Genomic DNA, 72089 nt, shown 5'->3' with positions numbered 1-72089 from the left:
AGGTAAACTGCAGGTCTCAACACCTGCCTGCACTTTAAGCTGTTAGTCGTCTCTGATGGGCAGTCAGGGGTAAAGAAAGAAAAATGTCTTCTTCCCAATGGACAGCAGGCTAAAAATATCCAGGGTGGCCCTCCTTCAGAATAGGTCACGGATGATTTTTCTTTTACATGGCAAAAAGGTTGTGCTCTACTGTTTGTCACTAAGGCTTAACTCTCTGTTAATCTTTAACCAGTGGTTTGGATGAAGTTGAGGTTTGTTTTATTTAATCAACTTCCAAATCAGAGCTATTTAATTCCCAGTTGGTATGTTATTTCAATACTACAGTATGTGCTTCCATTGTAACACCACATTACTCCACTCAACAGCTACATGGCAGAGGCGAGGAGACTGAAGAGGGCGTTGCGGAGGAAAATAAGAAGAGAAAAGGAGGAAGTCACAGAGCAAGAGGCCGCCAGACAAGATTAAATCTCAGACTGGCGTTACGAGAGCTTCACAAAATAAAAGAGTGCAGACAGACACCATGAGTGAGGAGGTTTCTGATGGGACACAAAGATGAGTCGGGTTGAAGCTCTGGGTTTGTGCCATCCAAATCCCCTTCAGCCTCAATTCAGCCACATAAATGGACACAATTTCCCAAGAAAGTCATTGCAATCAGAACACGGGGAGAAAAAAAACATCACACATATTACTCTTTGTGCTGTGGTCTGCTTATGACCAATTACATGTGTATTTGTATCCAATTAGCAACCTTTTTGTCTGCCTGCTATCATTGATTTTGTGAAGAGAATTAGCCCCTTAATGCCTGTACTTATTCACAATTATATACAAATATAAATTATTTGAGTGTTTGCTTTCAAGCAGATGCTAAATTAACTGGAGATTCTTCATTTCAGCGCAGCACAAATAGATATACATTTAGGTATAATGCAAGTTAGCAACATTAGGCATAATTGGGCATTATAGTAATTAAATACATTTTACAGTCTCAGGTATGTAGATTATATTATCTATGCTGCTATGAAACAGGGCTTTGAAATTGGATAACAACATATGTTTCTGTTCAATCATTGCTGTTCCATCATCTCCAACCTTCCCTTCTTGTCAAAAATACTTGAACGAGTCGTCGCCACCCAACAAACACCCAAAAACAACCTCAACACCCACGATCTGTTTGAACTATTTCAATATGGTTTCCGGTCAAAACTCAGCAACTCCTAAAAGGAACTAAACCTCCTTCCTCTGATATATATATATATATATATATATATATATATATATATGTATATATATATATGTATATATATATATGTGTGTATATATATATATATATATATATGTATATATATATATATATATATATATGCATGTTTTTGTGAGAGGTCCCTGCAAGGGGAACCTCAGGGGACAAGGGGAGAACATGGCGAGAACATGCAAACTCAACACACACAGAAAGGCCTTTTTGCCGACCGCACGTGCACTGGAGACATGGAGGTGGGGACACGCCTCCAACGCCCACAGCGTCCCTGGCGGGGATCAAAAATAAAATGTATTATTATTATTATTATTATTATTTTTATGTATCATACATGATATGTGTTGAATATCCATCAACAGGCATTACTGGGATACATATGTCACCCCAGCTGCATTAAGACCAGAAGCGGTTTGAGGTGAATTCATAACAGTCGTCTACAAGGGGTTAGAAGTGGGAAACCATACCTGCAGCACTGCTTAAACTAATCCACAGGACTACCCTTACAGGAGCAATCACATGTTTTACTTAAGATTTTGTTAAATTTTTTTGCTCTCGTCCAGAGAAGCATAGAACATGACCTTCAGTGACTCTCAGACATTTTGACAAAATAAAGAGCCTATAAATTAACGCGTGTTCTTTCATAATGTACCCAATGTGCCCTTTTCTCTCATCACAGATGTGCCCCAGTATGTCTTCTATTATGTTAATTCGTTGATTTCACTGCCTTATTCTTAGTTCACTGAAAGGCTGACCTGAGCTAGTCCACCTTATTAGTTATGTATGTGCAATTATTCACAAACCATCTCAAAGCAAAGAAGAAAGCACTTTACCCTCCATTACAATTACCGGGCAGATGTACAATGGCAGGAAGGATAATTGATACACACTTCTGAGTGTGAGTCACAGTCAACAGGCTTATCTGCACATGGGAGACTGCAGGGGGAAATATCATCTGGAATTTTAAGTACCTTCCATAATGCTGTTTTTTTGTTGTTGCACAGGGAGTTTAAGTACTTGTGGAGAGTTTTGGTGTAGGGGGTATCAATCAAACTGAGCATGAAGCCTGTGATGGAGGCACAGACTGCACAGTGTCGAGTCAGTTAATCCATAATGATGATGAATCTACACAGACAAAAAATGCACATTACCTCCACATCTGAGAGGAACAGAGTCAGATATGACTATTAGAGTCCAAACGATATTATCGGCTGATATTGGCTATTCGCAGACAAACCGTAGCTATTTATTGGTTGTGGCATACACTTCAAAAAAAGAAAAGTTGGGTGAACTCAAAATTTCAAGGCAACAAACTTCGATAAAATTTTAAGTTGGACAATTAAACTAAATATATTAAGTTTTGTTTTTGAGTTTGCTCAACTCTGAATTCAGATTTTTTGTCAACTCAACTGTAAATTGTACTAACTTATAATTTTACATTGTAATACCTTTTAATCCTTACTTCTGCTAACTTCTGCACTGTGCTGAATTGGCACTATTGTAACGCCGCTATGAAATGTCAGCTAATGTTGCGACCACAATTTTGAGTTAGCATTGATACGCTAATTGCTACTCTTGTAGCTGTAACAAGCAGCACCGCTAGCATCAGTTAGCCGCTAGCATCAGTTAGCCGCTAGCTTTCGCTAATGACCGAATTTCACCGCTTTCCCGCATTTCACAACAAAGAAATAAGAGTTAGCAGAACTATTGTCCCTTGTTGTGAACCCCAACTTAAAGATATAAGTAACAACAACTCACAAACTTGTTTTTGAGCAGACAACTGGCTTTCTTTGTTGTGCTAACTTACATAATTGCCCTAAATGTCAATAATTTATATTTCCAAGTTTTACCAACTTAAATCACTCTTTTAGGCCAAAAAAATTTTGGTTGGCACACAAAGTTGGCTTTTTTGCAGTGTATGTTATCCAATATGTGGCAATGTGATTTTTTTTACATAATATACACAGGTTGAAATGGTGTTAGCTATTTTTGTAGTTTTGTTATTTTTGGGTATTTATTTAAATGGTCAGTAATTGACTGAAACAAAACATACAGAACTGATATTAATTAAACCATTTTTATTATGTTTTAATTATTATTTTTAATGGTCAGCAATTGACTGATACAGAACATACAGTAATTATGTTTATTGAGCTATTAATTTTATTTCATTTTATTATTTAGTTATGGGCCGGAAATTGACTGATACGAACATACAGTAATGATGTATATTTAGCTGTTTATTTTATTATTATTTATTCTTCATTTTCTCAGTGTTCATTTCTGGATTAGTATATTAATGTATATTCATGTAAAGTATTCTTTAATGCAATTATCTGTCTAAGAAAGCAGTCTTCTGAGTTCCTTTCCAAATATGCAAAATCAGTGCACAACCCACACAGAAACGGTTTATTTCCATTCCAGCTCAAAAATTCACTTTATCGATAATCATATCAGCTATTGGTGAAGTTTGGGCTCTAATTACTATTCAGAATTACAAAATTATTTTATTCATAACCGGGACATCATTAACATATTCAGACATTTATTTAAAGCCAGCAGAAAGAGCAGATGTTTGTATTATCCCACCTGAGGCCAATTACAAATGAGATGCATTGTCTCTGTGAGTTTAATAAACACTGGACTGTTGGTGTAACAGTCACTGTGCACAAAGGCTTCATATTTTGACCTTAACTGCTGCATGATATGACAGCATCTCTACCACGGCACTTTGTCCAATTCATAAGGACAGCAGGGTGTCTTAAAATAAAGCACCAATGTATTTCATTTTCCCTTAACACTATTAATATCCATCAACTGACAGCAACTACCATTGATTTGTCTTCTCTCTTTATAGTCTGAGGCTTCTGTTTAAAAAAAAAAAATCCATTAAAGCAGCATGCAGAGACTGCTGCTCCTTTCACTAACATAATACATCATGCAGAGCCCATATTGTTTTCTGACAGGAAACACTTATCTTGAAATACCAGAGCACAGCGCCAAGATGATTCGATTTTCATGTTTCATCAATATTGTCATTGGTGAGAAATGACATCAGGGATCAAACCTTTGACTTTTAGTTTCACCGCTTCCACAGTCCATCCGGTCAGCCATGTATTTGTATTTTATTTCGGGGTGGTATCATGATACAGCCGTTCTGCGATAAAAGCAACACTTTGCAGGACAATGATCTACAACAGGGATGGGCAACTGGAGACCCGGGGGCCGCATACGGCCCACACCCTCACTTGAAGTGGCCCTCAGTACAACTGCATTTGAGCATGAAATCTTAAAAGTGCAGTGTAAAAATGCACAAAATTACTTCTTGCAATTAATGTTGGTCTGCTGTTCTTGCACTGAAAAAAAAAATCACAGTAAGTGGTTATTTTTTATTTGCTTCAAAACTTTTGTATTCCTATTTATACTGTTATACGTACATGCATTTCAGCATGAAATATGTTAAGTTACTGCACTGTAAACACATTTAAAATTGCAGTTTCATCATATCTGGTCAAGTGTACGGTCCTATATGTGGCCCTGTGGTCCAGCATTTAAGTTGCCCATCCCTGATCTACAATATATCACAATACCTGTGTAACGGAAGAAGAAAAAATATCCTCTTAAATGGCAAAAAGCAGGAATTATGTAATAATTCTATGCATTGTGTGGCCAGTTTCCCAGAATTTGACACCTGAGATGATGGAGCCATCACTCCAATGTAAAATAGCCATAAACTACCCCAAAAAACAACAGTTCTGAGATTAAAATGCGTTTCTTCTTCACCCCAAGCTTATCCTTCTTCATTTGATAAGTCATGAAGAAGGGACTCGAGTAAATTAAATTCTCCAATTCAAGCCAATCCATATAGCAAGTTTAAATATAAGAGAATAAGGATATGATATATTCTGGTATTGATATTTTGTCCCTAATTTTAATTATATTGAACAGCTGGTGTAATGTTTCAATTTTTCCTCCTGAAACGTTACCTGTGGTGTTCCACAAGGAGGCTACATTAGACCACAGTTTCACCAATTTAGATAATAAAAGAAGAAGAATGGGTGAACTGCACTGCCATCTTCCAAACTATATGCAAATCAAGGATAATTACAAATCACAACATGCATGTTATGCAAGGTATTAAAGACATCCTTCTCCCCAGCAAGGTTTCCAGCTGGAACCCAGAGGCATTCCCAGGCAAGTCGAGATATATATATAAATACATTAACATATATATATACACCTCCAGCATGTTCTGGGGCTACCCCAGCACCTCTTAAACTGGAAAGAGGTTTGCCTAATTAAAACCCCCGAATCACCTTAACTTGCCCCTTGCAAAGAGCAGCATCTCCACCCCGAGCTCCTTCAATCACAATTTAATTTATAGTCAAATTAGTTTCTCTACTGCGCTGCACTGTGTTCCAGAGAGACAAGGGTAGACGGCAATTTGCACTTAACGGGGCAGCTGGTGAAAGAGGGGTGACATTTTATATTAGAACCTTGGCTATAAATGGCTATAAATTAGCTTTTCACTTCTATTTGAAGATGTGGGTAGTGACTCAGTTTGTTGATTTTTGTTTTTGCAGTTTGGCGATATCTGTACTGTCTGGTACTTTGGTCGTATAAAAACTTAATAGAATATTGTTTTAAAACTGGAAGAACAGAAATGGGCAAACAGAGCTTTTTCAAAAAGAATCTGTGATAATCTACAATAACCTAGGCTATTTAATGTACATTCAGTGAGTGAATATTTAGAAAATAAAACATATATTTCTCGCTAGAAATGTGATCAAAATCCATTTTTATGCAGAAACTAAGTCAAAATATTGATTTTTTTCACTAAAAATCAGAGAACTGTCCGCCATGTTTTTTGTTCTGACCGCCGGAACGTTGAAAGTCACGTGACTTGGACACAAACCGATAGGAAAAAATACCAGGTTGGGATATGACTGTCATTAACTTGCATTGTAGCGAAATCCGTGTCAGTTTCACAGAAATTTGAGTGATTCCGTGGCTATTCCACGGATTTTGAGTTAAGCAAATCCGTGGCTATTTCACGGATTTCTGTGAGACCAGGTTGATCTAGGAAAATAGTAAATTACATGTATTTAAATGACTGTGAGATAGGGATGCAAATTAACAATGTTAAATTAATAGAATGCTTACATGTCATTATTAACTATTAAATATACATGTTTTGTTTTATAATACGTGCAAACACACCAACCCTACACTTAAAATAGAAAGTGGTGAAAGTTTATAAATTACAAAACCCAGTGGTCATATTTTTAGCCTTCCTCAGAGTGCCAAAGCTTGTCCGCTGCTGTCTTCTCTCTCTGGGAATATGAAAAGATAACTCCTGCAGGCCGAGTCATATCAGGTTCATCCAGATGCAAAACAAGAATCTAAGCTGGATGTATCATGCCCAAAAAATGAGGCACTGTGGACCACTGGTCCGCGTCACCTCTCATTTAGTCATTGAGATAACACACAATGATTTCAAGTCATCCTTGACATAACTGAGGAAAGCTGCAGATTCTTAAGCTGATAAGGATTCACTGATCAGCCAGATGAGGGGGAATCGCCAACTGAAATAATAATGATGTGGCTGTTTCTGGATCCTCGGTGGACACAAGTCTGTTTTTATTATTGTCATGGTTTTTAAATCTGGCCTTAAGTACGATTATGTTGAGCTCCTAAGTGCAGTTTGCTATGTGCCTCTATGAATAATATCTCACTTCAATTCCCCCCTGAAATCATGAACACTATCCCATAGAAGGAGAAGTGAGCTATAGTAATAAACAACAGATGTGGTTAACGGCATCCAAAAAAAAGGTGCCTCCTTGTTTCCTTCTGTTTACCTAAGCAAAACAAAGAGAAATGTGCTTCCCTCAGGGTTTAGGCTACAAGATGGCATACTGCTATATTAATACAGAGAAATACCTGCACGTAAGGAGCAAGGCCAAAAATCAGCCTTGGGACCTTGGATGCCTGTGACCTTCGATACCTCAGGAGGGGCTGCATTAAAAACCAACAAGATTGTATAAAGGACATACACTACTGGTCAAAAGTTTTAGAACACACCAACTTTTCCAGAATTTAATTGAAAATGATGCAGTTTAATGTTTCAGTGTACTCTGAAATGAATGCACATTTGCAACATTTAAAATTCTTTATTGAGCATGATAGTGTTTTGAAAATAAAAAAAAGATCCAAAATCACATTTTATGTTGAACTAAAGGACTAAAAAAAGACAAAAAATGACTTAAAAAAGACACAAAAAGACACAAAATGACTTACAAAGACATGAAAAGAATTAAAAAATGGACAAAATAGTCCAAGACTCCATAGAGTTAAGTTGTTGACACATTTCTTGTTCCCTGAAAAAGGCCTACTTGTATAATTCTGAAATGTACATTATCTTTCAGTTTTGGTTAACCTTACCTTTTTTATTTACCTCTGGCAGTTCACCACTTACCTTCGTACCCTTTCAAGCTGTTCATTTGACGTGAACTGCTTGAATTTCAATAAAAAATGGAAAAATTGGGGTGTTCTAAAACTTTTGACCGGTAGTGTACATACACAGTTTGTTGTTGCAGCTTCAAATGCAGGTTAGACAATAACATGTATCAACCAAAGACTGTGTAGGTATCAACAAATAAAAATGAAGGGTAAAGTGGAAAAGTATGCTCTGGTCTTATGAGTCCACATTTCAAATTGTTTTGGAAGTCATGGATGTTGTGTCCTGGCTGAAGGACCATCCGGAGTGTTACCAGCTCAAAGTGCAGCATAAGTCACGCATGCCAACTGAAGTATCTGAAGTCACCATTACTGCTGAAAGGTACACTGCAAAAAAAGCCAACTTGTATTTTCTGGCCTAAAACAGTGATTTAAGTTGGTAAAACTTATATAAATTATTGATATTTAGGACAATAATGTAAGTTAGCACAACAAATCAAGCCAGTTGCTCAAAAACAAGTTGGTGAGTTGCTGTTACTTATATCTTTAAGTTGGGGTTCACAACAAGGGACAATAGTTCTGCTAACTCTTATTTCTTTGTTGTGAAATGCGGGGAAAAAAGTGAAATTCATTAGCGAAAGCTAGCGGCTAACTGATGCTAGGGGCTAACTAATGCTAGCATCTAACTGATGCTAGCGGCTAACTGATGCTAGTGGCGCTGCTTGTTACAGCTACAAGAGTAGCCATTAGCGTATCAATGCTAACTCAAGATTGTGGTCGCAACATTAGCTGACATTTCATAGCGGTGTTACAATCGTGCCAATTCAGCACATTGCAGAAGTTGAGAGTTGAGCAGACTCAAAAACGAAACTTAAAATATTTAGTTTAATTGTCCAACTTAAAATTTTATCGAAGTTTGTTGCCTTGAAATTTTGAGTTCACCCAACTTTTCTTTTTTTGCAGTGTACGGACAGGTTTTGGAGCAACATATACATTTTGCACGTTTTACAGCAGCATGGCTTCGAAGGAATGGAGTCAAGGCACTAGACTGGCCTGGCCAGTCCAGACCTGACTCCCATTGAAAATGTGTGACACATTATGAAGTGCAAAAATCTGATACGACTCCGGACTGTTGAGCAACTGAAGTTGTATATCATACATGAATGGGAAAGAATTTTACCTACAAAACTCCCAAAATGAGTGTCAGTTTGTTAAAGAAAAGGTGATGTTGCATGAACTAAGATATGGGTTGTGTCAGTTCCCCTTGAGATATCCTGACAGCATATCTGATCAGATGAGGTGATGCTACATGAGGAAATAATTTTAGGGTGAATCTTGGAAAGACTCTCTGTGCATTTCACCCTGTACTTCATGTAACTGTAAAAAAGTGTGTGTTATTATAATGAGATTATGTCAAAAACACTCCTGCAGATTTCTGCAATAAAGTATGTAACTGAGTGCTCCCTCAGTTTAACCATGACATGGACCCACTGTGACTTGGTTTAGAGCGTCCTCTAGTGGTAATCAAAAAAATCACACACACACACACACACACACACACACACACATATATATGTATATATATATAATATATTGAATGAATTCTTGAATATATGGAAAGAATTATATATATATATATATATATATAGAGAGAGAGAGAGAGAGAGAGAGATAGATAGATAGATAGATAGATAGATAATTCTTTCCATATATTCAAGAATTCATGCAATATATTCAAGAATTCATTCAATATATTCAAGGATTCATTCAATATCTTAAAATTTCCTGAACGGCATTCCATAATATATGTATGTCTATATCTGTATGTGTATGTGTGTGTGTGTGTGTGTGTGTGTGTGTGTGTGTGTGTGTGTATTATACACACACATATTATACTTTATATATATATAAAGACGAAGGCCATCTTCACTATTATTTTAGTTAGTTTTAGTTAGTTTTGTAACCACACAATACAGCTTCAGTTAGTTATCTTTTTTTATTTGTAAAAACTCTCGTTTTTACTTTTATTTCACTTAACGAAAATGTTTTTTCAATTCTAGTTGTGGTTATTTCGTTTTTTTTTCATTACACAGTCGCCCATAAAGTTGGAGTAAAATATTTTTTTTTACCTATTTCCATGAAATGATTGTGACAATGTGATTTATGTGTATATCATCTCAAAACTTTATTAATCAATGTCTTCCAAACATATCACAATGAAAATGAAACCACAATTAACAGAGGATTGTGTCTGAAAACAAAATTCCAACTTTATGGGCAGCTGTATGAGCTGCTTAATGTTTTTATACATGCATATATGAATCAAGGCACTTTATATATAATATTTCTTACACTCTTTTAGCAGAACACAAAAATACACCGAGACAACAGACAGTCTTATCTTTCTCACAGCCTTTTTACTTCCATGGGGCTTCCCAGGGTCCAGTTTATTAAGCCACACCACCATTTTATTTTAATTAAAAGTATTAAAAGTATAAAGCTGACAGGAACTGAACATACAAACAAAAGACATGGGTGTCTATGGAAATGTACCATTTTGAAAGCTGAAAATAGTAATAGTATTAATTGTAGAAAGAAAATTCACATTTTAAAAATGGTCTAGAAACATAAATGGCACACTGTGAAAGCTCCTATGATGGCACTTTCTCCTATGACTGGCTTTCTCAGCTTGTCTACATATCATATCAAAAATCAATCAAATCAAATCAAAAATATCATAGATTACAAAAATTCAGCTAGTCTGGTAGAATCTCTTGAAGAATGAGTTATTACTGTAAATAAAACATGTCTATTTTCAATAAATAGAAGGACTCCAGAGGGTTAAAGCACTGATGATGTTCAAGATTAGCAAATGATTCCCATCCCAACATTCACCTTCTGATGCTGCAGAGGAAGTTTCTTTCCATACTACAGTCCATTAGATCCCAGTCTTCGTTTTTGGAAACCAGGGCGCCGCAGCGCTCCAGCTGGGCGGGACAGTGATTGAGGAAGGAGTCCGTTGCCTTCTCTCCGTTCATCCACAGCCACTCTTCACCCAGGAAACGCAGTCCGACCCACACCTGCAGGAAAAAACAGCATCAACATTTGAAATTTGCTCAAACAATTGAAAATCAAGCTTCGCCGACATCAATGACATAACTTTAACCCATAAGAACCCAGACCCAGTAATCCTTAAAGGAAAATGATGGGGGATATGCCACAGACCAAGTGGACCACATAGAACACATTTATGATGTGTTTTTTTTATTTTATTCTACCCCTGAATTTCAAAGATCTGTGATGTGACATTGGGCATTTATGGTATTTATGTTTATGATATTTCTTATTTTAAAATAAAAAAAACTAGACACATTTTCTACTTACAGAGACACAATTTTGCCTTTTTCTTTGCATCTCCACAACATATATCAAAATTGTGACATTAATAGTGCTGTTTAACAATAAATTATTTTTCAGATTTTTAAAACAAATAACCATTTGCCTTTTTGTTTGCATCTCCATAACATATATCAAAATTGTGACTTTAATTTTCTCAGGAAATATGGTCTGAACAAGTTAAATGCAATACAGGACACCCTATTAACGGATTAGAATTGTTAAATGGGTTTAAACTTAGCCTCGTAACAAAAAATAACCTTTTTGAAGTCACTTCTTGTCAAAGTCACAACATGGTCTCACAGGAATCCGTGAAATAGCCACGGATTCGCTTAACTCAAAATTCGTGGAATAGCCACGGAATCACTCAAATTTCTGTGAAACTGACACGGATTTCGCTACAATACAATGACAGTCATATCTTGTGGCTATTCCAACATACAAAGTGATTATGTACATTCACTGAGTGAATATTTAGAAAATAAAACATATATTTCTCGCTAGAAATGTGATCAAAACCCATTTTTATGCAGAAACTAAGTCAAAATATTGATTTTTTTCACTAAAAATGAGAGAACTGTCCGCCATGTTTTTTGTTCTGACCGGCGGGACCTTAAAAGTCACGTGACTTGGAACAAACCATTAGGAAAAAATATTAACTTGCATTGTAGCGAAATCCGTGTCAGTTTCACGGAAATTTGAGTGATTCCGTGGCTATTCCACGGATTTTGAGTTAAGTGAATCCGTGGCTATTTCACGGATTTCTGTGAGACCAGGTTCCAAAGTCACATGACCACTACACCAGGGTGTTGAGTATGTGTCGCTTAGGGATTTAATGAGTTAATGTGAAGCATAAAGCTGAATATGGGAGATTCTGGAAGATGTAAAGTGTTTGTTACACGGGTGTCACCATGGGTTCTTATGGGTTAACACTAGACAAAAATAAATATATGTAATAATTAGTGATCTAGCAAATGAGCGTCTTGTGCAAAATGTCAAACTATTCCTTTAACCCTTGTGTTGTCCTGGGGGTCAAAAATGACCCGCCACTATGTTTAACAGCAGAGGAAACCCCCTTAACGATCTTTTTTCAACTTGAAATTTGATGACTTTTCCTAGAATGACCCCAACATGAGAAAAAGAAAAACATTGCCTTTGTTCACATTTCCATGAAAACTTGTCTTAGGGGTCATTTTTGACCCAGCAGCTATAAAAACAAACAAACACAAAAAAACATAAAAACCATGCATGCATGAGTCCACATACGCATGCACACTTGCTAAAGAAATTATGTTTACACATATGCAGAACCTTTAGCAATAAAAATATTTTTTTAAACCCTATTTAAGCAAAACAGTAAAAATTAAACTGATTAAACACAATTTTTCTGTACTGTAAGAGGATGCTTGACTATTCCATACTCAATAATTTTGTGATAAATGACATGTGTCTTCATGCAAAATAGATTTGGTTTTTAAAATTCAATCAAGCTGCTTTATTTAAGGGGGTTTAGTGAAGGTGGGTCAATTTTGACCCTTAGGACAAGTGGTGTATACAGAAAGTTAAGACAACACAAGGGTTAACGTGACATTAATTAATGACTTTGCCACACAAACACTGCAGAAAAACATAAAACCTCATCAGTTGTTGCATGCGTTTTTATGGCATCTCTGTCCAACAGCTTGTTACGGGGTTGTGGCAGGATGGCGAGGTCGTACGGGCGGACACCACCACGCAGCTCAGTACAGTGCTGCAAGGCCTCTTCCCATGTCTTCTTCTTCAGGACCAGAATCAGTTTTTCATCGCACAGGAAGGAACGAGGCTCAGTGCATATTCCAGGAACATATTGTGACAACATACAGTCTCCTTCCTCCTCTGCACGAAGAAGTAGAAGGAGAATAAAACAGTTACATGGACATGGCAGCATTCTGATGAACTAGGAACAATTTAAAAGTCACCCCCCCTTTAACAGGAGGAGCATACCTGTTCGAAGTGTTATGTTTTGTTTGTTTTTATTTTTCTGTCTATGTAAATGCAGCTATTTGAAAATATGGAAGTTGAATGATGATACATGAATGCAAAAGCTGTATGTCAAAGTGTTATAAACTGAAAATAAAATAAAAATATTGTGGAGAAAAAAAAAAAAAGTCACCCCCCCTAAAATTTAAAATACTAAGCTGACGCAATATTAAGTATTTTTTGTAAAGCGTCTTTGTGTATTTTGAAAAGCGCTATATAAAACTGATGCATTATTATTATTATTATGTGCCGTGACCTCTCATGCTAACCCTCCTAACCTTTTTGGTTTGAAGCTAATTGAACAGTGGAAACAGTTGAATATCTGTACAAACCTGATTGCAGAAAATATGCTTTGTAAAATGTAAATAAACACAGAGTGCATTAAATTCAGAATTCAGAGTGTAGATTTACAAAAAACTAAATTATAATACTCATTTTAACATGAAATATACTGTGTTTGTAACCGACCCCTTGTGTAGATATAAAGAGCTCATTCTGCGATACCGTATTAAATGATTCTTAGTTTCAGATTATTACAGAGGTTACGTTTGACTTTTTAATTTTCTGTCATGTTGACGGACAGTGTCGTAAAAATCCCATCATATTAACTGTGATTTTAATTATAATAATACATACTAAATAGCATTTAAAGCAACATCATTTTTTAAAATAATTAATATCCCAAAAAATAATAGATGCAGGTTTAAGAGCACAGAGACAAGCTTGTCCTTCATCAATATTAGGCTTTTTAAAGAAACTTTAACAATAATCACTATATATATATTTAATAATAAGTTAATTAGCTTTTATATCAACTGCTTGCACATTCGCTGCGTTGTTTGAAGTTTAACTCGATGGAGTTTTGGGCTATTGGTCCATTTTTTAATCCTTTTCATCCTGCCTGTATACACCACTTAAAAAATGTTTAAATGCCATGTTGTTGTTGTTTTTTTCTCAGCACAACCTCACCTATATGACCTAATAATAATTGTTTTTTTATTCTGACTTACTGGATGAACATTTTGAACCAAAAAGGAAACAAAGAAAAACATAAATGTGATCTTGTTATTGTGTGTGATCCTGTCGTCCAACTCTGGTTTTTATTCTAATGTTACTCTATTTTATTTGTGTCTTGTTTAGCGTAACAATTTTGGTCATTTTGTATATTTTTTAGTCATTTTGTGTCTTTGTAAGTCATTTTGTGTCTTTCTATGTCTTTTTTGTGTCTTTGGGGGTGCAAGACACAAAATGACTAGAAAAAGACACAAAATGACCAAAAATGACACAAAATTACTAAATAAAAGACACAAAATGACCAAAAAAAGACACAAAATGACTAGAAAAAGACATAAAATTACTAAAAAAGACACAAAATTACTAAAAAAGACACAAAATGACCAAAAAAATGACACAAAATTAACAAAAATGACACAAAATGACAAAAAAATGACACTAAATGACCAAAAATGACACTAAATGACTAAAAAAAGACACAAAATGACAAAAAAAGGCACAAAAAAGATATTTTGGATTCAAAAATAAATAATAAGTATAAAGGGGCACCCTAGAGGGCAATCAATACGTTTTTTTCATGTGTAAAGGACAGCCAATAAGGCACTTTCTCTCATTTTCACCACTCTAGAGGGCACTTTAGCGCGCTTTTTTGCCACTGGATGAAACATTGTATATAGTCAAACTGGACATGAGAACAGCCCTCTGTACGTGTACGAATATTCCTTCTAACCTAGCTCAGTACTGCCCGGGAGGTCCAAGTCGACTTTCTCGTCTTCTTCGGACCATCTCCAGTCATTAGATGACTTGCGATACAAACCAAACCAGGCGTCAGACACTTGAAGCTTCCGAGCCTCGTCGTAACTGATAGCGGCCAAGTCACTATGGAACGTTCTGCAGTGGTTCCGAGCAGCATCCCAGGACAGCGGATTGGTGACGTGGACAACATTGGAAATGAGGACGTCTGAGCCCAGTGCACACGGAGGAGCAGAGAGGACGAGGAAGATGAGGTGGATGAAGAGATGACTGGGCATGTTTCTCTCCATGCTGCCTTTCACAAAAAATTCAAAGTAGTGTTACGTCAGGTGTCCAACACAACGTAATATTATAAAACAAGTCAAGTAATTACAAAATGTATTCGTCAATTGATCCATCCATCCATGAATTTTTCATTTTTCAATCTTCAAGAGAGACATTTGGCAACTGTCAAACAATCAAACAATATGAAAGGTAACTGCAAATATAACTGTGATTATTCAGTTTATGAGCCATAATGAGAGAATAGCTGAGGATGAAAACTTTCTCTCGCACCACATTTATTCAAAAGTGTATGTTTCTTTATTTTTGCACAAGCAAAAAAGAAAAGCTCTGGTTTTCCCAACTCTGGTTTTTATTCTAATGTTACTCTATTTTATTTGTGTCTTGTTTAGCATAACATTTTTGGTCATTTTGTATATTTTTTAGTCATTTTGTGTCTTTGTAAGTCATTTTGTGTCTTTTTTGGTCATTTTGTGTATTTCTGTGTCTTTTTTTTAGTCATGTTGTGTCTTTTTTTGTAATTTAGTGCCTTTTTTAGTCCTTTAATCCAACATAATATGTGATTTTGAATCTTTTTTTTAACTTTCAAAACACTATCATGCTCAATAAAGACAACAAAAGTTGCAAATATAACATATGGTTATATCCAGTTCTATAATTTTATACTAAATATATTTGTCCTTGTCTCCAGTTTTACTTGGTATATCATCATCAAACTGAAACTGGCCTCATGGAGTTTACAGCCAGAACTTTTTACGCAACGTGATATTTTAAACAAGTCAAGTAATTACAAAATGTATTCATCAATTGATCCATCCATCCATGAATTTTTCATTTTTCAATCTTCAAGAGAGACATTTGGCAACTCTCAAACAATCAAACAATATACAAGGTAACTGCAAATATAACTGTGATTATTCAGTGTATGAGCCATAATGAGAGAATAGCTGAGGATGAAAACTTTCTCTTGCACCACATTTATTCAAAAATGTATGTTTCTTTATTTTTGCACAAGCAAAAAAGAAAAGCTCTGGTTTTTCCAACTCTGGTTTTTATTCTAATGTTACTCTATTTTATTTGTGTCTTGTTTAGCATAACATTTTTGGTCATTTTGTATATTTTTTTGTCATTTTGTGTCTTTTTTGGTCGTTTTGTGTATTTCTGTGTCTTTTTTTTGTAATTTTGTGTCTTTTTTTGTAATTTAGTGCCTTTTTTAGTCCTTTAATCCAACATAAAATGTGATTTTGAAACTTTCAAAACACTATCATGCTCAATAAAGACAACAAAAGTTGCAAATATAACATATGGTTATATCCGGTTCTATAATTTTATACTAAATATATTTGTCCTTGTCTCCAGTTTTACTTGGTATATCATCATCAAACTGAAACTGGCCTCATGGAGTTTACAGCCAGAACTTTTTACGCAACGTGATATTTTAAACAAGTCGAGCAATTACAAAATGTATTCATCAATTGATCCATCCATCCATGAATTTTTCATTTTTCAATCTTCAAGAGAGACATTTGGCAACTGTCAAACAATCAAACAATATAAAAGGTAACTGCAAATATAACTGTGATTATTAAGTGTATGAGCCATAATGAGAGAATAGCTGAGGATGAAAACTTTCTCTCGCACCACATTTATTCAAAAATGTATGTTTCTTTATTTTTGCACAAGCAAATAAGAAAAGCTGGTAAGGTTAGCAGATTTACAGAACTATAGCTACTAAACCAACCTTTTATTCATACAACAGCCAAATATGTGTCGATGTTAATACTCACGATAAATGACGGCACCAGCAAAGGGAAGTCAGCCTGGTGGATATCTGTTGAAAAGAGAAGAGACGCTCCTGATTCCAACAGAGTTGATTTAGGGCTGTATATTATGTGGTTCCCGCTACATCATTTATCATCTCTAAAGCACCAGAGTTTAACCTCTGACCAATCAGAGTGCGTAGAAACAATTTACCACTCCTCATTCAGCCAAACATACAAAATCTTTAATAGTGCTTATCTTCTGAAGTCAAATGTTTTTAGTGATGCAGAAAAGAGCGAGACTAGGGAGCATTTCTGTGATCACAATTCTCCTTAACAGACAAATATGAGCGTCTTATTTGAATTGCCTTTACATTTACCTGCAGATTTGCATGATTTTTGCAAGAAGTACCCTACAACCCCAGACTGACATGCTGAAATTTTCATTGGTTGAAATAATAACATGGCTTCAGTTCAAACGACCATGGCAAGTAACATTTTGCTGTGTTTTGAATATGGATGCAAAAACTGGACCTGATGCTAAAGTAATGTTTGTTCAGCATGCACACCATGGGATCCACAGTGGTGCAGTGAAAACATGTTAGCTCTTTATATTTAAGTACGTTGATCATTTATACAGACATGTATGCATATTGATTAAAGAAAAAAAAGTAATTTACAGATGAACAGCTCACTGGTCAGCTCATGTAATATAAAGCAGGACTTACATAGCATTGACTTACATTCATTTCCTGGAGACTACTTGCCTGATCCTAATCCTTACCTCAATTTACCCTTAACCCTTTATCAGGCAAAGAACTATATTTGGTAACTTCAGGTAATATTTCGAGAAAAAAAAGTTGCAAATTTGCTAGATTAAAGTGGCAAATCTACAAGAAAAAAAGTCAAAGATTTACGAGAAAAAGTGGGAAACTTTTTTCTCCCAGATTCACCACCAAATTCCAAATTTCAACCCTAGAGAATATTGGAGGATATTACATACTGCTAGAATGTGTAAAAAAAACATACAAAAATAATATTTTGAGAAAAAAGTTTACGAGATTAAAGTGGCAAATCTACGAGAAAAAAATGTGCAGATTTATGAGATTTAAAGTGTTGAATCTGGGGGAAAAAATTAGCTTTTCCCCCACTTTTTTTCTCGTAAATCCGCGACTTTTTTCGTGCAGATTTGCCACTTTAAATCTCTTTAATCTGCGACTTTTTTTCTTGTAGATTTGCCACTTTAATCTAGTAAATTTGCAACTTTTTTCTCGAAATATTACCTGAAGTTACCAAATATAGTTCTTTGCCTGATAAAGGGTTAAAACCAAGTCTTTAACCTAAAATGGAACGATTTACCTGGCCTGCATTTTCTCCCCACAAAACGAGTAACACACACACACATACACACACACACACACCCGCACACACACACACACACACACACACACACACACAACCATATTTGTGAGGACCCTCATTACACTAACCTTAACATCCCAGAAAAATGCCTTATCACAACCCTATTCTAAACCTAACTGTAACCTTAAAACCAAGTCAAACAGACTTTTGAAGAAGTGAGGCCCGGCCATGATGTGTTCACTTCCAAAAATTGTTGCAGTGGCAAAAGCTGTCCAGAGACCAACATTTAACAGATTTTGTGATAGTTCCTGCTAAAGTAGATGTCAACAGGACCACATTTTGCCATGAAGACACACCCAAGGGAAACACAATATCAAATGTGACTCCTTATCTTAATTTTTTTACCTTAGACCAAATATGGCTGACAGCACATAGGGACCGCTGGTATTTGAACCCAGATCTCCAGTTTACAAGGCACTTTGACCAGCTAAGCCACGGCGCCTACACACTAGAAACTAATTTGACAACTTCTGGGTTCAAATATCACAGTTGTACCAGCATATTAAGTGTTGTCACTATGAGCATGAGGGCATTTAACTCAAAGCGACACTGTGCAGCTTCACAGAGTTGTAATGCAGGTATCATAAAAAACACAGATACTGGTTGGTGCAGAGAAGAAATATTTGTAGCAAATCCAGAAACTGAAGCAGTTTGACTGCAGCCACAACTTTGTAAAAAAAAACCTCTTGGATGGAACAAAAAAAGGCACATCATTCTTGGGTTTGCTCAAACCTCCATAGTTAAATCTGAAGGCACTGCTGGAATTTGAACCCAGGCTCTCCTGTTTACAAGACAAGCTAAGCTACAATGCCTGCACAAAACCAAATCTAAAATATATTGCTTTGACACATTTTGTGAATAAACAAAATAAAATATACAAAATAAACATTTTAAGTTGTGTCAGCATGTTGCATTTGTTGTTGTGAGCATGTGCGCATGCTGAAATAAGCAATTTGCTCAAAGCGATGGTGAGCATGGCTGCAGATCCACAGTGTTTGTTGTTTTAATGAAGGCAACAAAGACCACAGAGGCAGCAAATCCTCCTGAAGCAGTTTGACTGCAGGAACAACAACGATCTCAATGTTGTTTACGCTTTATCAAGGTACAAAACGGTGCAGAAAGTCACGTTGTTTTTGTTCCACTTTGTTCTGATGCAGCAAATGATAACTATACTACTATATAATTTATCGTACAGATAATTAGAATCAGCACCAAGTGGTAAGAGGAGCTGCAAGCCTGCATGTTGAAGCCCAGCAGCTGCAGGTTGGATGCAAGGAGGTGATCTCTTGTATAGGAGGCAGGAGTTACCTGCTTAACTTAACCAGTTAAGCCACAATGCTTAACTGTGAGACTTCTAAAGAACTTTTACAACTCATTTATTTGGTTCAAATTTAGCCACAATGGCTCTACTTTATTTTAAGATCTCAACAATACAAACTCACTGTAAACAATATTTCAAGTGAAGTTTAATAGTCTGGTATAATATTTTTTAATCTGAAATCTCAGTTATTGTTTTGTTTTCTTTTAATAGTTTTTAAATCCATATGGTTACAATATCACCTCTATCAGCAAAACTGTTCCCTCAACTGAGCATTTCAATTTCATTAAAAATTATGAATACAATCATCAGGGCTGGAAAAAAAAAAATCAAATTAATATTGAATACTTAAATTGTCTTAAAATTATTGTTTGAAATTATCACTCAGATTATTAACAAATAACAGATTGTACATTTTTTATTTTTAAATTAACTTGAGTTGTAACAGGGTAGGCGTAATAAGCTATGCTTCAGCCTTTTCGGTCCAAATGTCTATTATGAATTTTCTTTCTCTGTTTACTTTGATCAATGTTTTTTTCTGGTTTGTTACTTCTCTTTTAATGACATTTATTGACCGAAATAAATGGAAACGAAACAAAACAAGACTCAGATTTGATTTTACAGCAATTAATTCTGAAAACATTCAATACTGTAAATCACATTCTCCCTGTGTGGCGGAACTGTGACAAAAAAAACAGGTTGAAATTGCTTGTTATAATCTTTTCCTTTGGTGTTTGACATTTACCTTTTGCTTTGCTTCTCAGAAAGAATCACAAATGTGTTTTGTTTAAACGGTGGCTTTCACATTTATTAGACAGTAATACTGCTTTATTTCAGCATCACTTTTTGAAGACACAAACAAACTGATGATGGTAAACAAAAGCAACAGTTACACAAAGTGGTTGCTTTTCACAGCAATAACTCAGGTATCTAATCTATTTGCTCATCAACTGTCCAATTTAAGTCCAGCCCATGCCAGGGCACACTGATTGCCATGTTGCAAGTGATCCTGCTCCACTTTCCCTCAGCTCTGCAGCACATGTTGCTAAATTCTTTGCTAAACCCCGACGTTCTGCTCTCCCAGTGAAGCCACGGCAGGTCTGGCCTGTATGAACCGCAGCAGGCAGCACGTTGTCAAAGGTTTAGGAGGTAATGGACACCATGTTGTTAGGACTCAGGATCTCAATCCAGTAACCATCGGGGTCCTGAACGAAGGCCAGGCCTTTCATTTTACCTGAGGAGAAAATAAGAGAAGCAGCGGTACAAACTGAATTATTAATACTTTAAGAATTATTTTCATTTTTGAGTGTATAAGCTGAAAACAACAGGTTAAAAGGTGAAAGAATGCTAAAGAAGGGTGTGTGGAGTTTTATGTATTTAACCTGTGAATGACCCTCATAGTGAAAAACACTTCACAGCTTACCATCATCCGGCTTCTTGACAAATGTGACTCCTTGTTCTTCAAACAGTTTGCAGGCTGCATAGACGTCAGGAACTGCAATTCCGATGTGTCCTGTTAAATACCAGGTAGACAAACAGAGACTGTTCAAACAGCAGCAGACAAGGAGCATCCTTCAAAAATGTAGGGCATGACAGTTAAAAGCAAAAACATACAGTAAGGAGGAATATAGAAGGATTAAATGGTACTTTGAAATATCAAAACACAGAAGATTTTTATAAAATCAGATCCTGACAGCTAAAATATATCTGTTAAACCAAGAGTGTGTTTCATAAAATTACATAGATAATAATAAAACATTTTATTTTAGGACAACAAGTCTTGAACTTGTTTGTGAAACAAAGCAATCTTACCGAAGCCACGTGGATCTGAGTTTCCATTGTGATAAGACTGGCTCTCATCAGCCTCAGAGCCCCAGTTACTGAAACACAAGAAGGTAAGAGAGGAAATGTAGAGAGGACGGAGAAAAAGGCGGATATTGTAGCTCCTTGGCTTGAAACCTGAGGACCAATAACATTTTTCGATCCTCACAACACTAACTGTAGTTCAAAATACTTAGTCTTTTTAAAAAATACTCATACTTACACACAACACCCTAGTGCTGGATGACGGTCTGACAAGGGTATTTTTCAATTGAATGTGTCAAATTCAACACTTATTAAGACTTTGGTGGGGAAAATATTATATCCTAAGTTGAAAATGATGGTGCACTATCATAGCCCATATTATATTTAAAAAAAAAAATTTCAGCTAAATTGGAGGTGAATGACTATTTGAAGAACATGACTATGTGGCAAGACTTTGAGGTGCAGGAGCTCGGTAAAGGATAAGTTGTATATGTGAACGTAACAAGGCTGCTAAATGAGAGAGTGATCCCTCTTACATAGAAACAGGTTACAAACAGATTGAAGGCACTAAGGAGTAGAGGTGTGAATCCCCAGAGGCCCTACGATACGATTTTCTCCCGATACTTGGGGGGTTACCGGGGGCATATTTTAATGAAATTTTGTAAAGGAGAATAAAGGTACTTGTATGTTTTATTTAAGGCATCTTATTTTGACAGTCTTCTTGTAAATTCTGTGGTGGATTCTCTCAACATACTGTGCTCTTATTTTGAAAGCTGCATGTGTTTAGCGACAGGGAGTAAGTAGCTTTTTGTGATTAAAACAACTTTAACCACTACATCAAGAAGTAAGAACGTTGCCAATATCATGATATGCATTTTTTTAACCATAAAAAAAAATACCGATATTATCGTGAACGATACGATATGGCACACCCCTAATGTGTAGCCTCTTCAATCAGTTAACAAAACCAGTTCGTATAGAAATGTTATTACATTTTGAAGAATAATGTAGTAAAATATAAACCTACTTTATTCATCTGAACAATCTCTTACAATATCCAACAGTCACACTGCTGTTGGGTTGTAACCCGTCGTATATGAATTGTTAAGCCCAGGGATCATCCCGTGTTGACTGGCTGGACAAAAGAAGTTGAACACGGGTCTGATAGCCTCTGTCCAACCCTGGTCATTGGTGTCAAAAACATAGACAATGGTGGAATAGGAAAAGTAAACTAAACCTTTTGGTTTAACCCATTGAGGCCTGAAACGCCTGTAAAACCTCTGGGCAATTTTAAAATAAGCCCCTATAACCTGAAGTTTTTCTGGAAATTCAACAGAAGTTTCAATGCTTCTACTAAATAATAGATTTTTCAGCCTCTGTAGCAGATAGAAATGAAATTCAAAAAGTATTTGAGAGCTTATACAAATACTACAAAACGACGTATCCGCTTTCCAGGCTTCAATGGGTTAACAAGATTTTAACCACAAAGGTAAATCTGGGGCGAAAAATAATCAAGGACGATCCCTTAAAGAGGGAGAAACAGTGGGAGAAATGTATTTTGTCCTTTACTTAGACGTCATTTCATGAGCAGCAACAATCCCAAGATGTAGACCAGTGATGGGTAACTTAAATGCTGGAGGGGGCCACAATTTTTCATTGACACCACCACAGGGCCACATATAGGACCGTGCACTTAACCAGATATGATGAAACTGCAATTTTAAATATGTTTACAGTGCAGTAACTTAACATATTTCATGCTCAAATGCATGTATAACAGTATAAATAGGAATACAAGAGGTTTGAAGAAATAAAAATCTGATTTCTTTTTTTTTCAGTGCAAGAACAGCAGACCAACATTAATTGCAAGAAGTAATTTTGTGCATTTTTACACTGCACTCATAAGATAGTTATACTGAGGACCACCTCAAGTGAGGGTGCGGGCCTTATGCGGCCCCCGGGCCTCCAGTTGCCCATCCCTGATGTAGACCCTTACTGTGTTAGCTCAATGGTGGCTCTTCTGGAAAAGGTCCAGGCCGTCTTTTCCTTTACATCTGTAGGAATCTCCTTCTTGTCCTCGTAGCCCAAGAAGAAGAGAGAGAAGCGCATGGAGGGGAAGTCAAACTTTTGCAGGAGCCTGGAAGATTTTGCACACCAGAGAGAAAACTCCATGTAAAAGACGTTCTCAATAACACATAGCCAAAAATATTTTATTCACTGTGTCACACTTTGGAGTACTTTGTTGCAACTGTAAAAAACTATTAATTGAACTGAAGACACAGAACTAACACACCAGTACTCACGTCATGCCGAGGATTCTGGTGTAAAAATCCAAGGACTTAACTGGATCTTTGACCCTCAGCATAGTCTGCTGCATCATGAAATCCTAAAACACAAATGCACAAATACAGAGCTTTATATACACAGAACACTTGAATCAATCACAAAGAAAACAGGGCGGTGGGTTATGATCTTTAAAATTCAGATGGAATAGTTAAAAAGTGAAACAACAATTTTAGTTGCTCAAAAGAGGGAATTTGCAGGATTCATGATAGTTTCACTGTCTCCTTTCTTTTAATCAGAGAATGAACTTAGCCCAGCCCTGACCTTTCGTTTTCTTCTTGTATGTGAGAGAATTCTACAGCCTTGTTGTGAACTCCTGTCTCCACCACACAGTGAATAAAACTAATCTTTACCAGCCACAGAATCGGACCGGAAAGATTTTTTCTTTCTTCCACGATGTGCATTTCAAGTGTGCAGGCTAAATTACAAATATGATAAATATACACCTATGGATCAACACGGATAGTTACAGATATGAAGCAATGCGTCATATTCTTTGTGTTCGGAGGGTCAGAGGAGCCTTCTCAACACATTTGCTCTTGTTGAGGGGTAGAGGATCTCTGTTGGCTGTAAATCTGGATACTGGCACTGACTTGTGAAAAGGAATTTCAGCAAAACTACACCTCTGTGCAACTGAGCGCATAGAAATCAATGATCGTCACATCTGTGTGAGCTATTCATCAGTCAATATTACCATACTGAACACATCAGACCGGCTCGATAAGCTACATTTACATCCTTGTTTTCTATGCAAAAACATGCGATGACAGAGATTAAGTCTGATGATGTCCGTTTACAAAAAGGGATCTGTCTGCATGACTTCCATATATAAGCAAAAACAAAGAGCATCATGCTTCACAAAGCACTGTTGCTTGTAAAATGCCAGTCGATTTCAAAGACCTGCAGGGATCTTGCATGGATGGTGTGAGTGCAAACGAATGCTCGAAGAACTTATCTCATAAATTGCAATTCTGATGAAACTGGTTTGCATTCTGATGCTGATATTTGGACTGGATGAGAAACAGACTACTGTGTGTGTTTCACAGTTAAGCGTTATCTCTCTGTGTTAGCAACTGTTCCCCTTTCCTGTGGCCTTCCTCTAACCATGTCAGTGTAAAGAAGTATCAACACATCCATAGAAACTCCATCCCTTCAGTTACCTATATACACCAGTCACAGTTTTGCCACCCTAAAGCTAAATTCATTACTTCTGGCAGAGCTCCAAAACCCAAAGAGAGTTGATGGGATGACACAGAGGCAGTGAACATACCTATGTTATGGCCAATATATGATGAGAAAAATAAAAAAAGGAGCAGCAAAGAAGTGGATCTTGAGGTTTGGAAGGCATCTATGGATCTTGACATACATTTACATTTTATTTCATAGGTCAGCTTCTATGAACTGCTAACTTTGACCTGTGATTTTGCAGGAACTGCTGGAGCTCACCCTTAAACCAGAAACACATCCTTGAAAGTCTTTATTGTAGACTTTGATGGCAATGAATGACAGCAAGAGCAAACATTTAAATAAACCGCTCCAATTTAACTCAAGATGAACTTTGTTTTTAACAAGAGGGCCTCTAGTGTCTTAGATTGACCTGTACAAGTATTAATATATGTTAGTATAAATGTTATGTTATGTTAGAGTATATCATCATCCTGTTAAAATAATCACCTAACTCATTTTTTCAAGTTTTGCAGGAAACACAAAAAACTGCACCAAAAGTGTAACATATGACATTTATTGATCATTTCACTAAAAAAGGATGTAACAAAGGATGGCTATTGGCATAGTAATAACACTGTGTCTAAATAATGTAATTTAAGAGAAATAAATGACTTAGGCAATTTTTGAACATGCCTTTGTGACTTAAGCAAGATATGGTAACACTTTATTTTGAAGGTGTCTACATAAGAGTCACACAAGCCTGTCAGAAACATGACATGAGAAGTATCACGAGCATTAATGTTACTTCAAAGTGTCATTAATGTTCATGACACATCCCATGTCATGTTTATGACAGGCTTGTGTGACTCTTATGTAGACACCTTCAAAATAAAGTTTTACCATATCTTGCTTAAGTCAGAAAGGCTTTTTTTTTTTTTAATTGCCTAAGTCACTTTTTCTTTGACTTGGGCATAATAAATCCGCTTTAGTCAGGCCATTATCTTAAAGGGGTAAAATCACATGATCTGATCAACTGAGGATGTAGGTGATTTCACCATAGGTGGCAATGAGGAGATGATTTAGGCAAAAAAACAACACAATTTTGACAAAAAATGACTTAGACGATTATTTTTAACAGTGTGACGATATATTGTCTACTGTGCGTAGTGGGTGAATGGCTGACAGTGAGGACGACAACATTAATGTTAAGAAAAGGTGAATAATCTTATTGTGGGTGTATTTGTTAGCCAGCTCCAGCAGCTTAAATGCTTGCAAAACTGCCCAGATAAGCCATTCCCAGTCCCGCCTGCTTTCCACCACAGGATAGGACTATACTTGGTCTGGCCGCGCCTAAATACCGACTTTCTTGTGAGTAGGAGCAGTTCTTGCGTTACAAACAGACTTCTATACGCATGATTCAGTCACTCCTGTCTCAGCTTCACCGCAAAGTTGGGATCGAGTTTCTTTCCATACTTAACATACATACATACTTACATAAAGTGTAACATTATCCCTTATAGATACAACACTCGCTTTTAGTATTGGCACACATTGTAACATAACTAAATGACTTGTCAAAGGTGTGAAATAAACCTGTCCGATAATGGACGCAGTGCACATAGCTGGTGAACCTGTCTGTGAGCCGTCGGCCTGTCGGGGTGGAGGTCTGACAGTGTCTGTAGAAGTTTAGATCAACTTAAATAAAGGCGACAGTGATCTTACCTTAGTCACCGGGTCTCCATCTTTGCAAGCTGCTGCCGCTGCCTCGTCTGACAGACCTTTGTCGCTCATTTTTGCTAAGAGACTGAAGAAAGCTGGACCGCAGCTCGGCGGGGCGGACTGACAGGGAGCGGGACTCAGCAGGGGGAGGTTTAACACAAACACTTTCCGGTTCCAGCTTTCAAAATAAAAGCTTTTGCTTTTACCCCTTTTATAATTAACCCTATAAAGCCTGAACCGTGAAATAATTGCCAGAAAATTATATTTTTTTAAAACTTGAGTATTTATTGAACCTGCTGACAAAAATAAATAAATAAATTTGCATATATGAATTCTAATTTGTATCATATTTGATACATCAGGTCTTTTTTTGTGCAATTTGTGGCTCACAGTTTGTTTTTCTTGAACTAACAAAAACATAAAACCGAACATTTTTATCCTATTAAGACTTTCCTTTTAACATTTAATTCAAATATGCAAGAAAAAAATGTATCTGCTGATATTAAGTTTTCACCCAGCAATGAACCTGTATCATTTTTGCTACATCTGGTATTTTTTGTGCAATTTGTTGCTCAGTTGTTGTTTTTTTAAATCTCCAACACATGTATACATCAGGTTTTTCAGGAAAAAAATATATCAGACAGATGATGTAGGTCTCAACAACTTCTGTATCAAATATGATACACTTGGCTTTATAGGGTTAAGAAAAATACTAAGGGTGGTAATATCGTCACCAGTGGCGGTTCTAGACCAATTTTACTGTGGGGGCCAAGGAGGGGCCAGTGTTTAATCAGAGGGGCACATTAGCACATTAAAAAATGGCAAAGATGATATTTAGACATTCAAAATCTTTATTTTAGCTTATTTAAACATAATTTAAGTATATTTGGAAGATACAAATACATTGATTTAAATAATGAGACTCGCCAACAATAACAGTTTTTTTTGTATGACAATGACATTTCTCATTCTTATGCACAATCACTTTTTTATTTTGAAAGTGCAGTACAGTCAGAATGATCTTTATATATATATATATATATATGTATATATATATATATATATATACACACACACACACACACAATATTTTATTGCACAATTAAACTATTATACAATGTACATTGTATGCACATTCAGGGTTCCTTTTTTCTGTGCAATGAGATTGTAGAAGGTTCATTGTTATAAATTGATCATTTTATTATTAATTTGACACAGGGGCCACAACAGGGGCCAAAGGCTTCTTCACAGGGGCAGTGGCCCCTGTAGGCCCCTGTGTAGAACCGCCACTGATCGTCACCCTGTTAAACCAATCGCAAGTCATTTTTTGTCAATTTTTTTTGTTTTTTTTTTGCCTAAATCATCTCCTCATGACGCTGGCCACCTATGGTGAAATCGCCTACATCCTCAGTTGATCAGATCATGTGATTTTACCTCTTTAAGATCATCACTTCTTTGACAATTTGCCACATTCATAGGCATCAGATAAGAACCCAGCAAAGAAGAGCTAGCGGGAGATTGTTTAGTTATCAGTTTAGTTTATCAATGTTTTATTGTTGACACTAATATTGGTAACATTTTACTCTAAGGTGTCTACATAAGAGTGACATGAGTGTGTCATAAACATGACATGGGATGTGTCGTGAGCATTAATGACACTTTGAAGTAACATTAATGCTCATGATACTTGTCATGTCATGTTTCTGACAGGCTTGTGTGACTCTTATGTAGACCCCTTCAAAATAAAGTGTTACCATATCTTGCTAAAGTCACAAAGGCATGTTCAAGTCATTTATTTCTCTTAAGTTACATAATTTACACACTGTTATTACTATGCCAATAGCCATCCTTTGTTACATTCTTTTTGAGTGAAATGATCAATAAATGTCATATGTTACACTTTTCCTGCAAAACTTGAAAAAATGAGTTAGGCGATTATTTTAACAGGGGGACGATATTAATAATCAAAATAAGCTATTACATTATAGACTACAAATGTATATGAGATAATTAACACTTTGGGACATGCAGTACCTAAGGAACGTAAAGTTATTTACCTTGGTAAATATATGTGATTGTGTAATTGATAACAATACTTTACCAAGATGTTACTGAAAACAGGTAAGAAGGCAATGACAAAAACTGGTACAAGACTGAATCCCCTACTGTACAACAATGGTTACACTGGCTAACAGGCTGAATTTGGGACAATGTAATCCTCACCCTCTCCCTGTCTGAGCACGTGGACCACTCATCGATTTTATTTTGAAAATAAAGACAGGAAGTGTTAGTTTTTTTTCTGTTGGCTAGACATGATCAGGATTATGTAACCAAGGAAGCTTGAGGAAGAATGTTTATTGTACCATTAATTTGCATAGTTCACTACATACACACACCTGTACAAGCTAATGTAAGATCCTGTTTTGTGAAGCTCATGATGCTCAGTTTGGTGTCAGTTTGTAGTTTGGTGATGGTGTGTGAAAACTTCCCATTACAAAATGTTTGAACTACTTTAATCCATTAACACATTTACATTGTAAACCTTACTTTTATATGTATACTACTCATACTCAGGGCCGGCTCTAGGCATAGGCAACATAGGCGGTCGCCTAGAGCGCCATCTGCTGGAGGGGCGCCGGAGAAAAAAAACAAAAAAACTTTTCGATGCCCATTGTCGCCCTCCCTTCGTGTTCTGTCTTGAAAATAATAAATATTAACAAAATAAAGAAACGGATAAACAATGACATTTTGTCACTTGTGGTGCTGAGTCACATGACGTGTGGTCATTGCCTTGCCCCCCTTTAGACAGTCAGATCGCTGTCCCAGAGGTCAGGTCACGTCAAGTGACAGAAACTTTACGTTTTGATAAATCTTGCAAGATTATCAGTATAAAAAGAGAAGAGGAGGAGAAGTCCCAATCTTTTTGTAAATGCCGTTTTGTTTGAAGACGTTTCATTTGTATTAGCTTGCTAGCTAGGTTGAAATAAAGCAACGTTAGCTTAACACAGTTAACCACATTTTTTGTGGGGTTTGCACTTTCATTGTCTCTCTTGTCTCTAACTTTGTTAGCAGTCTCTAGCTGGGCTTCTTTGCGAATTTACTTGTAAGTTAATAATTCTATAGACAGACAGTTGTATTATATAGCCTGGTTGGCACCATGGGCAAACAAAAACGGGAGTTCCCCCCTCCGTGAAACAGCAAGCGGAGCTGTTCAACACCAATAAATCTCGCCTAGGGCACCAAACGGGCTAGAGCCGGCCCTGCTCATACTGATGTAATGAATTTCCTTTTTGTCTCTTACAAGGACCTCCGACACATTAGTGCAACACAAATAATCCACTCCAGGATTCCCTGGTTGCACATCTCCACCCATCTTTATCAAAAACACCACAGAGTGCACTTTGACATGGAAATTACTTTATTATAGACAAGTTATTTATTAGGAGAGTAGTGACAGAAGACTACATTACTGACTATTAACCATATACAGTTCCTCATTGCTTTATGACACTTCTGGCTCTGGTGGATCTGAGGAGAAAATATTAAGCTGTGAATCGTGAGCCACAGACTGTAAGCAGTCATACAGAGAGAGGATGGCTGATAAACATGTGAGAATAATCCACAACAAGCCTGAGTACCTGCAGAGTTCCTGAGACAGTTTGGCTGCAAGACATGGGACTGTTAGCAGGCAAAGAGTACTTTCCCCCAGACAGCAGTAGATGGTACGTTTCTCAGGATTTTTTCCCCCATCAGAATTATATTTTTGAGAGTTTTACCAAATTGCCAAAAGGCGCAAACCCACTATTTTCATAACAGTTGACAAAAACTTTAACTGAAACACTCCAAATGTTATTTTGTTTCTTAACAGTGTCAAGTAGGGAGTTGTAAAAAAATATCAGTTCTGAAAGGATAGGAAAGATACAACATTTGCTTAGTTTCTGGTGCTACTTCCCATTCTAATACAGACCCCTGCAGGACAGTGAGTGCTCCTTGGATGTGGCTTTTGGAGAGCAATGTAGGAGAGAAAACAGCGCTACATCCATTTTCGCTCATAATGGAATTCTAAGTAAACAGTTTCTCTCACCTCCACGTTCTTTCAGATGCCTATAACAATGTTAACATATGTTAAAAAAAAATGAAACAAACAAAAAAACAATATATTTCCATTCCAGTCCAGTCACCTCATGCCCCTAATACCCTATGCATTCATGAGGAAAAAAATACATGAGAAGGTAGGAAAGCCCTTTTCCACTATGATGTTCATCCTGGTGTTGCAGCAGAGCAGGTTTTTAATAACTGCGTCCAAACAGGGTGTAGTACTGAGCAGGCTCCTTGCCACTGACACACATTTGTCCAGGCTGCAGCGTCTTCAGGGGGGAGAAGGGGATACAGAGGCTCTTGGCTCCCATGGATGGAGCTCCAGGCTCCAGGTCCTGGTCCCTGCAGGAGAACAAAACACAAAATGGTCAGGAATAACTAATATTTAACATGTTGTGTTAACTATCATGTCAGGCATGTTGGACTTACTTGGCAGTGGTTTTCTTGATCCAATCCTCGCACTCAATTCCACCACAGAATGGGATCTGGACAATCTGTCAAGCAAGATAAACATATGATCAATGATTTACTCAGGTAGAAGACAGACAATGAAACGTTTGAGCTGCATGTGAATAATAATAATAATAATACATTTTATTTGTAATGCACTTTACATTACAGGAAATCTCAAAGTGCTACAGGTTAAAAGCATAACAGTCTAATCATAAAAAGGATAAAAAAAAGGAAAAAACAGCTAAAAACAGAAAACATACATAATCTAAAAACCATCTAGATGGGAGGAACCAAAGGTTTTGCTAAAAAGGAATGTTTTTAGTCCTTTTTTAAAAGTCTCTATGGACTGTGGTGCCCTCATGTGATTTGTGTGACTCACTTTGCCCTGGTCCAACTCTTTCTGGAACTGCTCCATTGTGTCCACAGCCACCATGTTCGTCTTCAGGTCATCTGAAGCTCTAACAAACACAAAACACATTTCAGTCTTCTTGTATGGACATTATCCAGACAATAAAATTGTTTAGAAAATGTTCTTAAAACTACTAAAATGGAACAGAAACATGGTTGGATTTTCTCCAAATAGAATAAATTCTACTTCCCATCCCTATGTGTGGCTTCATCTTACTTCTTGAACAGGTAGTTCTGGATGTCCTCCAACATGGCGCTCATCTTCTTCTCCACCTCGGCCTCTGGAACGGTCACCTTTGCACCAGAGTCTCTCCTTACTGCGACACACTGGCGCTGCTGCATGTCTTTAGGACCAACTTCCAGACGGATAGGAACTCCCTGGACGAGACACAGATATACACAGATAATGTCATTAGCAATACCATCAAAACTTGCTGAATTTTTTTCTCTTTAATGATTTCCTATAGCTGAATGTATGCCTTAAGGCAGGGGTGTCAAACTCAAATACACAGTGGGCCAAAATTTAAAACTTGGACAAAGTCGCGGGCCAACATTGATATTTATTGAAAAAATTGACCAAAACAAGTTCAAACGAAATGGAACAAGCAAAGCTTGACATAACTTAATATTGCAAACATGCAAAATCAAATATCAAATAAAACAAACAAACACATCAATGGCATTCATTTCCTAAATAAAATTTAAATAAAAATCGCATGACCCTTTATTTTATATGTTGCCTTCTTTAAATTTAAATTTAGCAGTAATCTTTTTCCACAGGCTAAAAATAAATGTAAGAATAAAATAACAATAATAGATCAAATGACTAATAATAATATCCTTCAATGAATGTGCAACCATTCAAGCCCATGCCTTGGACTAGCAAGAAAAAGTGCATAAAGACAACTTTAATTGTTGCTCAGTTTGCTACACACTGCTCGTATTTTGGCTTGAACACAGTAGATCAGAGCATTCTGGAATTTGTAGTATTATTTGCGCTGTATAATACCGGCGGGCAAGCTCTGGTTGTCATTTGGTATTTCCTCGCGGGCCAAATATAATTATACTGCGGGCCAAATTGGGCCCACGGGCCAGAGTTTGACACCTCTGCCTTAAGGTAAAGCAACCACTGTTATCATCATATTATTTCTGACCTTGAGTTCCCAGTGGTTGAACTTCCACCCTGGGGAGTAGTTGTCTCGGAGGTCAGTCTTCACCCTGATGCCAGCAGCCAGCAGCCTGCTCTGGTATTTAGAGCACTGGGTCATCAGCGCCTCCTTCTCCTGCTCGGGCAGGGAGGCAGTGACCCCACATGGGATGATGACAACCTGGAAATAAGAGACAAATTTAACCATTTAGCACTATTACATATGTATTTTTTCTTGCATATAATAGGTTGTTTGTTTGCTTCAGAACAGGGCATGTTCTTCAGCCCTTCTCAACAAAACTAAGATCAACGATCAAGTGTATCTACTGTATTCTCATGTGTGAAAGTGTGAGTGTCTACCTGCAGGCAGGCCACTCTGGGTGGCAGGACGAGTCCCATGTTGTCTCCGTGGACCATGGTGAGGACGCCGATGGTCCTGGTTGTGATTCCCCAGGAGTTCTGGAAAGCCAGCTGTTTTTCACCGGGCCTCTTCGGATCCTCAAACATGATCTCAAACATCTTGGCAAAGTTCTGACCAAGATGGTGAGAGGTAGCACCCTGTGGACAAACAAAGCAAAGCCAACAGCAGGATGACGCCATGTTTGTTTTGTCTTTTTACAGTGCAGAGTTTACTTTGTTCTAAAATCTTAGCCCACATAAATTTACATTTAGCAGACGCTTAACCAAAGCGACTTACAGGAAGAATAAAAGCAAACAATCAAGGTATAGTGCAATAAGAGCTATTAGTGCATCAATAAGTGCTAGTGACAATTCTTTAAGGAGTAGAATTATGGTGTGGTGCTAGGAGAAGATGCTCTCTGAAGAGCTGAAGGTCTTCAGGAGGTTTTTTAAGGTAGAGAGGGACGCCCCTGCTCTGGTTGGAACTGGTAGTGTGTTCCACCAGCGGGGAACAAGAAATGCAATTTAGTTAAAACTATGAAATTAAACTAGTCTTCTTCTCAGCAGCTCAGACAAATTAAATGTAATATCCCGCTGGCCTCAGTGTTAAAAGGATCAAATGATCAAACAATGTGATCCAGTATTCTACAGTACCTGAATGGCTCGGCCACTGGCTGAGATGAATGCCTCCACAGTTGTGGTGTAATCTCCTCCTGCGAACTTCTCCTTCTCCGTCTTCCTTCCCTTCACCACGGGAATCGCCATCAGCTCCTCATACACCCTGGCGTACAGATCCAGGATCTGCAGCACCTACAGATACATGAAAAGCACACAAAAAATGTACACATTGATCTGTAAAAGAACTCTACTATTATGCATCTCCGTTTTGATTCAGCAAAAACAGAAATGGATAAATAAAAGGGACAGAGGAGTGCTTGTGGTAGTTTAAAAGCAGCTTTGCTGGGGCTGTTACCTCCTCAGCTGCCTCCTCTTTGGTGGCAAAGGCTGTATGTCCCTCCTGCCACAGGAACTCTCTTGTCCTCAGGAAGGGCTGGGGGTGTTTGAACTCCCATCTCTGGAGGGAGAAGTAACGGAGAAAAAGAGGTGAGAAGATACTTCATGGTGTCAGTCATTTGTGTACACATATTCTTTAGCTTGTAACTAAAAAATAAAGGATTTAGAGTGTAAGAGGTGTGGTGTAGGAGGATACTGACCACAACATTACACCATTGGTTGAGTTTGATTGGCAGATCTCTGTGGGACTGGACCCATTTAGCGTAGGCAGGGTACATCACTAAAGCAAGACAGAATGGACCAATAGGTCAGACATGCCAACAGCAAAAACACACAGACAGCTTAACCCGATGAGACCTAAAACGCCTGTAAAACCTCTGGGCGATTTTAAAATAAGCCCCTAAAACCTGAAGTTTTTCTGGAAATTCAACAGAAGTGTCAACGCTTCTACTAAATAATAGATTTTTCAGCCTCTAGCAGATAGAAATGAAATTCAAAAAGTATTTGAGAGCTTATACAAATACTACAAAACGACTTGTCCGCTTTCAAGGCTTCAATGGGTTAATGGAAAACAAAATGTTTAAAAGGCCATTTACATATTGTGCATGCCCACTGTATGTGTCTGCATTTATATATATGGTTTGTTGTGGTTCAGACCTGTCTCACTGGTGGGTCTGACAGCAATGGGCTCTGCCAGCTCAGTCTTTCCTGACCGGGTCACCCAGGCAACCTGACAAAGACGACATCACCATTAAATAATTATTAACATTGTGACGCATTCATTATTCTTCTTGCTGCAGTAAAGTATACTGTTGGTATTCTGGTTTTCATGCTTTTCCCCTCCATTATGTTTTATATCTTATTAATGGGAGGACGGCATGACTAATGGACTCTTACCTCTGGGGCGAAGTCTTCGATGTGGGTTTTTTCCTTCTCCAGGGCGGCCTGAGAGACGAACATGGGGAAGTAGCAGTTCTCCACACCCAGTTTCTTAATCTCCCGGTCAAAGAATTCTTTAATGGCCTCCCAGATGGCGAAGGACCAGGGCCGCAGCACATAGCAGCCGCTTACATCATAGTACTCAATCATCTCCGCTTTAGTGATGACCTGGAGGGGAGAAGCAATGTTAGATTTTAAAGAGGGACAATCGAAAGAAACTAGCGTTTTTAAGTGTTTATTCTCATTTACAGGTTCATACTTATAGTGTTTCTACCTGAACATGTGTACATGCTTTAATGTAAAACGAGAGGCTTCGTTGTAGCGCCCGTTTCTTTAAGGCCCACTCCCACTGTACCACTTTTACCATTGGTGTCTCTATGCTGTCTGACACTGCAGAATCTGAGGTGTTTTCTTACATATGTTTTCCGCAATATTTGAACATTTTGGCTAAACCCATTGAGGCCTAAAACGCCTGTAAAACCTCTGGGCGATTTTAAAATAAGCCCCTAAAACTTGAATTTTTCCTGGAAATTCAACAGAAGTGTCAACGCTTCTACTAAATAAAACATTTTTCAGACTCTGTAGCAGATAGAAATGAAATTAAAAAAGTATTTGAGAGCTTATACAAATACCACAAAACGACGTATCGACTTTCCAGGCTTCACATTATACATTTATAATTTGTCCCCTTTGATGGCTGTTATGGAAAAAGAAAAAGGTTTGATTGGAATAACCCACCTGAGAGTACCAGTCAGCCAGGTTCTCCTCTTTCTTGGCCTCCAAGCCCAACCTGCCAGGAGACAGACAACCAAGTTAGTGTGATGTTAACCTTGAGATTAAGAATTACACATTAGTAATTTAAGTCTTTTTTTGTAAATCACAAATTTGTATCTACCATACTGTTTGTTTGTATCACATTTTTTTAAAGTAGTTATTTTGGAACCATTCGGATTAGAGTTTTCCTCAATCAAATAGTTTAATTATCAGTCAAAATTAATGCAGTGGTGATGAAGCCCAAATACAGTGGCAGAGACAACATAAACACCGACATGTCAGGCCATGCCTGATCAGTTAGTCTGGGTGCAGGTACAAGATTACTCCTGAGTGCATTAATACAATTATTACAAAAACACACAGCCATTCCCAGCACAGCCAACCATGCAACTCAAAGATCACATCAGTAGCTATAAATCTAGTAAAACCAGCTTCCAAATGCTAACTGACAAGATAGTCAGAGCTGCATGACTTAAGCAAAATCATAATCTCCATTACTGTATATTGTGATCATGATTACAAGCCTTTAGTTGAGGAACAGAAGTTTTTTTTTGTACTTTTTGCATCGTATGTCAAAACCTTTTCAACTGAAGCAGGTCTACAGTGATTAAGGGTGCTGATGTGCCATATTTCTAGATTTACTTAGGACTGAAAACCATGCACAATATAGATATTTATATATTTTAGTAATGCAACACTATCAAAGGGCGATCAGACTTCACCCTTGAGGCTGACAGCAGATCACAAGCACTAATCAAGCAGGTGAAAAACACGCCATCCATTTGAAACTCACCAAATCTGAATACAAAAAAAACAAAGAGCCACTTCAGTGCCTAAGCTACAGTAGCAGAGGGTTGATCCATCTTCAGTGTCCAAGTAAGAAATCCAAGTATGTGCTTCTGTCCCCACAACGTGTCACCACTCCAACGTTTATCATAAAAACTAAAATATTCAACTCATGGTAAGAAACGGTAAATGCCAATTACTGTAGGTTAAGTGTTCTGTGGCAACAATTTAACACCTCCATTTCAATAATATTGCTAAGGAAGTCATTCAACAACTATAATGAGCCCAAAACAGAGAAAACAGTTCAGTGCAAGGCTTTTTATTGGCTCAGACATTTGATTTGGCTTCATGTCAATTTCAGCCAAATTATTTTTAGTACAACTAACTGTGACTGCCACATGATCTCACCACACATCTGTTCATCTACATTCAGTCTGCAGAGCCCCAACATGTGAGACGAGGGAGAAATATCTTTAGTTGGCCAAAATAAAAAATAAAACAGGTTGATGTTATGAAAATCATAATGTGAGGTTAAATCTGCACTTCCTACATATGGGAGGCTATTCAATTTTGATGATTATCTGCATAATATCATGAGTTTTAATTACTTTGGCCAGAATAATCGTGACATTAAATTTCATATTGTCCCATGCCAAACGGAAACTCAAAGAAAAGAGTACAAATAAGGAAAAGTTGACTTCAGATGCAAAAAGTTAAACAACATTTTGTTCCTCAGCATCTTTCTAATGATGTCCACATTTTATCTGAAAAACTGGAACATTATGGAGGCCCAGTTTATACTAAACATTGTGCTGGCTAGTAACATTTAAAACTACCAGAAGAAGAAAAAGCTAGTTTATCGTCTTCTGTCTGGATCTTTTTCTTAACCGATGTCCTGTTTCCAGTCTCCAGTCTCTCACCGTGTTTGTTTCTTAGGTCCTTGGCCCTCTCCTCCTGCTCCTCCTGAGGCCTCCTTGCCCTGGCCAGCTTTGTCTCCTTTACCCTTCTTTCCTCCTCCTTGTCCTCCTCCTCCCTGTTTCTCAGACTTGTTCTCCCTCTCCTTGCGGTTTTTGTCCTCTCCTCCAGTTGCTCCAGCTGCAGCCACAGGTTTGTACTCCTGACCAGTCAGCATCTTGTATTTGCTCTTCAGGTCCAGGAGACTCTTCACTGCTTCATCCACCTGGTCCTGAAATGAAAGGAAAGCTATTGTTTTTTTCCTCCTCTCCTGTACGGGCTGTATTTACCTCCGCTCTGATCGGTTTCTTACCTTGGGGGCTTTCTCGGACTTCAACTTTCTCACTAGCTCTCCCTGTTGGGCCACCTGTGAGAACAGTTCCTGGGCCTGCGGGGGGGAGCTAGACTGGGTGGAGGAAGAGATGGACTGGGTCTGGGCTTTCTGGACCGGGGCCGCTCCTGGTTTGTAGTCCTGTCCGGTCTGCTGTTTGTACTCTGCCTTCAGAGCCAGCAGCTGCTTCACTGCAGCATCTACCTGATCCTGAAGAATCGCCAGCAAGGAGAGAACCATTCAGTCAATGCAGCAGAGAAAGTTGCAGCAATTAACAAGACTCTGAAAGTAAAGGACGCACTGGTAGTTAGATATGTCACAGTCATGATGCTGCAGTTATGACCTCACCTTGGGCGCCTTTTCAACCTTCAGTTTCCTGACAACTTCTCCCTGCTCAGCAACCTTCTCATAGAGGCCGGTGGCAGCAGGGGCGGGGCTATTCTGGACTGGGGCGGGTGCTTTCTGGACTGGGGCGGGTGCAGGGGCTTTCTGGACTGGAGCAGGGGCTTTCTGGACCGGAGCCGCTCCAGGCTTGTAGTCCTGGCCTGTGACCTGTTTGTATTCTGCCTTCAGTACCAGCAGCTGTTTGACTGCTGCGTCGACCTGGTCCTGAGGACACACGGACAAGAACACTGTGACTCAGGTCCTATCGTTAGAATCCCAAAGAATAAACACTGTTGTAACAGAATACTACATTACATTACATGTCATTTAGCAGATGCTTTTGTCCAAAGCAACTTACAATAAGTGCATTCAACCTGAAGGTACTAGACATAGACCATAGGAATCAAGTAAGTACATAACTTTAAGAGCTAACTGTCATCGCTAAAGGAGTGCTATATGTTAAAGAAGAAAAGAAGAGAAAAGAATAAGAATTTTTTTTTTATTTTTTTTTTTTATATATATATATATATGTTAGGTGACCATGACTTAACCGAGATATTGTTGGAAGAGATATGTGCACAATTAACATGAGCAATGGGTAAAAATAGTAATATTATTATTAAGAAAATCTTGATATCGATGAATAAAATCGCTTGTAAATCAAATGAGCTTATATTAGCTGAAAGCTGAAGATTTTCCTCAACAATCAGAGATGAAGAGTGTGTCATTAAACCTGCCGGTCTCTCAGGGTAATGACAATGCTTCCTGAGTTTGACATTATAGCTTTTCCTAATGACACAATTAAATATCAATGACGAATTAAGCAAGAATTTGTTTTTTCACTTTTAGAGACTAATAGAGCTAATCTGCTGTGTGGGTGAAATTTGATCAGATTTGACTTACAGCAACCAAACAACAGTTGTTAGATTTTGATTCAAATGCTGGCAAATCTTGATTGGTGCACAAATGTAAGTGACATCACTTTTCCCCAACTTAGCTCTGCCTACCTCAAACCAAAGATAAAAGCACAGAGGAAAAACAATGCTGTCATGTTTCATGTGAAATAACTCACCTGTTCCAATGTAAACAGTTTGTTTATCTAGGATCCCGTCACTCAAAGTAATACTGATCGCAAGAATTCTCATTTGAGTATTTACAGTGTCTTGGTCGTCTTAGAAATGTGAGTTGATTTGTTTTTTTAAATCCTGTTTGTATATAAACAGTAATGAGTAATTACATACTAGTTATTATTGATAAAAGATCGCAACACTAATATTCACAACTATACTTTGGGCTTTTATAAGCACTGGTTTTTATTTGAAATGATTTTCTGTCACTACATCTCTACTGTCTGTGATGCTGCATCAGAATACCTTGGGGGCTTTTTCAGACTTCAGTTTCCTCACAACCTCTCCCTGCTGTGAAACACGCTCATACACGCCTGAAGAGGAGCAAGAAGAAGTTGAGGAGGAGGAGGAGGAGGAGGAGGAGGAGGTGGTGGTGGTTGCAGGAGAAGGAGAAGAGGGGACGGGAGTGGAAGGGGCCATCCCGGGTTTGTAATCCTGACCAGTCAGCTTTTTAAACTCCACCTTCAGAGCGAGGAGCTGCTTCACTGCCGCATCAATCTGGTCCTGGTACCATCAACAAACCAGCTTATTGTTGCAGGCAGTTAATTAACTTGACTGGCATGCAAACGACGTGGGGACATGAACGATGACTGGACAGATCATTTGGGACACGATGAGCAAGAGTCTAGACAAACGATTTGGGATGCCAGCGGACAACGAATTAGGAACAGGAGGAATGACGAATCACTCACTACAGTAGTGACGAACGGGAACACTGATGGATGGATGTGGACATGAACAGAGACTGGACATGCAGATGTGGAAACAATAAGTACAATTGAGACAAATGTCCAGGTACCTTAGGTGCCTTCTCTGTCTTCAGTTTCCTGACCAGCTCGCCCTGCTCAGAAACACGGGTGTATGGACAGGAGGCGGAGTCTGCTGAGGTTGTGGGCGGGGCTGCTGCTGATGTGGGAGGAGCCATTCCAGGCTTGTAGTCTGTACCCGTCTGCTGCTTGAACTGGGCCTGCAAAGAGAGAAGGTCATTGTAGTGGCAATTTTGTCCGAAAAAAATAACAAAATTAAACTTAAAACAAACTACAAACAAAATGCCACTGATGCACCATGAGCGTGTGGTGTACGCAGGCAGAGAAGGTGATGTCCATGCATGATTGTAAGTTCCAAAAGTTTATTTTATCCATTGCGAGCAAGCAAACAAAAAGAACAAAGAAACATGGCTCCTGCTGCCTATCGTTGCGCTGGTAAAAAAAAAACATCGGCCCACCCAGGTGCATGACGGCCCTCTGCCTACCCACCTACCTATATAACATCAGGCGGCCATGGTGCCAACCCAAATTCCATAAAACACAAAAAATATGTAGACTAAATATGCTAAACAATAATGATGATTAAACTAAACAATTAACTAGCAAACCCAAAATATTATCAAAATAAACAAACGTCTAGAATAATCAAACAATACTCATTGTTAATAATAAACTAAACAGACAACTAAACACTAGTAAGAACTAAATAGCTCCAACAGTCAATCATTTGAATTATAAAGAGTCTCTATTTGTTTAATAGATTTTTATTACAGCTGACGTACCTTCAGAGAAAGCAGCTGCTTAACTGCATTGTCCACTTCCTCTTTAGTAGCCTTGGCAGTCTTTAGCTGACGGACAGCTTCACCTTGTGCTACAATGCTTGTGAATAAGTCACTGACTGAGGTGGATGCAGGGGCGGAGGCAGCCTTGGCAGGGGCGGAGGCAGCCTTGGAGGCAGGCTAAAATGGCAGGTAAGGCAGATTTAGAAACAAAAAAAAAAAACACACACACAAAAAAATAGAGCCGCAAGAAACATTGTACCAGCTTATTCCAGATGTCAGAGAGGACAGCAGGTCCCTCATCCCTGCTGTTTATTCTATTCTAATCTGCCTAACATTTGTCCAACCTTTGCTTTACTGGTTAGACCAGTTAGCAGTTACTCTCTCAGATTCTTACTACTGCGGTGGATGTCCCAAAACAGCTGACATCTCGACATCTCCTCTCTGTACCCACCCCAAGGCTGAACACCTTTCAAACCGTAATAAGACGGAAACAAACGAGCAGATAGTGAAAAGCAAAATATCAGAGTGCACAAAATAATCAACAAGCTGACTTGAGAGGAGTGCAAGATTTTGCAGCTGTTGAATTATTTAAAGGTATTTTACATTTCTGCATTTAACTGACTAAATCAGTGTTACATTATCCCAAATGTTTCCAACAATGTTCATACTCCGAGAAATCTGTCATTTTATTCAAGGCAAAAGTGCGTTTCATTTTGTCACCTGTCCATGGTGTCATATAAACGTATAAACCCCCCTGTTGCTCAGACTTCTAGGGAAACACCAGCTGATACCACAGAAAGTAATTGGAAATCATACATTGTCACAGAAATATACTCTCCAGTCGAGGCCTAATTTTTTGATAATATAATTCAATATTTATCCAGTTTTACTACCACGTGTAATTAAAATGAGGGTTTATTCAGAAGCACTCACTGTGTTGTTGGAGGCCTGGCTCTTGCTCTTGTCCTTGGATCCAGCAGTCGGCATCTCTTTGGTGTGTCCATCAGGAATGTAGAGCAGGACACAGGGACTCTCCTTACAGCTGTTAGGGCTGCAGAGGTTAACCACAGTTAGACACAATCAGTAGGACAATCAATATGGTTAGATCCAGGTATTTATGTGGTAATCTCCACCAACTAATATAGGTCCTTTCTCTCACCTGACAGGCTCATAAGGCTGGTCGCAGATGTAGAAGCCCCGCCTCTGGAGCTGGATGATGTCACCTTTCTTCAGGGTGTTCAGACATGGATCTCCGAGCATCTTCTCTTCCAACTGAGAAAGCGAGAAGATGAAAATGACAAATGTAAAGAATGATGCTAGGAGAAAATGATGATGCTGTGTGATATTGGTACCCCCCATCCCAACTGTTCTTGTTCTTTGTTCTGTATAAAATGTTAAAAAATTCCTCAATAAAAAGTGAATTTAAAAAAAAAAAAAGGGGCATTCCCAGTGGCACACCTGGTAGAGCGCGTACCAGAGGCCCAGTCCTCGTAAGCGGGCGGCCCGGGTTTGAATCCGGCTCGGAGCCCTTTCCCGCATGTCTTCCCCTCTGTCTCCCCTTTCACTCTCAATATCTCTCTCTCTCAATAAAGCTACAAAATGCCCAAAAAAAATCTTAAAAAAAGAAAAAAAAAAGAAAATGACAAATGTGACAGAGACCAGGGTTTCCCCGACCATATCAAGGCTTATGTGCAGCACCAAAGTAGTCTTTGTCACCTCCAAGCCAAAAGAAAGTAAAATAAATATAGAGCGTGACAAAACTAACTGAAGGACCTTTCCCAGATCTAATGGTTGTAGTTGGGGTTAGTGAATTTTTGCATATTTGCAATTACAAAACGTCAAATTTTCTTCGGGGAGGACCCCTTAAAGCCCCTCCAAATAGGTGCACTAAGTCTTCCAGAACCTGAGAGAAAACACTGCAGACCTTGCTGTTTTTGTTAATGTACTCCTTGAAGTCGTCCTCCTTCGTGATGACAGCTTTGGAGATGAGAGGCTGGTAGTTTATGCAGATGGTGGGCAGCAGGGGGGCACCGCTTGTTTCAGCCAGCCATGTGATCTTTGTGGTCTTCTTGTAGTCCGTGTTCTCGAGGTTCAGACGAGCCTCCATGGACACGACCTTCCCATCAGCCCCTCTGAGCGGGGACAAAGTGTGCATCTCATTACTTCAATGCAATACAACGTTTATCTCAGCAACAATATGGATAAGGTGAGCAATGATCCTACGTACTTGTTGATCTTGGTGATGATGAGGTTGCCCCAGTTGATGAAGGTGACCATCTCTCCCACTGAGAAGGTCTCAGCATCGGCTCCTTCCACCAGAACCCGAGGTCCATACCAGACCTTCTTCATGCCTACCTCTGCGTTCTGGATGCACACAGAAAAACAACTTCAGCACGAGCATGTAAGCTAAGAGACAAATGTGGTACCAACTGCCACGTTTCCATGAACTATTTTTTATGTGCAGCATTAGAAAAGCAGTATAGAAACGGCAAATTCAATGAAACTTCAATGAAGTTTTTAGACTCACTTGGAGCGGCTTGTTGATGTGATCAACAGGACATAGAAATGCCTTTTCTGATGTTGTACACATTTAGTATCAATACTCAAAAAAGTATCGATACTAAAACTTTGTATCTGGATATGATACTCATTTTCAAAAGTATCGATGACGTCACGTTAATGATTATAAACAACGTAAATAAATAAATAAATAAATCAGGAACGTAGTATGCCCATATTACGTTAATTGACACAGTGTCAGTATACATAAGCATAGAGTTAATAAGTTTACATTAATGTTGGTGACTGAAAAGTTTTATTTTCTCTCTTGAAGTCCCAGAATGAAGCAGAGAAAAGTCGACCTGCAACTAAACAGCAACACACACAGCCGACTCTACCGTCTGTGTTCGACCAACGATTGTTTTTTATTATAAATATTTAACCTGTGGTTCTGTTAATTTTTACATGTTGCATTTTTCTTGTTAATAAAATATTTCTGTTAAATTTTGCGGTCTTTGTTTTTATCCTTGTGGTATCGAAAATGGTATCGAGTATCGAATATTTTCCTGAGTATCGGTATCGAGTTGAAGATTTTAGTATCCTGACAACCCTACACATGACTTATGAGCCGTTTCTGCAGAAGACGTCTCTTCATTTTTCTAACACTTGTTTAAGATGGCCATGGTGACTTTATGTTTCTGATTTTCAAACTTCAACTCTGTTTACTGGCAGATTACAGCCATGTGTGAAGCGTAGCCTAAACCGCCAACTTGTGACAAAACTACACTTTGTGAAGCCTAGTTTATATGATCCAAACCAGCATTTCTTTTTTTGGGAGGATAAGGATATTTAATCTATTACAATGATAGAAAAACAGCAATATGTTATTGATATGTTAATGTTATTGCACGTTGCTTTACATTCTCATCCTTGCGTGTTGGAACAAACCTGGCACAAACCATGAAGCTGTTTTGCTAACATGGAGTATGGAGTATACAAAAATATGCATTGCCTGGTGATTATTCCATAAAGACTATTTTTGGAATACCAGAAAACATACTATATTGTGATATATTGTTACCAAGATATGAAATTATCGATTTTAAGAAGATTTTGGCCTTTTATCCAGCCCTGAGTACAAGGCTCCAAACGCTCTGCAGAACTTAATGCAAGTCCTCCAGTCAAGGCAAATAGGGGAAAAAAAAAGAAGAGTTTTTCTAAAGGATAATAGAAAAATCTGCACATGCAAAAAAAACTCTTCAAAAAAGGTGCTGGAGTGCGTAGAAGATATCAAAAAATAGCACTCCCAGCTTTTTAAATCGCCTGCTGCTGTAAAACTTTCGATCAATCAGATCTTCTCGGAGCACAAACAAACATCACAGGTTTGAAGTTTGCTGATTACAGTGTGTGTGTTTGAATAAGAGAGCTCTAACCTTAGGGTGTTTGGCCACCTCCTTGAACTCCTCTTTAGCCTCTGAGACGGAGACGGGAACCACATAGGAGCTGGACAGAGCTGTATACCTTGGAGCTACGGGATCAATAACCTAACACACACACACACAAACAAAAACAAAGACAAACAGAAACACACAGAGACAGAAACAGGTCAGTAAGAGAAACTGTTGTCAGTGCTATTACAGTCTCTGCATACAAAATGCTGAGTAATGAGAGGACAAAGCAGAAAACGATGCAACTCAATTCAAAAAACAGTTTTCTTTTGAAGCAAACCAAAAATGGATACGTAAATACCCCAGCTCATTAATGTGACAAAGCAGAAAGTAAGTGACACAAGAAGAAAGACGAGTGATTAATGAAAAGCGGGATTTCATGAGTGAATCCTGATCATATGCAGGCAAAACAAGCCTTTCTTTAGCCGCTTGTTCAGTCACCTTTCACTATTTTACCAGCCAGCTCGAGTGTTTATGAGCCAACAGACTGTATAGCAGAAACAGATCAACACCGTCCCAGCAGGGGGAATGTTGTTCAGATCATACCAGAAGAGCACAAAGAAGCTTTGATGGATACTTTTACAGAAACCACTTCACAGTACAGCATAGGGAGACACTCTCAGTCCACGGTGGGAACAATAACAGCCCCTAGATCTAACAATGATTTAACAAAAACAGATAATTACCTCCGTTTTCTCAGACTATAAAACCAACCAGTCTTCACACTAACAAATGTTTCTTTCATGCCATTTCACAATATTAATAATGATCTGTTCTGTTAAGTTACTTAAAAAACCTGAAGCACTTTTGAAATTTCACAGAAAGAAATTATCATGTTCAATGAAGTGGATATAGTCAATAAATGAACATTTTAACTGCTCACTCAAGAAGCTGCCATGGACGACAGGATGGAGGAAAGGGAATAGATGGAGAGGAACACATTGAGGGAGGAGGTTATTACTGTACGGTCGCATAAAACAACTAAACCCAAGAAGTTTTGAAAAAAGCAGAGTTCCATGTTCCATGCGGATTATTTTCTCGATTAATCATGTGTTTAAAGTCCAAGATGATTTATTTAAATGTCTTTTTTTATCAGTTCAAAACCTAAAGATATTCAGTTAAATAAGATATAAAACAGGCAAAATATGAAATGTCCATATTTGAGAAACTGATAACATTTTCGTCCATTTTTTCATGAAGAATCACCTAAACACTTATTCAGTTATCAAAATAATTCTCTTTCAATCCACTTATCTTTGCAGTTTTAAACTGAACCTACAAAAATGATTCTTCAGTACCTCCATTTTACTCCCAACAGACACATTTACCATCTGGATGTCATAAATTATGTTTTGGGAACGGAGGTCTTCAAAACCACACAGCTCACTACGTTTACTTCAACATTTTACACAATTTAAAATCAGTTTGAATCAGTGAGGATGGAGAATGACAATTGATGAAAGCAACAAACAGGATAAAAATATAACACTAATCATTGACCTATCGTAGTAATTGAGCTTTCACTCAACTCTTCTGCCTTTTGCTTCTACAGGTAACCAAAATTATTCAGATTATGTGAACATCTGATTGGTTGGTAAAACAGTGAAGGCTTTTGGTGGAATTTCAGCTAAACCAGCCGAGGATGAAAGCAGGAGGGGAGTGGGTGAGAATGAGCAGGAGGAGGAGGTGGAGGAGGAGTACCTTCAGACAGCTAATTGGCAGCTTGGAAACAGAAGAGTGAGATGCTGTTTAATGTCAGATACAAGGAGGAAGGAAGAGAGAGGAAAGAGGGAGAGACACATTTACATAGAATGGAACGTTTACATTATTTCCCCTCACCGCTTAAGTTTTTCTACAGTCTTTTGTGCAGCAATATATATTGGAACTCGTCACCTATTGGTCTGACGACGATTTAGCCTCTGATGAAAAAGTTATTTCTGAGGCAAGTAGCAACAAGATGTGAGAATGGAGTTGGAGTCAAGAGACGAAATCTTTGATGGACTTGTTCCTCTGCATATGAATTCAAATACACTTCAAAAAGCGAGTAAAAGCCGAAACTGTCATAAGACAGCAGCCGTTTCGAGACTGCATTTTGGGCAAAACGTTCCGCCTCTTCTGCTCTTCACACAGACCGTTTACCTGCAGTCAACCAAAGCCCACTGAAACTAGAGACTAGAAACAGAAACCAGAACTCTGATACCAAAATCTTGTCCCATTGTCAACAGATTTGGCATTTATATGCATCAGTGTGTTTACAGAAATTTGTCATACAACAGGCCAAGGAAAAAAAAAAAGTCTGTACTCTTAGGATCTAATGAACATTTCTGTACTTTTTCTGTTGCCCAACAAAATAAAATGGAACCAAAATGTCAATGGGAACGAAGTCAAATCTGCTCAAGAGGACAGCAGAAGACGGCTGAAGGAGTTATTAACATTAGATCAACAGTACAAGGACTTCTACTGCAACTGACTTAAGAAGCTCCGCCTGCAGAGACGCCAAAATAAGAGTCAGAATTCATACTCTGATAACCTGTTGTTTACTTCAAACCTGTTTTGGCTTGAGCTGAGAGTGAATGACAGAGTAAACATTTAATATTTAATCAAAGTCAACAAAGCTTAATTAATGCTTTAGCCTGTGTTTTGCAACATAAGTCGGCCACCAACGTGACCATATATACTTGTGACAATTTACTAGAACTTATGTAGGTATAAAAGGGTACAAAAGCTGAAGATTAACAGTAAAGCAGGTCAGTCATAAGGAGCATTTCCATTAGGTACTTTTCCCTCTAGTGAGCCACTATGGGTGGGGCTTGGGAGAGATGATCCACCCAACTTTACTGGGGAGCGGCTCAGAAAGTGCCTTCCTTGGGTAGATACTTATCTGAGCCGCTACTGAGCAGCTACCAACTAGTCGACGCTGACCGGATACAGTTGACGCGGTGACTTAGAGCAGCTGTTCTCAACCTTGGGGTCGGGACCCCATTTGGGGTCGCGAGATGATTTCTGGGGGTCGCCAAATCATTTTGGAAGTCAGCTCTGTCTCCACTGTGTTAAAGTGTTCATGTGTTTTAGTCTTTTTGGTCATTTAATGTCTTTTTTTTGGTCATTTTGTGTCTTTTTAGGTCATTTTGTGTCTTTTTTTTGTCATTTTGTGTCTTTTTTTTTTGTCATTTTGTGTCTTTTTTTTGTCATTTTGTGTCTTTTTTGGGTCATTTTGTGTCTTTTTTTAGTAATTTTGTTTCTTTTTTGGGTCATTTTGTTTCTTTTTTGGGTCATTTTGTGTCTTTTTTGGTCATTTTGTGTCTTTTCTGGTCATTTTGTGTCTTTTTTGGTCATTTTGTGTCTTTTTAAGTCATTTTGTGTCTTTTTTTAGTCATTTTGTGTCTTTTTTTAGTCATTTTGTGGCTTTTTTTGGTCATTTTGTGCCTTTTTTGGGTGATCTGAACTGTGCGTGTGAGATTCTGTTCAGTGAGTGGGGGTCACGGACAACATGCATGTTAAATTGGGGGTCGCAACTCAAAAAGGTTGAGAACTACTGACTTAGCGCACACGTGACTCATTTGCAGACTGGACGCTGAGGGGTCTCAAAAAATCTCCTGCTCTGACTGCAGCTGGGAGAGACTGCTGCAGGAGGACTATGCCACTTGTGTGTGCTTTGGGACGGCATCTGGTACTTGTTAAGAAGAGTAGGAACAAGTCTCCAAAAGTCTCCAATAACACCAGAAAAAGTTGCTAGATTTGTCACCAGTTGCTTTTTTGAAAGGGTCACTAGAGGGGTCTGTATAGTCGCTAAATATATTGACAAAGTTGCTAAATTGGCTGCCGCGTCGGTCTGTTGTCACTTTCAAACTCCGTTGGTTAGCCGCTACAAAAGTACCTGTATTGGAACAGAGGCCGAGGGGAACCAACTAGTGGGCGTAACCAAAAGACTCTGCTTTCCAAAAAAGTACTCAGTGGAAACACGCCTATAAGTACATGGCTGCTCTCACTTAAAAAGTCTTTTAATCAAGATTAAAGATTTAATTAAGATTAAAGTAAAGTCAAAGGTAGAGTGATGTCACCTACACACTACAGGTGCATCTCAATATATTAGAATATCATGGAAAAGTCCATTTCCAGTAGTTCAAGTCAAATAGCCCAAACCAAGTATTGAGTGCATATGGATGGACATACTTTTCAGAGGCCATTTCCATATTGAATATACTTTTTAAAATTGTTTTTTTGTAGTCTTCAAATTTTTTGAGACACTGACTTTTAGGTCTTTATTAAATGTAAGCCATAGTCATCATAATTAGAATAAATTAAATAAATTAGGACATTAAATGTTTGATTCTGTGTGTAATGGACCTATATAATGTGTTATTTCCACTTTTTGAATTGAATTACTGGCATAAATAAACTTTTCTATGATATTCTAATTTATTGAGATGCACCTGTATACAACTTTCAAAGTTGCCAGATTGCTGTACTGAGCTCATCACACAAGTGTCTATCTAATAATGAGGTATCTTGAAGTTGTTGTGGTTTGCACATTACAAGGCATTTCACTAAGAGGTCTCCTGGACAAGCTTTTCTGGTCTCCAAAATAGACTTCAGTCAACAAAGCACACACAGGAAGTGATATGGAAAAAAAGACTTAAGACCATTTACCAGACAAGCATTCTTTCCTCAAAAAATGGATCTTTGCAGGAAGCTTGAACTCAAAGTTGGCCAATGTGCAGTAAAAAAACCAAGGGGAAAAAATGCTTGCTGATGTTGTGTTGCATGTGTTATGACTCCTCCTGCTGATATTTCCCTCGACCTTAGAGACGACTGTTATATCAGAACCGGAGAGTAAATAGCAGCACTGAAAGCTTTTCTTCTTCAAAACGTTCTTTGTTCTTCTCCCACCTGGCTTCACCAGCTTGTGATACACAGATTGTTCATCCAATCACCTGTCAAGTGACAGTCAAGTGAAAGTGTCTGCCATTTTCAAACAGTTTCCAATGACGGCTGCCAGATGGTTCTGTGTAACAAACCATCTGGTATGTCAGATTAGCTTTTGTCAGTGATCTCCAAAAACTGAAAATCAGGCCTTAAATCCTGAGTAAACTTGCGTTTGTCGAAGGCATGTAGATCTGGAGCCAGCACTGAAAACTGCAGATGAAACAGGTTTTAGGAGCCGCTGAGTGATACCACAGAAGCGAAGAAGACGTCTGTTATTTTGGAACTGGACCGCTATTTTTGTATTATTATGAATGTGATTATTTAACCTACATTCACTGAACACAGAGGTTTTAGCTAAATACTGGACAATTTAAACCGGACACCTGAATAATGTCTGTAATCACACAAACATGAGCTGCTGTCGTAACAATTTTACATATCGACGTGAAGGAACTTTTGGAGCTTAAGAGGGGAGGGAGGAGTGGGTTAGTAGAACATGCATATGAAGCTGGAGTTTGTTCTTAAATCTCAATATGACGCCAACTGTCAACATTTCGGTAGCTGTTCAATTGCACGTTGTCCGCGATGCATACTTCAAGCTCCGCCATTTAAAAGTGATGCAAGATCAGTCTGTCATTAGTAAAAAAATGCTCTTTAACTTGGGTCTGAAACTCCCTTCTTTCTTTAGCATCAGATATATATGCTCTCTCTGTTTATGTACATTTCTACTTGACTCTGGGATGAAGCAGCAAGTGCCAGCAAGGAAAACCACACAGAGGAAGCAACACTGATATCCAGACAGATGAAAGTGGGAACAACAAAACACATCATATGTGGAACATGATATGAAGCAGCTGGTTTGGTTTTTTGATGTTTTCAGTGTTATTGGGGCTGATATGGAGGGTAAGGGTGGGGGAATGAGGCATGAAACCAGGTAACAAATTAAAGCGTTCAACAGAATGAGAACAGCAAAGCAGAAAGAAGCCATGCCAGCAGTGAACCCACAGGCAATCTTCTGAATCTCATATTCATTCATAATAATCCCTCTTTCTCCAACATACAAGCCAGGCAAAAAAGGTAATCCCTTAATCTTTAAAACTAGCACATTATCACAATGTCAGTATATCATAAAGGTCTGCAGTTCACCAATGTTCTACTGAAGGACCCTTCAAAATATTTAAAATTATTCAAACAACTTATTGTTACAAAAATCCAGACCATGCTTGAATAAAAACAGCTAGGCTCAGACAACCAGGCCTAGCTGTACAATGACAAAGAAGAAAATTGTACCTTCTTATTAAAGGCCCAGATCTTGTCCCACTCCATGTTCACCACCGACCGTGATCCACCCTGAAAGGAGACGGGCAAAAGAAAAACACTTTAAAAAAAGTTTGCATTAACCAGATAGTGTAAAAATATTCTGTGCAAAATAGTTGGGGATTTTTGGCATGATTTATGGCATAGCTATGTTATAGTGCATGAAAGACATTTTTGTTTTGTCTTCAGTTCAAGCTATGATTGTGCCGTTTCCATACAGGTGCAGGACTTGTACACTGCTGTGAAAGGGGAAACACTAATCTGCAGTTTTTTATGACGCCTATGTGTGGCAGAGTGTGGCATCATGTACGCAATGTAAGAAATGGCATGAGAAAATGAAAAAACAAATTCTGCATTTTCATAATGCTAAAGAATTTTTAGGCCACGACTTTGATGGCATTCTCTGGTTAAAAGTTTAGAGAGTTGAGAAAATTATCCCCCATTTACTCTTAATCTGCGATCATCAACTCCCGTCTGTGTTTAAGCTTGGTATCCAGGCTTTTTCCCCGCCCATCTCTAACTATGACAAGTATACCTGGGCTGCTATGAACTGTTTCAGACCCTCAACGGTCATTCCTCTCCTCAGGACTCCTCTGACAGTGGGGAAGCGAGGGTCATCCCTGGAGGACGAGTTAACAAAAGTCAAAAGATAGCATTAGAGTAGCGAGGGGACAGTAAAGAGAGGAACGGGGAGAAATACAGGAGGAATTGGGGGACAAGAGGACAAACAAGATGGAGCAGAAAAGAGACACCTTATACATTCTGAATAGTGACATCATGAAGCATCAGGTCCCAGACAAATTGAACTAGACCTACCATCCATCAACGTATCCCTGGTCGACAAACCAGGTGAGCTTCCTCTTGGACAGCACTGTGTTGTTGAGGTTGAGTCTGGAGTACTCCCAGATGTAGGGCTTCCTGAGACGCAGAGCTTCGATGATCCAGTAGAACTGATCGTCACGGTCGTGGTACTCGGTGGTCCTCAGGGCGTGGGTCACCCCCTCCAAACTGTCCACGATAGGACAGGCAAAGTCATATGTTGGGTAGATTCTGGAAGAAAGGAGAAGGACAGTTTCAACAATGAATATTTGTAGAATATTTGATTATATTTCCAATATTTGATGCAAATTCTCTTATAATTGGGATCCAGTGCTGACATACTTGGGTAAACTTAAGGTTGTGCCCACTTAAAGCCACTTAGCAGCCCTCTAGCATTTACACTTGTGACATTCATCCATGTGAACTGTAGTGTGTAGTACACGACATCAGCAATGGTGAGCCTAGGTTGTTTTTTTGTTTTTTTTTGTAATGTTTTTCCTTACTATAAGTATAAGTATTATTGTTATTGCAATGCATACAGTGTCCTACATGTTTTGTTTTGGTTTTGTTTGTTTTTCCTTTTTTTTTTGGGGGGGGGGGGGGGTTAATTCATACAAAAAACAAAAAATTATGTGAGCATTGGTCCAACTTTTCTTTTGTGAATGTAGTATTTTTGTACATGTCCTGTACTATCAGCGCTCAATAAAAATAAATGTCAAATACTCTTATAATAATCGTCTGAATGCACATTCACATTTTCTTGCACACTAAGCAAAAATTAATTTCTGAACTGCCAGCTGTTTACAACGAGCAGAGGGGAGAGGTTGGAAGTAGAAGTTGTAAAAATGTGAATCATTCAATATGTAAACTCCATTTCATGTGTCACCATTATTTCCAATATTTGTGACACTTGTGGGCACTTCAAAAGTCTTGTATATATATTCCATTTTATTCCAGTTTCTGTATAATCAAATTAAGAAATTCAGTGTTTCTTTTTTTAAATTTATGGCATTATAGCTGTGTTATACTCGCTTATAAGCTGGACTTAAGTCAAGTACTTGTAGGTGCTTCCAGTGCGGGGGTGAGGAGTGTTCTTGCAGCGGTACAGGGTGGGGTCTCTCATGCAGCCGTTGTTGGAGTTCATGTCGATCTTGGCCCTCATGCAGCAGGTCTGACCGCTCTCTGTCCCAGCTTTCATCTCCGACCACATCTTCATGTTCTGCTCCACCGCTACAGAGGAGAGAGAGACATTGTTGCTTCAGAAGTCTGCACTGTAGCTTCAACATTCACTGTGACTGATGAACCTGTCAAGTCTCCATAGGCGTACTGTTATTTCTGCATTTGGACTCAGTGCGCTGCTCCCTCTCCAGCTTCATCTGCTCAGGAGGCGTGTTGTCGATGTAGGCCTTGCCCTCGGAAAGCAGCTGTTCAGCAAATCCCATTATGGTGGGAAAATGGTCGCTGGTGTAGGTGAACTGGTCTGGTTTGATCTGGAGCATGGCAACATCTTCCAGGATCACCTGAGAAGCAATACAGACACAGAAATTAGAGCAGGTAGAGTGGGTTGCCCCCCAACCGAAGGGTTGGTGGTTCGATCCCTGACCATGGCAGCCTACATGTCAAAGTATCCTTGAGCAAGATACTGAACCCCAAATTGCTCCCGATGCTGCATTCATCGGTGTGTGAATGAATTCCCAATGGTGGCAGGTGGCACCGTTTAGGGTAGCCTCTGCCACCAGTATGAGTGTGTGTGTGAAAGGGTGAATGAGCGCAGTCTGTAGTGTAAAGCGCTTTGAGTGGTCGCAAAGAGACTAGAAAAGCGCTATATAAGTGCAGGTCCATTTACCATTTACCAAACCTTTTTTTTTGCAGTTATTTTCATCTAAATGATGAAAAGACAGCACTGTTTCTGGTTTCTCTCACAGGTAATATGGAAAGAATAACTCATTCACATTTTTTTCCTCTTCATTTGCTCTGGGATTTCAGTGTTTTACCTTCTCAAAGTCCTCCTTTTCCTTCTCAGGGTTGGTGTCATCAAAGCGCATGATGAGCTGGCCTTTAAATGTGACCTGGTAGTGCTGGTTGAGCAGAGCAGCCTTGGCGTGGCCGATATGCAGGTATCTGGCCAGGAAGAGACAAAAATTTAGCCCAGCTAAAACAGGTACTAAATGACAACAACTTCTCCTAAACTCCAGATGAAGCCTTACCCGCTGGCCTCAGGAGGGAATCTGACCACCACCTTTCCCATCTCAGCTCCTGGCAGATCCACAAACTTGCCAACATCTTGCTTCTTTTCATCCGACTGTCAATGAGGAGACAAACAGTCAGGAATACAACATGTCAGCTGCATTTCTTTCATTTTTATTCTTTTACTTTTTCCCCTAAACGAAGCTCCAGTGAAGTCAAACAGATCATAGTTTTAATTACAACAATTTAGTTTTTCTTCATTATATGCTCCACTTGAGCCCTGCTTTTTCTTGAATCGTCATCAACATTAAAGACCCCATCCAGACAAGTTTCAAATCATGTAAAAATACTCTGCTATAACTAATATTTTAACAAGGTTTTCCTACATAAAAAAGTGGGAAAACAAAAAACAAAATAACATCTGCTACCATGTTACTGTGCGTTTTGGCTCTTTGTACCGAGTCTGCTCTGCGCTGGAGGATTCAAGTATCTTTTACAGCTTTCGATTGGCTTTCGAAGTTGTGATACACCTAATCATGCTGGCTGTGTCTACATGATTACCCAAGATTTGCAAAAACTCTCCAGACTTGCTGCCTGATGACCTCTCCCAAACCTAACCCCTTCTGGTTAGTGCCTAACCTTAACCTTCATGCGGGAGTTTTTTTTCCAAATATAGGGTAACCATCTACATTTACATTTAGCAGATGCTTTTAACCAAAGCGACTTACAGGAAGAAAAAAAGCAAGCAATCAAGGTATAGTGCAGTAAGAGCTATTAGTGCATCAATTAGTGCTAGTGACAATTCTTTAAGGCGTAGAATTATCGTGTGGTGCTAGGAGAGAAGATGCAAAGTGGTTCCACCAGCGGGGAACAAGAAATGCAAAGAGTCTGGATTGCCTTGGACCAACGGGGGGCAGAGCCAGGCGCCGTTCATTGGAAGAGCGCAACGGTGGTGAGGGAGCATATCTAGCCTCAACCATTCTAACTTGCCCTGCATTTGAATGTCAGATTTTTAGGTAAGTACACAGACATCTCCCCCTTCAGTAGAGGAATGTGAAAACACCTCTGGTGACAAACATGATCAGAGTCAGTATAGTCACATTTCTAAGTGGAGGGGGACTTTAAATCACAAATCACTTGTTAACCCATTGAAGCCTGGAAAGCGGATACGTCGTTTTGTAGTATTTGTATAAGCTCTCAAATACTTTTTGAATTTCATTTCTATCTGCTACAGAGGCTGAAAAATCTATTACTTAGTAGAAGCGTTGACACTTCTGTTGAATTTCCAGAAAAACTTTAGGGGCTTATTTTAAAATCGCCCAGAGGTTTTACAGGCGTTTCAGGCCTCAATGGGTTGATATGTAAATTGACACTTACGTTGGATTTGGTCATTGGAGCTTTCTTGCTGGCATACTTGTTGCCCACAGCAGTGAAGGGAACCTGCGAGCTCAGGAAAGAGAACCAGCGAGTGACATGGGAGAAGGATTTGCCCTGGCCTGGCCATTCCCCATGACCTGCAGAGGAACAACACAACCTGTAGAGCTGCATTTGACCTATTTAGCTACACAAAGTAAACACACAAAAAAAATGGAAGGGATCCACACTGGTACATCCCTGATGATGATACTGACCTTTGAGAGCAGCCCAGACAGACAGGTCAGCCAGGGTGAGGGCATGTCCAACCAGGAAGGTCCGCAGGGAAAGGGTCTTATTCAAGTCACCAAGCGCTGCGCTTAAACCAGGCTGACCACACAGACGCCGGGCACTGAACTCCAACCAGTGGTCGATCTGCAGATACCAGACATCAGTAATTCGACTGAGTAAAAAGATCATCAAACAGAACAGAAAATTCCTCAGACACACGCACAAACACACACCTCAGTCTGCTCCATCATGTTGGCTCCGTAGAGGCCAAGAGCGGGAGCCACCCGGGCCAAGTACCGACTGATGGAGTTGGCATCATTGAACTGGATCGCACTAAGGGAAGGAAAGAAATGTATGAGTAATGATTAAAAAACTAAATAAATAAATTGTATGCTGTTTTAATTCATTCAGCATTTTGATGAAATGACGTCACCTACTCTGAGACATGAAGCCGGTTGTCTTTGCCTTCCTCCACTGATACCTGCACACTGCCCTTCACATGCTCTGCTGTCAGAAGAGCTCCTGAAGGGCAGAAGAGACTTTACTTTACATCCATGCCAAAGTTATGGCCAAATAGATTTTGTTAATTCCCAGTAAAAGTGACCTTTGACCTCCAAAATCAAATCAGTTTGTAATTGAGTCCAAGTAGACGTTTGGGCCACACCAGAGAAATTCCCTGGAGGCGATTCCTGAGATTTTGTGTTCATAAGAATGGGACGGAAATACGTAAAAAAACAACCTGACAATATAACGTCTCTGGCCAAACAGCAGGGAGGCGGGGCTGAGGTATAAAAATTCTATTTTTATTAGTGCTTGTTGTGAGCCTGGGTAAACATGGCTTAACAGCCTAAACCAGTTCCAGTAAACTTTGTTTACAAAATGTAAGTGTTGGATAACTTGACTGTTTGGCTTCTCACACAATAAGACATCTTCAGAGCAGAACAACCTGATGTTTTCAGTTTGAGAACCAGTTGAACAGGGCGTGTGATCATGCAGGTATGCACTCTGTCACCTGTGATCTTTGTAAAACTACTGTTGGCCTCATATATTGGGTTAAAACATGTCAGTACTCAATTGACTTTGCATAAAAATGCTTGTCATGCCATAGACTTGAAATCAGTATGTGTAATAGAAGTGAGGCTAAATAGCAATCAAGTTTTTATCATCAGCTCTTAGTACAAACATAACATATTGGGGTTCTTTGTACATAGACAATTCACTGGAAGCCTTAAATAAAGAGATCCTAACATTTATTTGGATTTATTTTCTTCAATTATGGATTGTCAAAATAAGGAGCTGAATACAAAACAATCCAATTATGGGAGTATGTGATGCACCCATGATCATACACATTAATTTCCCTGTGCCCTCAGTATTCCTGCCTCTGTTGTCATCTCATATATTTACATCTCAACAGTCTACCACCAAGGTCTGATGGATGAGCTGCATGGATGGCTTTACTTCAAGTAGTTTAACCTCTTAAACTGGAAAACTGGGTGTGTGGGCACCACCTCAACCACTGACTAAGGCTGCACAGATTATTCCACTTTCCAGGAATAGTGCTGGTGCAAAGCAAATGAAACCGAAATTAAGTTGCAAAATATACCCACTCCTCATCCAGCACTTCATGTTTCAGCAAGCTTGCATCAGCCTGCTGTTCTCATTGTGGACGCAGGGGGCGCCGTTTAGTCACTGTCAAAGCTAGTCAATAGATTAGCTAATCATGGGACAAAGCATTGGCACACTAACCCAGGGAAAGTTTTGTCCAGACTCTATTGTACAAAATTAACTGTGACGTAACAAAAGACGTCATTTTAAATACATTGTGGCAACATGTACCTTTGCATATGTCTAAACCTGAACCACCCTGCTGAACTAACCTGGGTTAGCTCATGTCAGTGTGTCAAATGATCCATAATAGATGTTCCTGCATGATTTAACCATGTGCCATTTCCAAGTACATCAACGCTTTTTGCATATAATGAAGCAGTGTTTACAAGCATCCCGTGGTAAAAGTTTAACGCAAAGTGTATAATGTATAGGAACGAAAAAGAAATGTGAACAAACTGTCCACATGTTGTGGTTTAGGGTGCCACGACGACATGCTAGCTGACGTTAGCTTGTTGGAGCTGCACACTCTCATTAGCTCGCCGGTTTGCTAGCCTGCTAGCTAACTCCATACACACCCCATTGACCTTATATGGTCATACCAGTTTATATTCATATATAGGTCAAGTTACAATTGTTGCTTATTTGCAAAATAACAACTTGTCTGCTTCATAGCTCTTTTCATTTTTTTGAGTTGCAAACATGCGCTATTCAATTCGGCTGGTTTACATAAAGTAAAATATTGGCACAATTTAGAAAAAAAATATATAGTTTAATATTGTCTTTTAATTCTACACTGAAAAAAATTGGAGTGACATTTACTTTTTAAAAAGCTAGGCAAGTTTTTCCACACAGAAAGTGTTTGTTATCTTTACTCAGGCTGTTTCTAGGTAATATTTATTTAATATAACCACTTTTTAAAATGAAAATACACAAGTAAATTGCAGATTCACTGATGTCCCTCAATTACATTTTACTTGGAAATATCAACTAATTAAGCCAACTGGATTAGTGAATATTACTTGGAACGAATGATTAAATTTACATACAAAACTGAGGACACATAATAACAAACAATCACTAAGTAATGCACTATATGAAAAACTGCTATTTCAAATTAAAAGCACTGAATTCGTACTTATTTGTAGACTTTCTATAGATGATTGAAACAATAATTACAGGGCCAAAACATCTTTTTGCTTCATGTCTTTCAAACAAATCCCAAAGACAAGACCAGTGGCTTAATTTTTCTTTTACACAGCTATCTCAATATTTTTTTAATTATAGTAAAAAATAAACATCAAAGGAGGAGAGTGTGTCTGGTTTGTTAGGGTGACACGTAACAGTGCTAGCAGCTAGCCAGCCAGCTGTCACTAAGTGCATGCTCACTGGACTCAAGTATTTACTGAGGCAGCAGGCTGCAACTCACCTAGAGGCGGATTGCTTGTGTTGATGGTCAGATTTAACGCCATGCTGTGAAATCCTCTTCCACAAAGGTGGTGAAGCCTTTTTCCTGTTAAAGAACCCAACAGCAGACAGCCAAGACTACTCTCCACAACAAGCACTCCAGCGGCAAGAGAGCAGCGTGAAGAGCTGAAGGGGCAGGAGGATGCGACTTCTTTTGTTTTAATGACCGATAACAAACTACGACCTGATGGTGCAATACTGCCACCGTGTGTACAGGAGTATGAGCAGACAGACACAGGGCTCTGTCATGGCTGCATGAAAATATAGTCACCCTGTTGAAATAATCACCTAACTCATTTTTTCAAGTTTTGCAGGAAACAGAAAAAAATGACCAAAAGTGTGACATATGATTTATTGATAATTTCACTCAAAAAGGATGTAATAAAGGATGGCTATTGGCATAGCAATAACACTGTGTGTAAATTATGTAACTTAAGAGAAATAAAGGACAATTTTTTGAACATGCCTTTGTGACTTAAGCAAGATATGGTAACACTTTATTTTGAAGGGGTCTAAATAAGATTCACACAAGCCTGTCAGAAACATGACGTGACAAGTATCATGAGCATTAATGTTACTTCAAAGTGACATTAATGCTCATGACACATCCCATGTCATGTTTATGACACGCTCATGTCACTCTTATGTAGACACCTTAGAGTAAAGTGTTACCAATATTAGTGTCAACAATAAAACACTGATAAACTAAACTGATAACTAAACAATCTCCCTCTAGCTCTTCTTTGCTGGGTTCTTATCTGATGCCTATGAATGTGGCAAATTGTCAAAGAAGTGATGATCTTAAAGGGGTAAAATCACATGATTAACTGAGGATGTAGGCGATTTCACCATAGGTGGTCGGCGTCATGAGGAGATGATTTAGGCAAAAAAAATACCCCAATTTTGACAAAAAATGACTTAGGCGATTATTTTAACAGTGTGACGAAATATAATACAGAATCACAACCAGATTTATTGCCAAGTAGGTTTTACATACATTTAAAAATGTGAAATTTTAGACACACATAAAGGCTAATGTCTGTACAAAGCATTGAAATGAATGTAAGGGATTGTGTCTGATGTTAAATGCCAGTGAAAAGTAGCTTTAGAAAAAAAAAAACATATTAAGAGGAAATAAAAAAGCAAAAGAACAGTCAAGAACATAAATATAGAACAGTTACAATAAAATATTACAATATAATATTATGATAATAACTATAACAAATAACCCTTAAATATGACTGTAATATGAATAACAAAGCTATAGAGAATATGTGTAATGTACAGGGATAATAGCAAGATGTCCGTTATATAATGTTTAGTAACGTAACGCTGTAGGTTACTGTAGCCTAATACTGAGCACAGTATGTCTGTCTATCTTTCTTCAAATACATACGAAACAATTGTGTGGATTTTGTGCCGCTTTGGGTTTTTATTTACTGTATCTGTTTATAGACCTGCTTGCAACTGTATACCATAATGTGTCCTGGGAAATAATAAGATGAAGATGAATAATGATAATGGATCTCCAATGATGCTTTTTTTCTTCTCAATGCTTTATTGAAAATTACAAAAATAAATATTTCTGGCACGTTTTTCACAGTACATAACTTGCAGTGAAGAAAGAATGCTAGGTGAACATCAATCAACAGTAAAACTTATAATAATAACATCAATATTGTAAATTCAGAGCAGTTTAAATAAAATAAAAATAAATACAAAATAAAATACATATAAAAACAGTCTAAATGTTGTTTTCAATAAGGGGGATTCAAATTAGTTTTAACTGTTCATTTCAGTGGGAAAATGTTTCAAGATATCATATATTTTTTGTGCCTTTGTTAGTGTTAGAATTTTTAGAGATTTTAAGTACAATTTGAACTGCTTCATGAAGATAATAAATTTGGGAGATGATTTCATAACTATTTTTGTGGATTAAAATTGTTCCTAAACAAAGGATAACGTTGCAAAACATAGTTCATCGTTTTTGTTTTGCAAAAGCATACCGAAAGTGACATCGTCTCCAGAGATAGCAGCTGAAAATAATATGATTTCTTTGTTTAATCCAATTGTGAATGTTGCCCCATAATGTTTGTATCACCGCAGGAGAAGAAGAAAGTGGTTTCAATGTCATTTTCACAGAATGTGCATAAATTGTCATTGATATGAAAGCGTAGTCTAAGTAATTATTTAGAGGGATACATGTTATTCATAATTGTAAAGTGTGTTTCTTTCATTTTGGGGGGTATAGGACATTTTAGGTACATCGTTCTTAGTTTATCAATTGATTGATTATCAAAAACCGCCCATGCTTCTGAGTGAAGCGAGTCGCTGCTCGGTGTGTATCTTTGATCCCGCCGTTGTGGCGGAACGACGTGAAAATGCAGGAAAAAGTTTCCACCCGGACACGTGTTCCTGGCGCACCTCTTGGTTTGTTCCATTGGACTGCATTGTATCAAGTTTGCGGCGGATTGATAAGAGTCACAACATTATTCACGTGTGCTGCTGCTCACTTATCTGACTTGGTAAAGCAAATATCACGCTCGACCACTTTGTTGCATTATTTACGCTCGACATAACGGCATGATATCATATTTGTACATTTCACAACTTGCATGATTTATTCATCTTGTTTTCTTGACAATTGTGTTCACTATCAGGCATGTTAATCTTTAATATACAATCTATTTTCGTGCTGTATGTTTGCGTATAATTCATACTTAGCATACTTTAGCACCATTTCTTCTAACCGTTTCCTGTTACTGTGAATATACGCATGTAGTTTATATTTAGCTAATAACACTATTTATAGAAGTAAATTCTTGTGATTCGAATTTGCACTGTGCGATGTATCACAACATTTAATAATAGACTAGATGCATCCAAATGCAGACATAACATGAGTTGTTCTTAAGCCCAAAGCATGTACAAACATTTTGAATAAAATATGTCTCTATTAGGTTCCTGTTATAAAAAGTAATGATCTCAGATCACCACCAGATTGTTAGAATAAGACTGTAAATCTGGCCTGCAATGGCTGTTGTTTGTCACAAGGAGTGCATATAAAGAAAGAAACAAATAAATAAATAATGATGTATAGTCTATTTCAGTTTTAATGACAGTCTATAAATAATGCTATTAATAGAAATTAAGAATGGGTAGTCATGTGGACAAAAGTTAAAAGTGCTGGGGAACACAGGCTGGTTGCATGCTGCAAGATTGAGCCGTGGCTATACTTCAGACTTGCTCTCATCCTGTTTCATAACTAATGCTTGATCTCTCTGTATCTCTGGTCAGGCATGTCTCAGGACAGTCAACATGGCAGGTGGACCATCTCCAGCAGTGATGATGATGACGACCTTCCTCCTTCTGGAAGGACAACATCTAAGCCCCACCCACCTGTTATCTCCAGTCACAGCTCCCCTCTGCCTGCCTCTCCTCCCAGCACCAAAGTGAAACCAGTAACAGCTGCTGTGGAGGTGAAACCAGAACCAGCGAACCCTGCCGTATCCTCACTTGTTATTGGCTCCGAGGCCAGACAGTCAGCGGCAGCAAACCAGTTAAATCCAGTGAAGTATGAAACTAGTCCGTCATTGGCTGGAAAGCGGAAGAAAGAGGTGTCCGAAGGCTCAGGCTGGGCCCTCTCAGATAGTGATGATGATGATGGAGATGTGAAGGGTAAGAGCATCAGTAACTTACCAAAGAGGGCGCCTCCAAGCCCCAAAGCAAAGAAACCGAAGGTGGAGAACGAGCGGCCTCCGAGTCCCCACGGCCGCCTCTACTATATCGACGAGCCGGAGGACTTCTTTGAGAGCAGCATTCCTTGTCACAATGACACCTACCGGTTTTATCTCAACAAAGTCACAGGCCTGGACAGGAAGTACAACAGTGGAGCTTTGCACATCAGAGGTGACAAGAGTTCATTTCATTCAATTTAATTAATTCTTCTTTAGGAACATTAGGGTGTTGGACATCATCCATTCTTTTTATGACTCTACTTGACTATAGAAACTCTTAGTTGACCAACACTTCTGTGATTTTGTCGACTAATCGATGAGTTGATTTAATCAGCATGAAGTAACTAGAGATGTGCTCATTTGCTGCTTGGAAATAAGTCATTCAAATAAAAACGCATTAAAAAAAGTTGAATAAATAAATGTTAGACAAATGAGTTAAAGAACTGACTAAGAGGGGGCAACTCTAATTCCTTTATAATCTAAATGTCCCTGAGGAACTTCATTGTTCCAGTAGAGTTGTTCAGTGGCCAGCAGGAAACAACCTGTTCCATTGAGAAGTCTAAATATGTGAAAACAGTGTTAAGAAAAGTTGAAAATGCTCTCTTGGTGAATGCAAGGTCAATATTTTAATCTCACATGTGTGTGTGTGTGTGAGATGTGAGATGTGTAATGAGAATGATGCTTGTGCGGTTGCTTCAGGTCACCCAAACCTCTTATATTATCATCAGGTCTTTATACTTTGGTTTTATCTACTAATCTTTACTTCTTGTCTTTCTAGACATTCTCTCTCCATTGTTTGGAACCCTAAAAGAGTCTGTTCAGGTGGGTGAGTTATGTTCTGTGTTTTTTTTTTTTTTTTGCCATGTTAGCGTCGGCATGGTGATGTCAGTCTGTCAGTTGGCTCGTCAGTACCACTTTGGTCCAGACTGAATATCTTATAATATCTAACAACTATTTGTTGAATTGCTGTGAAGTATTCTACTAATAATAAAATATTTCCCACTGATTGTGCTAATCATCTGACTTTCATGGATTTACCATGATGAGGTTGACATAACTAGATGCATTGCCATTATATTTGGTTTAGCATGCTGCCATTAGCATTTAATGCAAATACATTCTGACAGCTAGCTGCTAGCATGGCTGTAGACTCTTGTACACATCTTTTTACCAGGTTTGGAAGGAATTTTTTTCACTTAACACAGATACACTCTCTTTTCTCACAGTTTAACTACTGCTTTGATATTGCCTGGATGGTTCAGCAGTACCCATCAGAGTTTAGGTAAGTTCTACTTCTTCTTTACTACCATCACATTATCATAAACATATTCCCATATGATTAGAGAGGATCTTCTCATGTCCACATTATACTGATGGATGCACTCGTTAATGTATTTTGGCTTGTAGAATATGGTTGCAAATGTCTTATTTAGTGATGTACAAATTAAGCTTTGTGAACGATTTGTTGACCCCACTAGATGGTCCTCTTGTTTTAAAGAAAAAGCCTCAAGAAAACGATTCATGTGGCTTTATTTGGCCATCACTAGTATTACTGTATGTGAGATGTTTTCTTATTTAAATAAAGCCTGGAGAAAAACAGAAGAAAAAGTCTAAACAAGCTCTTTTTTTTCAGCAGAAGTTTATGTTTTGTGGAATTCTGCAAGAATACATGAACTAGTTGATGATAATGGCATTGTTTGGTTATTTAAGTATGCACTGAATAAAGACAATGCAAATATTAAGTTCTAGGAGAAAAAGCATTTAAGTGAAGAATTTTGATAATGAATTACTCCAGTGGTGGCAACTACAGGTGGTGGGAAGTAATAATGCTGGTGACAGTCTGATGAAACCAAACATTCCCAGTCTTAACCTGGTTTTTGGGTTGTGTTTACAGGGATTGTCCAGTCCTGATCGTCCATGGAGATAAGAGGGAGGCCAAGGCCCGGCTCCTCGGGCAGGCTAAGCCTTTTCCACATGTTCGCTTCTGTCAGGTACAAACTCACCACCGCATGAAACAGTTGTTCTACATCAGTTTTATCTGTTAACAAGACTCTGGAGTTTCATTTAAATGTGACTAATGTGTGGGACTTTCTCTGACAGGCCAAGCTGGATATTGCTTTTGGAACGCACCACACGTAAGCATTTCTTTCCCCTTTTGGTATCATACCTGTTGGCTGTTTGTTTTGTTATCAGTTTTGAACATTATTGCAGCCCAATGAATGGCAGGTTTGTAAGTCCATAACTCAGGTTTAGGCATTTCTCAATAACCAACCCCAACCACTTCTCTTTCCACTCTTCCCACTTCCCTTCTACTTCTACAATGAAGTATTTTTTTAGCGTTTAGGTGACTTACGTTGCAGATATTATAGGTGTGTACTCTGTTGTTTTCATATAAAGCAGAAAGTTGTGTGTGCTTGTGCAGGAAGATGATGTTGCTGTGGTATGAGGAAGGCTTCAGAGTCGTCATCATGACCTCCAACCTCATCAGAGCTGACTGGTACCAGAAAACACAAGGGTGAGCCTGTCTGTCAGGAAATGTTTTCAACTGTACACATAATCTGGGCAGCCACATGAAAAGAAAAGATAGTCCAACTTGAGGGAGACATGAGGTTTGTTTTTTTTATTATTTCCAAACCAGATTGTGGATGAGCCCCATGTTCCCACGGTTACCAAAGGGCAGCAGTGAGAGTTCAGGTGAGTCGCCGACCTTCTTTAAGAGGGACCTGCTGGAATACCTGGCCTCATACCGCGCGCCTGAACTGGAGGAGTGGATCCAACGGATCAAAGAACACGACCTGTCAGAGACCAGGTGAACTACAACATTCAAGATATAAAATCTGCATTACAAGTAACTCTTTTTCCAACACTATCTTTATTTATTTTCAGACATAATAACACATACATGTTACTACTGGGACTCCAAACATATGCCCCAAACCATGTAAAGCAACACAAATAGTAAATATAAATCACTAACAAAAGAAGGAAACTTAAATACACAATAAAAAAAAAAAAAAAATATATATATATATAAAAAATATAAAATATATATAAAAATATATATATAATAAAATAAGAAATAATAGAAATAAGAATACAGATGGGGGAGAATAAATACAAAACCAACCATACACTGCATATAAATGCATAAACACATAAATTAGAAAGTGGTCAGTCAACATCAGACAAACATTTTTCCAAAATGAGGTGCAGAGGGCTACTTATGGCTCATCCCCAGGTGTTTCCACCAAACCTGACAAGTCTTTATTCCAAAGAACATTTCTAAAGGGGCCCCAGATGTTATCAAAAGTAGGTTGTTTACCCTTGATTGCATATGTGATCTTTTCTAAGGGCAGAGTTGCTGTTAATTCAGAAAGCCATTTACCTATCCTTGGTCTATCCAAGGATGGACTCTTTTGGCCAACAACAGGCCTATATCTAAAAATAATCGATGTTTCTTTCTTATGTTACAATTAGCTGGGTAGATACCCAATAGGAATATTTTTGGATCTAAATGTAATTTTATCTCTAATATTTCCTCAATACATTGTTTCACTTCGTCCCAGAATTTCTTTATTTGAGAACAATGCCATAAACAATGGAAAATCGTGCCGTACAAGTAACTCTTATCCTCTACTCATATCTTCTGTCATCAGGGTTTATTTGATCGGCTCAACGCCAGGCAGATATGTTGGCTCAGACATGGACCGCTGGGGCCACCTGAGGCTGAGGAAGGTAAGGTGTCTCTGTTTGTCTCAGGTCTCTTCATCTCCCATTGGGCGAAATACTCTTATTACAATTTTTACCCACATATTGCAAATCATTTTTTAAATTCTTTTTCTTCTGTATTATTAACTATACATAAGCAACAATGCTGCAGTAATTCAGGCAAAAGGAGCCCCAACTAAGTATTGAGTGCTGTACATGCTCATACTTTTCATGTGAATACTTTTCAGTTGGCCAACATTTCTAAAAATCCTTTTTTTGTATTGGTCTTAAGTAATATTCTAATTTTCTGAGATACTGAAATTGGGATTTTCATTATTTGCCAGTTATAATAATCAAAATTAAAATAAACACTTGAAATATATCAGTCTGTGTGGAATGAATGTATACATTATACAAGTTTCACTTTTTGAATGGAATTACTGAAATAAATCAACTTTTTCATGATATTCTAATTATATGACCAGCACCTGTACGTCCCCGATTCCAAAGAAGTTGGGATGCTGTGAGAAACGTAAATAAAAAAAAGAATGAATCCAATTCAGAATTTATATTAACAAAACAAAAGTGCCTCAGTTCGAACATGTACCTGCACCTGTACCCGGGTAGGTTTTGGGATAGGGGAAGGGTTAGGGTTGATAAAAGCTCTCAAGTATTTGCCTTCTTTTGTACATAGTCCACTAGGAATAAGTTTCAGTTCAGCAGCACCCCGGTAAGCAGGTGGATTAGAAAAATATCAAAATGCTGCAAATTTAATGTAAAAATAAATGGTGTTTTCACAAGACAATGACATCCTCTAACTGGGATTTCCTCATGTCTTTATTCTTTTCTTCTTCTTTTATTAGCTGTTGTATGAACACACAGATCCTATTCCCGGGGAGGAAAAGTGGCCCGTGATTGGCCAGTTCTCCAGCATCGGCTCGATGGGATTGGATAAGACCAAATGGTTAACAGGGGAGTTTCAGCGCACCATGACCACGCTGGGAAAATCCTCTCTTCGCCAAGATCCCCCCATGCACTTGGTACATCCCTCAACACAATCTTTTTTTTTTTTTTTTTTAATTCACTTTTTAATGAGGAATTTTTTTAAACATTTTATACAGAACAAAGAACATGAACAGTTGGGGTGGGGGGTACCTATATCACACAGCATCATCATTTTCTCCTAGCATCATTATTTGCAGCAGTCGTTGTTAGTTAAATGACAGTTTTATATAAAATCAGAACTTGTAGGCTTAACATATTCTGTCCATTTTGACCAGGTTTTGTAAAATGAGTCCATTTGCAATTTTAGTTGAAAAGTCACTTTTTCCATTTTGTAGATGTTTTGTATGATGTAGATCCAGTCCTCATTTTGTGGTTGCTCAGGTTTGAGCCATCGCCTGGTAATGGCCTTTTTGCTTGCTGCTAAAAGAATATAAAGCAGTTTCGTGTCTGCATTGCTAAAGCCGTCTTCTCAACACAATCTCAATGTGGCCTGTTTCCTGTGTGATGCAGCACATAGATGCCACGAGAAGGATAGTCAAACATAATACAACACAACTTAGGTTTTCTATGACTACTGCTGTTGCTATTATTATCCTCTAATCGAGAAGGGTTTTGGTGTTTTTCGCTCCAAACTCAGCTCAGAAAACAAGCATTTAAAAGTTGTTTTTCTTGATTTTTTTCACACATACGGCTCAACAAAAGAGAAATCAATTTGTTTTGGAACAAGTTTGTCCACTCCAAATGATGATGCCCAAGAAATGACCTGAACAAAGCAAAATTATAAGAAAAGAGAAATCACAAGCAGAGGACAGGGTCTCTGAAATAGAGACCTACCAAACACATCTAGTGGCTCATAAATTATGATTGACAGGCATTATATTTGTTTAATTTGATACATTGTTTTTAGGAAGGTCCTGCATAGTATACCTTTAAGATTATAAAAGCTCAGAATTTCTAAAACAAGTCAATAATTGGTTGATCTTTGGCAGGTGTATCCATCAGTTGAAGATGTGAGGACTAGTTTAGAAGGTTATCCAGGTGAGTAATGTTTTTTACATTTTTCCTTTAAAAAATGAATTGGTTAATATGTGATGTAGAGGTCACAGTAAATGTCATCAGTGTTTGACTAATTGCTTGATTGATCTAACATCTTATTGTTTAGTGGCTGCAGTGTATTTGGTTGTGATGTACGTCTCTCCCGTCCTGCAGCGGGAGGCTCTCTCCCCTACAGCGTCCAGACGGCTCAGAAACAGCTCTGGCTCCACGCTTTCTTTCAGTAAGTTCACATCTTTTTGTATTTTGTATTTTTATTGTATTTTTATATTTTATTGCTTGAAGTATGCCTAGGTTGTTCTTTTTATTTAATTGTGTTGTCATTGTCTCTGTGTGTAATGCTGCTACACTGTAATTTCCCAGCTTGGGATAAATAAAGTCTATCTATCTATCTATCTATCTATCTATCTATCTATCTATCTATCTGTCTATCTGTCTGTCTGTCTGTCTGTCTGTCTGTCTGTCTGTCTGTCTGTCTATCTACCAATCAGAATTCCCTATTTCACCTCTGTAAAACTGGACAACTAGTCATGATGTCTCTCTTTCTTTTTTTCTTTTTGTAATGCCATTATTGCAACTTACTGTGGCTGGTCTCACTGTACAGAATCTACACACCGAGTTACATTTGTATTTTAAGTTTTGTCAGAAATTATGGGACAAGAAAATGTGTGGGAAATTGTAAGTCAGTGATGAGCGACTGTTTACATATCTCTATTCATTTGTGTCTGTGTCTGTGTCTGTGTGTACGTGTAGCCGCTGGAAGGCGAATACGACAGGAAGAAGTCACGCCATGCCACACATCAAGACTTACATGAGGGCGTCACCAGATTTCACTCAACTCGCCTGGTTCCTCGTCACAAGGTGTGGTGTTATCCATTGTGTCATGTTTTTCTATTTTTGTCTATGAAAGCAAACTTATTTTCTTGCCGTTTATATAATCGGGAATATACTGTGTGTGTGTTAGATGTAAAACATAATGAAACATGTACATATTTCTCATCAGTCTGTCAGTTTAGCAGACAAACCAGCTGCCAAGAGTGTTCATGACAATCAATCTGTGTTTCACCTCAGCAGTCAAAATTGAAAATGAGGCCCCGTTTACACGAGGACGCTTGCGGGTAAAAACGACAAAATATTTTATCGGAAGTGCCTTTTGTTTAGACGGTGACGGCGTTTTCGGGGCTTAAAAACGCAAAAATCTGAAACCACCTTCCAAAGTGGAAAAGTTGAATCCGCTTCGCCGTAGCGTGTCGTCTACACTGACAAGACGCAAAACTCTGATCTGATCTGCTCACGTCACGTATGTGTTAACGTCACATACATGCTCCAGTACAGGAAAATAAACAAACGTGGGATTATTTCCATGCGTCGGACCTTCAAGCTGCTCTGGCAGCTCTAATAAACTTACAGGAGTCTTTCCATCAAATGTACAGGATATATACAGATAGTATTAATGAACAGAGAAGGATCTGGAATTACCTCCATCACATTCTGGATGCACCAATTGGTCGGAGGCGAGCCAGACGGCTGTGAACGAGACCTGGGAGATCTAGTGATGGTGGAGAACTTTGTGGAAGGAGTAGCTGATGAAAATGTACTTCTGCATGCCCAAAGATGCTCTTATCACTTTAAGTGATGCCGCCTGGCATGCATACAATCTAATTCCACACACTTTTGCGTCACCGTATGCAGAAGATTTCCTCCCGAAAATGCTCGTCTAAACGAGGAATAAAAAGTGAAGACGCGACGCCACTTTTGTGTCTTCTGTTCAGACCGTCATCATGTAAACGTAGCCTGAATTAAGATGAACATTTAGGATTACTGATATGCTAAAATGATCTATACAGCTGTATTGTACCATCTTATGTGTTTATGTTTCAGTTCCAACCTGTCCAAAGCAGCGTGGGGTGCTCTGGAGAAGAACAACACTCAGGTGATGGTTCGGTCCTACGAGCTGGGAGTCCTCTTCGTGCCGTCCGCCTTCGTAAGAACACCACAAAACAGTACATGGACAAACAGTATTACATGTGCTGAGTCACAGAGTAACACGTGGTGTGATGCTTGTCTACTTCCAGAACATGAAGACTTTTCCTGTTCACAAAAATCCATTTCCCGTCTCCTCCTCGCCTGGTTTCCCCGTGCCCTTTGACCTCCCCCCCACATGCTACTCTCCTAAAGGTACAGAAGTGTTATAAGCAATATGTTGCTCTCTTAACTGCAGTTTAAAATGGGTCCTCTCAGGATTTAGTAATATATCATAATAATTATTCTAGAAATAAATGTTCTAAAATTCAAAGCATTTCTTATATAGATTATTGCTCAAGCTAGAGCCATTTAAACCAATTTATTTTAGCAGATCAATTCAGCTAAGTGGCCATAAGTGAAAACTGATGGGATCTACGAGATACCACAGAGATATTAATCTTTGAGTGGGGCATGTTCTTCCCCTCAGAGATTGAATGAAGACGCTGTCGCAGGCATAGATGCTGCCATTTTGTCCCATTCAATCTCTTTTATTTATAAAACCATTTAATTTTATTGACCTCTTTTCTTTCTGTGTTTTCAGATCAGCCTTGGATCTGGAACATTCCGTATAGCCAGGCTCCCGACACACACGGCAACATCTGGGTTCCCTCCTAAACACACACACACACACACACACACACACAGACCTATCAATGACTTTAAACTACTATTTGTAATTGTCAGTACTTTATCTAGGTGTTAGTTGTCCGTAACATTTATTTTTATATTTTCTACCTTACTGTAGACTCACATGTTTTCTACCAATAAATAAAATAACCTCATCATCAACCAGTTGTGGAGTTATCTGTGTCTGTAAATGTTGCAACAGGATTTAAATGTGAAATGACATGTTGTATTTTATTGGCTTCGATTTAACATACACTGCAAAAAAGCCAACTTGTATTTTTTGGCCTAAAACAGTGATTTAAATTGGTAAAACTTGGAAATATAAATTATTGACATTTAAGACAATAATGTAAGTTAGCACAACAAAGGAAGCCAGTTGTCTGCTCAAAAACAAATTTGTGAGTTGTTGTTACTTATATCTTTAAGTTGGGGTTCACAACAAGGGACAATAGTTCTGCTAACTCTTATTTCTTTGTTGTGAAATGCGGGAAAGCGGTGAAATTCGGTCATTAGCGAAAGCTAGCAGCTAACTGATGCTAGCGGCTAACTGATGCTAGCGGCTAACTGCTTGTTACAGCTACAAGAGTAGCCATTAGCGTATCAATGCTAATTCAAAATTGTGGTCACAACATTAGCATAGCGGCGTTACAATCGTGCCAATTCAGCACATTGCAGAAGTTAGCAGAAGTAAGGATTAAAAGTTATTACAATGTAAAATTGTAAGTTAGTACAACTTACAGTTGAATTGACAAAAATCTGAATTCAGAGTTGAGCAAACTCAAAAACGAAACTTAAAATATTTAGATTATTGTCCAACTTAAAATTTTATCGAAGTTTGTTGCCTTGAAATTTTGAGTTCACCCAACTTTTCTTTTTTTGCAGTGTATTGATGTAATTACAATATAAGGTCTCACTGAGATTAATGTTTTTGACGTGAGGCCTAGTAAAT

General features: G+C 38.3%; 3 protein-coding genes across 4 annotated transcripts; 1 reads left to right on the top strand and 2 right to left on the bottom strand.

Moving 5' to 3' along the window:
• Nucleotides 1–20453: 20453 nt before the first annotated feature.
• glo1 (glyoxalase 1) lies at nucleotides 20454–26841 on the bottom strand. Its single transcript, XM_059353480.1, has 6 exons — nucleotides 26711–26841; nucleotides 23782–23864; nucleotides 23475–23615; nucleotides 21485–21552; nucleotides 21096–21185; nucleotides 20454–20906 (listed from the first exon to the last, which is right to left on the bottom strand). Exons 1-6 carry the CDS (start codon nucleotides 26777–26779, stop codon nucleotides 20815–20817), a joined length of 543 nt encoding a protein of 180 aa, XP_059209463.1. The 5' UTR covers nucleotides 26780–26841; the 3' UTR covers nucleotides 20454–20814.
• Nucleotides 26842–30107: 3266 nt separating this feature from the next.
• On the bottom strand, nucleotides 30108–59110 carry eprs1 (glutamyl-prolyl-tRNA synthetase 1). Of its 2 annotated transcripts, XM_059352533.1 has the most exons (35): nucleotides 58948–59110; nucleotides 56348–56432; nucleotides 56144–56243; nucleotides 55898–56054; nucleotides 55644–55780; nucleotides 54287–54381; nucleotides 54074–54200; nucleotides 53407–53599; nucleotides 53138–53309; nucleotides 52077–52310; nucleotides 51796–51880; nucleotides 51234–51293; nucleotides 45003–45113; nucleotides 43298–43434; nucleotides 42995–43202; nucleotides 42230–42342; nucleotides 42004–42121; nucleotides 41071–41247; nucleotides 40321–40488; nucleotides 39768–40025; nucleotides 38359–38619; nucleotides 37993–38220; nucleotides 37646–37911; nucleotides 35904–35955; nucleotides 35124–35333; nucleotides 34884–34956; nucleotides 34427–34506; nucleotides 34186–34287; nucleotides 33867–34022; nucleotides 33174–33371; nucleotides 32821–32994; nucleotides 31884–32044; nucleotides 31638–31716; nucleotides 31235–31299; nucleotides 30108–31147 (listed from the first exon to the last, which is right to left on the bottom strand). In XM_059352533.1, the coding sequence occupies exons 1-35, from the start codon at nucleotides 58988–58990 to the stop codon at nucleotides 30997–30999; spliced, it is 5034 nt and encodes a 1677-aa protein (XP_059208516.1). In that variant the 5' UTR covers nucleotides 58991–59110; the 3' UTR covers nucleotides 30108–30996. The 2 variants fall into 2 exon arrangements, with proteins under 2 accessions (XP_059208516.1, XP_059208523.1); XM_059352540.1 differs by lacking the exon at nucleotides 39768–40025.
• Nucleotides 59111–61410: 2300 nt separating this feature from the next.
• On the top strand, nucleotides 61411–71302 carry tdp1 (tyrosyl-DNA phosphodiesterase 1). The gene is made up of 16 exons (XM_059353416.1): nucleotides 61411–61510; nucleotides 62283–62894; nucleotides 63501–63544; nucleotides 63949–64004; nucleotides 64617–64713; nucleotides 64823–64857; nucleotides 65145–65237; nucleotides 65361–65531; nucleotides 66379–66457; nucleotides 67294–67470; nucleotides 68425–68473; nucleotides 68645–68711; nucleotides 69242–69349; nucleotides 70370–70472; nucleotides 70564–70666; nucleotides 71055–71302. Exons 2-16 carry the CDS (start codon nucleotides 62285–62287, stop codon nucleotides 71126–71128), a joined length of 1866 nt encoding a protein of 621 aa, XP_059209399.1. The 5' UTR covers nucleotides 61411–61510; nucleotides 62283–62284; the 3' UTR covers nucleotides 71129–71302.
• The last annotated feature ends 787 nt before the right edge of the window (nucleotides 71303–72089 follow it).

This window comes from Centropristis striata, chromosome 2 (assembly GCF_030273125.1).
Source record: "Centropristis striata isolate RG_2023a ecotype Rhode Island chromosome 2, C.striata_1.0, whole genome shotgun sequence".
Taxonomy (NCBI): domain Eukaryota; kingdom Metazoa; phylum Chordata; class Actinopteri; order Perciformes; family Serranidae; genus Centropristis; species Centropristis striata.
Note: the sequence above shows the minus strand (reverse complement) of the source record. Positions and strands in the feature narration are given on the sequence as shown.

Excerpts from the sequence above, each read along its gene's own strand:
- glo1 (XM_059353480.1), bottom strand. The coding sequence starts at position 26,779 with ATGAGCGACAAAGGTCTGTCAGACGAGGCAGCGGCAGCAGCTTGCAAA. Across the intron at positions 21,553-23,474 it reads GCCACCATTGAGCTAACACA|TAACTGGGGCTCTGAGGCTG; the intron begins GTAAGGGTCTAC and ends CTTGTGTTTCAG. Across the intron at positions 21,186-21,484 it reads CTCAGATCCACGTGGCTTCG|GACACATCGGAATTGCAGTT; the intron begins GTAAGATTGCTT and ends GGTATTTAACAG.
- eprs1 (XM_059352533.1), bottom strand. The coding sequence starts at position 58,990 with ATGGCGTTAAATCTGACCATCAACACAAGCAATCCGCCTCTAG. Across the intron at positions 40,026-40,320 it reads AGACAGAGAAGGCACCTAAG|GACCAGATTGATGCGGCAGT; the intron begins GTACCTGGACAT and ends TGATGGTACCAG. Across the intron at positions 38,221-38,358 it reads AGGTTGAAAAGGCGCCCAAG|GATCAGGTAGATGCTGCAGT; the intron begins GTGAGGTCATAA and ends GCGATTCTTCAG.
- tdp1 (XM_059353416.1), top strand. The coding sequence starts at position 62,285 with ATGTCTCAGGACAGTCAACATGGCAGGTGGACCATCTCCAGCAGTGAT. Across the intron at positions 64,005-64,616 it reads CAGTACCCATCAGAGTTTAG|GGATTGTCCAGTCCTGATCG; the intron begins GTAAGTTCTACT and ends TTGTGTTTACAG. Across the intron at positions 67,471-68,424 it reads AAGATCCCCCCATGCACTTG|GTGTATCCATCAGTTGAAGA; the intron begins GTACATCCCTCA and ends GATCTTTGGCAG.